At 38.3% G+C, this 62765-nt stretch overlaps 4 protein-coding genes across 4 annotated transcripts; 1 reads left to right on the top strand and 3 right to left on the bottom strand.

Annotated features, from left to right (window-relative positions):
- Positions 1 to 5216: 5216 nt before the first annotated feature.
- LOC122665580 (pyrophosphate--fructose 6-phosphate 1-phosphotransferase subunit alpha-like) lies at positions 5217 to 23074 on the bottom strand. Its single transcript, XM_043861735.1, has 8 exons — positions 22886 to 23074; positions 12708 to 12950; positions 9996 to 10170; positions 8865 to 8939; positions 7463 to 7576; positions 7302 to 7369; positions 6150 to 6233; positions 5217 to 5329 (listed from the first exon to the last, which is right to left on the bottom strand). Exons 1-8 carry the CDS (start codon positions 23072 to 23074, stop codon positions 5264 to 5266), a joined length of 1014 nt encoding a protein of 337 aa, XP_043717670.1. The 3' UTR covers positions 5217 to 5263.
- Positions 23075 to 23407: 333 nt separating this feature from the next.
- On the top strand, positions 23408 to 27306 carry LOC122665579. Its single transcript, XM_043861734.1, has 3 exons — positions 23408 to 23479; positions 24412 to 24564; positions 27086 to 27306. The coding sequence occupies exons 1-3, from the start codon at positions 23408 to 23410 to the stop codon at positions 27197 to 27199; spliced, it is 339 nt and encodes a 112-aa protein (XP_043717669.1). The 3' UTR covers positions 27200 to 27306.
- Positions 27307 to 40987: 13681 nt separating this feature from the next.
- Positions 40988 to 41665, bottom strand: LOC122665578. The gene is made up of 2 exons (XM_043861733.1): positions 41366 to 41665; positions 40988 to 41101 (listed from the first exon to the last, which is right to left on the bottom strand). The coding sequence occupies exons 1-2, from the start codon at positions 41663 to 41665 to the stop codon at positions 40988 to 40990; spliced, it is 414 nt and encodes a 137-aa protein (XP_043717668.1).
- Positions 41666 to 42915: 1250 nt separating this feature from the next.
- LOC122665577 (rust resistance kinase Lr10-like) lies at positions 42916 to 59439 on the bottom strand. The gene is made up of 2 exons (XM_043861732.1): positions 59434 to 59439; positions 42916 to 44070 (listed from the first exon to the last, which is right to left on the bottom strand). Exon 2 carries the CDS (start codon positions 44059 to 44061, stop codon positions 42916 to 42918), a length of 1146 nt encoding a protein of 381 aa, XP_043717667.1. The 5' UTR covers positions 44062 to 44070; positions 59434 to 59439.
- Positions 59440 to 62765: the final 3326 nt, after the last annotated feature.

Below are 62765 nucleotides of genomic sequence, written 5' to 3'. Positions count from 1 at the left end.
TCCCATCTCTCTCCGATTTTTATTCTTTAGATTAGGGTTATTCTCTCACTCCCATCTCTCTCTGATTTCTATTATTTAGGTTAGTATATGAGATTACTCATCTTTGGTTTTTTTTTTTGTGTATATTTGACAGGTAAATATTTACCTCAAATGTTAATTGCAGCAATCCTAATACACTCACGTACAGATCCATAAGGTGTAAATGTAATTGAAAAGCGGTGGTTAGGATCTCAGAGACTGATACAAATCTCCGCTAATCAAGATTACTGTCGGGGAGTGTTTGAATGAGGAAGAATAACGCCGGAGATACTTGCAACCAAGCTCTCGTTACCACTGGAGTGTTCGAACGAAGGAAGAAGAAGGATCTTTTCATTTACTCTCTTGTTATTAGGGGGTATTATTGGAATATCACAAATATAAGGGTATCTTGGGGTTTAATTGAATATGTTAAGGGTGACGTCATCACTTAACATCGATTTTTCAAGGAATGGGTACGATTGATAGAATCATTTGATTTTAAATTTTTAGGGGAAAGGAGAACAATTACTTAATATGCAGGGGAAGAGACTATCATTAAGATATAATCGAGGGGAGGGGGGAGTAATTTTCTCTTAAATTTATCAGTTTTTTTTTGTGGTAAACAAACAAGGGTAAAGCTGTTTGTAACCGAGGTGGTTACAACTTATCTTTGATGTCCATTGTAGATAGCCATTTTTCTTACTTTATTAGGGGTTAAAGTGTCATTTCACTTGAAGTATACTGTAGAAGGAAAAGTTTAAAGTTCCTTATGTATGGGTATTAATGTAATTTCGGAGAGAGTGGACACAACAGTAACAGAGAAAATTGTCGCCCGTAAATGGACGGTATCGACCGGAATCGAAACTGACCTTGATAATAGCTGGAACTAAGCAAACGAGCCCAGAAATGGCCGTAACTGGGCAGGAAGATTTACTGTCGTGTGTAATAGGATTTCTTTCCTTCAACCTCGCGATTCTTTGGAGTGAACATGTTCAGACCAGAATTTGCAGCAAATCTTGTCGCAAATGTAGATGCATGGAGTGGCATGTTCCCAGATTACGAATGCCCAGCGAAAATCTTAAAAACGGAGGAAAAATTCCTAATTAACCAATTGTAAAAAGAAATTGAACAGGGGAAGTTTATTAGGTAGAGTGGACTGTTCGGTTGAGGATTTCCATGATGGCTGTGAAGGGTGGACAAGGGGGAGATGCAGAGGGCGGAGGTTGAGGGAGTTGGAGCTAGGGTTTGGGATGGTGGGGGAGGAGGTCAGTTGGTGATATTCCACCATTAAATCCCTTCCTCTCACCGTTCGCCTGCGAAGTCAACACCGAGGAGATATGCTCCGGTGAAATCTGAGAGAAAAAGAGACCGCCATGCCTAAGTTAATTTCCTCATAGGTTCACTCGTACTCCTCAAGGAGATCCATCATCTATCCTTGTTGCTTTGCCGCAATGAAGCGTCTGTTCACAGTCTAGCCCAGTATTGATGGCAGGGTAGAAGCGCCAATACCATTATCATCATAATCCCAATCCATGAATTCTATTTGGTCATTAGTTGTTTGACATTCCAAGAACCCAAAAAAAGTCGATTAATCAGAAATTAGTTTCGTTGATTTGCGAAAATCACATTTCGATGATCTACCCATAAAAAGAAACTGATAAGATGCTCTGTGGTGGAATTAAATGAGGAGCTTGTCCACCATGCGCTATTCGAACATTAAAGCCAAACTGCCAAAGCAATTTAAAATACAACTTTATTTGGTTCCAAGTTCTGGTTCTTCAATTACCAGTCGAAAACCTCGTGTGTGTGTGTGAGAGAGAGAGGGCGGGGGAAAGGAGAGATGCACCAGATGCGGGAGTGGGGGAGATATATAGAGGGCGGCAGAGCTCGGACAAGGGAGAGGGGTCAGAGCACAGCCAGCCATGGCCAGGGGCACAGAGGCAGCCGGGGGATCGACTCACGGCCTGGGGTAAGAGAGTAGCAACTGAAAGGGGGTTCAGTAGAGCCCAACAAGGATTCCATTCCCATTTGCACTCCAATCTCATGTTACAAAACCTGCTTTTAGTTACCTTCTCTTTCGAGTTTCTCTTTCGAGTTTAGATTCCTACAGATTAATCCATGGTGGTTTAATTCTAAGTTCTAACTCAAGCCAACACTACGACCAACGACGAGAATAAAGAAAACCTTCGGCGCTTGCATTAAGCGATTGAGGTGAGTAATTTCCTTTCTACCCTTGAAAAGCAAACGAATAAGTCACTTGGTACTTTCATATGTGAAATTACTTTATTTACCCCTATATAAACTTAAAGAAAGTTATGTTAAGGGTATATAAAGTTTGGTTACAAACAGATGCACCCAATAAATAATAAAAGGCAGGCAAAACATCCAAGTCTGGCAGTTATTTGTGAAGGTTATATAATGTCATACTGTCGGATCGGTTCGATTCCTGTTGGGCTTGGTTTTAGGTTCTCAACAGCAAGGTTCAAAATCCAGGTATCGGACTCAGGATCGGTCATGGTTGATACCAATCCGGATTGATCATAAATAACCAAAATCCAAGTTTTTCCCGATTGGGCTTGGATTGATCAAAAATATTAATAAAAATTTTAAAATCGATATGGATTGATAAAAAAAAATTCAACAAACCCAAAATATCGGTAAAAAAACCCCAAAAATGATAAGTATCGGATCGATCGATATCAGTTATGGCCGATACCGCCGATACCGATCCGATCCAAGGTTTACGAATCATGCTCAGCAGTACCAGGGATATGCCCCAGCCCCACCTTTCATTCATGGCAATTCCGATCATGGTTAGCTTAGGCCCACCCAGTAATATTATTGGTTATGTAATCTTTTTTTGGTTTTTTATAGAAAAGGTTATGTAATCCTCGAGCGTTGTTGACATGGAACCGTGGAAGAGGTTTCTGACTTCTAATTCAAAATTCCGCTCTACGGATCATGTGCAAATGAGGAAAACGGTTGGATGGAGACCGGTGCCGTAATATTCAGTTGTAATGTATTTTCCCTTTCAGTGTAGTGGCTTCAAACACAAGAATGAAGAAGAGCACCAATTTTCCTGTAATGGATGGAAAATTTCCAGTAATTGATGGTTTTTTTTGGTGGCTATGGACCTATAAGGTTGATATCTGCGGGATGCAAAACAACCTGACTGATCTGGTAACTCTCCCTTTTCCCCAACTTGCATGCAGGTCACTGCTTTGGTATTTATGTTGACTCCTCTGTCCCAAAACCTTACCTTCCCTTTTCTTCTTCCCGTCCCCAACCGACTCTCCTACTCTATTTTACCTTCCATGCTCAAGCCAAAAGCAATCGGGAAAGAAAGCAAGAGTTTTCCTTATAGCTCTCGTCGTTTTAGGAGCTAGTGCCCAAAGGAGCAGCCCCAGTGACGCACTCCGGTCCTCATCGGCAAACATCCATTGCTCTGAAAGTCGAAAACATATCCTTCATCCATTGATTGACAAAGCCCCCATCAACTCGTGGATTGGGTTCCTACTGTTGCTGATAGTAGGCAGATCAGTTATCTTAAAGAAAACACTTTCTAGATAGGTTTGCGACATGGAGGTATGTTCAAATTTTCTTTTTTAAAATTCTGGAATTAATTATTTTCATTGTTATTTGCAATTCAAAATGAGTGAATCATGGGCTGTCGCTGTTTTCTCCCGTTATCAATTTCCTAACCGGCATTTGTAAGTTCAATTCCAAGCTCAGTTTGTCTAATATCTTTGCTTCTTTTATCCTTCCCAGAGAAAAACCCTCCCCTGCCAGGTTTATCACTTGACATACTTTAGGATGACAGTATACCATGTACCTGCATTTCCAATGTTCTATGAATCAATTTTGTGATGGCACAAAGTTCAGCAATGATTACTAATGAAAACTATCTCTATTTCACAATTTCGTTTAGTAAAACTAAATCGGGGATTAAGTATACACCTATGTACATATCCCACAAATACTACTTATCACAAGCGGACTCTCCTGGTAGTTTATGTACATGCATAGTTGTCAAGGCGTCACCTAGGCGTCCAGGTACCTTGGTCGCCTAATTGGTGTCGCCTTGATTTTGGACCCTCCCCAACGCCTTGGGTCTCCTAGACGCCGTGACAACTATGTGTACATGTCCCACAAATACTACTTATCACAAGCAGACTCCCCTGGTAGTTCACTTTAGTCAATGAGTTTTCCCTTTGGCGATTTATCGTTCATCTCAGGGATGTATGGAAGTTAGGCATGGAAAGGTGGGCAACACAAAAAAATAAACGGACTTACGAAGGTCAAATACAAGGGGGTGTTTGTTATGACATTCACAATTGCAATTTTTGTTGGGATTCCAACCTGGACCAAGTTAGACCTGTTTGGTAAACAATCCAGGAGTTGGATCCTAGATTGAGATCATAAAAATGGCTATTATTGGGATTGCACCCACGTATTTAATCCCGAATCTTGGATTGACAATGAAATATGGAAATCCACTCAATGTTGTACTAAGGACTTAAGTAGCACATGCAATTTAAAGGGCATTTTCATAGTCTATCCTTCAAACAGGATCTGCGTATAATAGGAGAAAAGGCTTCTTTTCATACATTCTTTTCCCATGTTTTGACAGCTATTTGTAACTCTAGAGACCTCCTCTTCTCGTACAAAGAAAGATAGATACCACCTTCTTCCCTTCTTATTTACTTATTTTTTAATGGGTCCCATCTATCATACGTAAATTTTGGGGCCAACATAATGGTATGGTTGTTTAACAACAATCACTATTCATGCGTGAGGTGACCCATCAATCACATATACATGTGGGGCCCACATAAGATTATGCTTGTTGACCAGAATCATGAGGCGAGCCCTCTATCACATATACATTTGGGGCTACAGAATTTTATGTTTGTTTAACCAATCATGACTGACGTTTCAATTGCTGGAATTGTGACCCAAAATTAAAAAAAAGTTGAGATTCTGACCCCAATCTCATTTGCATGCATTATTGTTAATAATTCTTTTTTTTTTAAGAAACTTTATAGTAAATATAATGCAAATGGTATGTGATCTAGAGGATTCAAAATCAACAAAAAAAATGCACCAACATCAATCCCAATCCCAATCCAAACCTGTCGATTCTAATTCAAGATTCAACACATCCGAACAAAATTTATATCTCAAATAATGAATCCTGGATTTTGATCTATGATTGGGAATATCTGATAGCATTCCAAACAACTCCTTAAAGGTGTACCTTTTCTGCAGAGAGAGCATCAGTGCATAAATTGCTGATAAGTTGCGAATTCACCTGAAGAAAGAAGCAAATATTAAAGGAAACATATGTGGCTACTGTACCTTATACTGCAACCAAAAGCAATGTCTAACTATTCTATACATGACAAGCAGAATCTATTGCAACGAAAGAAAATATTGACCTTCTGGGAAAACACAGGTTCAGGGCAAAAAGAAAATATGTCAATAAGATACATCCCACTTCAGAAAGGAGAACATCCACTCTTGAAGTTTAACACAAATTCTTCTTGGGAGTAGGAGTTTCCCATCAAAACAGACAGAGTTATGTAAGATAATGTCATACCTTAAAGAAGCCTCCTCAAAGTTATCAAAATCAATTATCTGTTACAATTTTTGCCTTAATTAAATGCAATTCTGATCAAGCTAGGTGGTGGGTGGTAACCGGGAGCTTCCATATTCCTCCATTGATGACATATTCTCAACTTCTCAAGAATAGAAATTTTCCTAATAATGATCATAAATCTCTAACGAGAATTTAGAGATATACTATGCTTTGGGCTAATTGGCTGACTAACTGCAAAGACAAAAACTGTTCAATTGTTGCATTTATTTTTTATTATGGCTTACATAGAGACTGCCTTCTGACCCAAAGTTTCTCCTATGCATAACTGTATTTCTAAAATGCCTGTGTCTTATTTTAGGAGATTGTTCATTTTCAATTTATTAATCCTCCATAAGGAAAATTATTCTTTTCACATCACAAGTATCATGCAGAAACTTTGAATATTCCACTAAGAATAAATACTAAGATCATCAGGTCAACACAAATTAGAAGACAAGACAAACATGAAATTTGAGTTACAGTTGTCACATACCTTGCATATTGTATCAAACCCAACATTTGCTTCAACAAACTGGTTCTTTAGATCACCATACAATGTAACAGGAACGCCAACCACCTATAAGGCCAAAGAATAGTATTAGCCAACTTCATACAGAGGATTTCGCATTCTAGTGCCAGTGATTGGTGGCTCAATTCTGCAAATCTATGTAGCCTTAAACTCCTCTGTATTTATTAACTAATGCTGTTTTGAAGCTTTTATGAGTGTACATGATATAAGATGCCTTTATAAGTGAGAGTCTGCCTTTCTATCTGTTAACTTTTTATAAAGGATTTTCTTTTTGCAATTTTCAAGCCAATTTGTATGCCTCGGACTTTTCCTTCCCCTATTAATACCTGGAACTTTTTCTCTTTAACATATTTGAATCCACAGTCTTCCTTCCCAAGTTAGATAAGCTAAATATTTCATCCTTTCATGGTGGAATCAGAAGCAAACAAATGTTCTACAATGTTAAGGGCAAAAGGGTCAAAGTGTCAGATGATAATGTAACTAAATTTGGGCTTGTGACAATTACAAAACATGTTATTTCTGACTTTTATATTTAAATAAAGGGCAAGAGTTCCCTGTGGAAGCATGTCTCCTGTGCACATTCGAGGGCCAATGAGAATGCACGGAAGCATCATAGGGGGGCAGGATTTCCACCTTTCATTGAGGGCGGGGCAGTCATTTCGGCCCCCACTATGTTTGGGCATGGACGATACACTCCCCCACAGGAAAATATTCTCCTTAAATATAATAGTTTTCTGGCTTATGAGGAGATAATATAACATTATTAAAATTGTGAGTCCTAAAATAATATAGTTGTTATGATGATGCAAATGATTGATAACATCTGCCAGACTTAATGCCTATTATTTCTATTGACATTAGCCTTTTTTCTAACGAGGAATCTTAACTTTTTTTCTTCTCCAAAACTACTGATTTAAAATGTTAGCTTTAAAATCCAATTTTGATAATAAATACAAGATTATAAAAAATGTTTGTCTTCACTACAGAGGATATATAACCTAATAGTCCAACATAAGCTGCAAAAATTTTTCTCTCAGGGTTGCTTTCAGGAATTTGTCCAGGGAAAGCACCTCAGTGTCATCCATCAATGTAAATGTAGTAAGGGTGCATTGAGACCTTTGTTTTGCATTTTTCTTCAGCAAATGTTTCAGCAAGCTGTGCAGCATCAGTATTAGTGATGACCCCTTCACCAAAAGCAACAACCATGAGAAACCTGAGACTGAATAATGGTATCCACCAGTTGAACGGTTATATCATCCAAGCTACACTGCACTTACCACCAATTAGGACAAGCCCATCTAAGTTCAAAGCCTCACAAGCATCCTTTGCAGCTTTCACTTGCTCACTTGTTCTAATCTGATCCTTTGTTCTACCCAGCATGTCATAACCACCTTCACAAGTGAGGACATTGACATGTCATGCTTGTTCAAAATATTTTAAATCTCAATCAGCAGATCTAAAAGCACTATCATAAAGCATGAAATCCAAAATTGATATTGTCTAATTTCCAACTTTTAAATTATCTGGAACAGTTTTTGTGCTATCACACAGAAAGGAGGAAAAATATGCTCACAAGTGGAACAAAAAAATAAAGTGCTTGTGTGGTGCATTATTGCATCTAATAGTAAATCATACTTCCCAAAGAGAGTTTGTGTCAGGAAATCAAAGTTTCTACCTATTATTCACAAGGATTATATGTGACTGACCTAAGCCCAAGCAGTTTGAACACTGATTGGGCCTCCAAAACTGCACAGTATTTTTACCACCGAAGACATGGAAGAATGGTTTAAAGGGGAATCTTGAGAGGATATTCATCTTGGTTGGGAAGTTACTTGGAATATCATGCTGCATTTTCTTCTGGTTGCAACAGGGAGAAAGCAATGATATCATGCAGCACTTTCTTCTGGTTGAAACAGGGAGAAAGCAACGATATTGGTATTGTGGCAATTGCCAACACAACTATAGTTAAAAATCAATTCAGATGGCATGAGAGAAGGCAACAGGGATAGCAGGAGCAGAAGATGTTGTCTGGGATCACAACAGGAACTGAATTTTGGAATACCCCAAGAAATACTAACATTGCGGCGGAGTTTACAGCAATACAGGATGGGCTGGTATTGACATGGCAGTATGGGATTAGATGGCAGGTAGTTCAACTGGACTCAATAGCTTCAATACAGAGAATTCAGAATAGTACCTCCAAGTAGGATCCTTTATCCAATGTTCTATCTGATATCAACGAATCTTCAACAGTGGTGGTGGTTTCACTTGGAACATGGATACAAAGAGGTCAACATATGTTCTGACTGGATGGCCAATCTGGCCTTCTTTTCCCCTTCATCCTTAAAAGTGTACTGGGAACCACCTTCTGTGCTGAGACTCCCCTTGTTTTTTCTTGTATATGACCAGCCATTGTACAGAGCAATTTATTACAAGGCTAAAAATCGTCGATAATTCTCTATTTATATGGCAAATATGCAGGTATTGAGCCACCATGCGACCGTATAGGAGACACCTTAGATTTTTAACGTCATGATCAATGCAACTCTATGGATAAATGGATAGAGATATAGTAAAGTCTACAATTAGGTGCATAGGATCTGTCAAGCATTCAATTTCCTAAATTAACACAAGAGTATATTTGAGTCTAAATCAAGGCAGAAACAGCATAAGACATACCCTGATTACGATATGTCAGAACAATATCTTCTGTGATTTCAATGGATTTTTGTGCGAATAAGCCTTCAGTACCTCCTGTTTAAAAGATGGTAAAGCATCAAACACAAAAGGTAAAACTGGGAGACAGACCTGAATGAAATCCGTTGAACATGCTCCCAAGTTTTTTGTTTGTTGGTAGTGTTTTTGCAGCATATTCATATTGTAATTTTGCAGATTGAAACTAAATACACAGAAGAGTAAAAATTGGAAGAAATTAAATGCAGAATGACAAGGAGATAAAACATCTAAATAATGATGATTAAATAATAACATGGAAGATGGAAAGTTTATCTCCCAATTCTTGTGCTATTAAACAATTTCCACCCAGAACCTTGTTTATCCAATGTAGGGAGAAGATCACAAGGATCTAATACTTAAGTGTTTAAAAACTTTACAGCATCAAATTGAACCAGCCCCTTGAACAAATTTGAGTTATAGCAGAAATATTTGACAAAAAAGAATAATGCATTATATGATTTAAGGCTGCGTACATTATGAAGATCTGGAAACAGCCTCTCTACTAAAGCAGGGGTAAGGCTGCGTACATTATGACCCTACCCAGACCTCGCAGTGGCAGGAGCCTTGTGCACTAAGTACGCCCTTTTTATGATTTAATTATCACGATTACTATTCCTAACTTGATTTATTCATATATTTTAATCTTAAATCCAAATTTGAACCTTTCTAACTGTGACTTGTTAATTCTCAATTCTCAAATCAACAAAATGGTTTCAGAAAATTGTTAACCGACTCTTGAATCCATGGGAAGCTATGATTTAGTAATTTGTTGTCATTGAATGTTTGGAATATCAACATGGTTTATAATGTACAATCAAAACCTCAAATTTAACAATTTTTGCGATTATTTTAACTTTAGTTAAATAATTTTACTTATCAACCAAAACCATAGAACAGAACATTGAGGAACATTATTTTCTTTTATTTATTCCTCATATTTCACCAAGGACATGCATCCATTAAATTGAAAATCAATGAGGCATTTGAAAAGAACAAACAAAGGAGAAAATCTATTGGACATATAAGTAAAGTTTAAAAGAGAATGAAATTGGACAAAGAGTTAACAATACATACCACAAAATCCTATCAGGGTACTTTTGGGGTTGTAAAACTTGATAGCATCATAAAGTCCACATATAACATTATGTCCTCCAGGAGATTGGCGTCCACAAAATACGACCCCAACTCTGAAAACAATCAATTTGATTGAATCAGTACTACTGAGGAGAACAAAATCAATAAACTGATACTAAGTAAATAATTAAAAAAAAAAATTGAAGGAAAAAGAATGGATCCATGACAAAGCATGAGACTGTCACTTGGAAGACTCAAAATAAAGGATAACAGGCTAAAGCACAAGAACGCATTTGTGAAATCTACCACAAGAACAATTATTAGTGCAAATGAATATAAACAGATAAGAAGTCTTTGAAGGTTAAGGTTCACAACAGGTTTGGTGAATAGAGCAAGTAATCATGGAGGACACAATCAATAAATGGATGGAGCTCAATTGGACAATCAATTTAACAAGGACTCCTCATTTTTTTAAAATTATTTCCGTGCCAGATAACCACAGAAACTGCGGTGTTCTTTATCAGTCTATGTAATTTTGACATCAAGAGCCATGTTGGACACCCCATATCTGTGCTGGATATTAGTACATGTCTCCATATCCTTGTTACCTACTTGACAATAAACATAGTCCCAACCCATGATTTGGCCCATCAATTGAAGGCCCAACATTGAAATTGATGCATAGAGGATGACACACAAGGTATAATGTTTAAGTTCTCAGCATTTTTGTGAAGAATGCCAGGGCCTGACTTAGACTGCTTTTGAATGGGCTGTGCGGACATGGGGCTCAGGTTACCAGGTCCCAGCCTAGTCTGCGAAGATTTCTGATTGAATCGGCAAAGTTGAGGTGGAGCAGAATTTATTGTGACCAAGAAACAATAACCAAGGGCTAACTCAGTTGAGTCCATGGGATAGTTGTTACGGCGTCTAAGGAACCCAAGGCATTGGAGGAGGCTTAGATACCAACAAATCGACCAAGGAGCCTAGACGCCTAGGCGATGCCTTGACAACTATGGTCCATGGTCTGCTGAATTACAAAATTCAAACTATGTTTTTAATGGCTCAACTTATTTGCAGATCACAGACACAACCTCCAGCTCATAAAAAGACATGCATAGTCCAAACAGAACCAATAGGCCACCTAAGGTCTCCAATATATGGACTCAAGCCCACTTCTAAAGTAGTATATATAGCACAGAAGAGATGAAGTTGTGGGTTCAAAAACCAATTTATACCCATAACCTCCTCGGGGGGAAAGTAAGGTTATAAATTATTTATAAGAAAATCCCCTTATGTATAGACATTCTGCTCATCCATGTGGAACAATAGATAAAGCAACAATGAAAAAAATAAAAATGGAAGAAAAGGATCAGGTGCATTCTGAACTTTGTACAACTAGAAGCATTAAACAAAAATATAAGGAACTGTAGTGTGGTTGAGAATAAAAAGAGGAAAACAATGGTCAATCAGACATCACTATCAAAAGAAACATGCCTATCTTCACATATTGTGCACATTGCGGTGGGGAGAAAATCATTTTGATCACTAGGGAAGTTCTAATTCCCAAAGTCAATCCAACACATTACGGGGAGAAAACCATTTTGATCACTAAGGAAGTTCTGATTCCCAAAGTCAATCCAACTACTATGAAATTATCCAAATTATCACATTCTTTTTGGTGATGCAGACAGACAAATGACTGGTGAATGATCCAAAAAGAGGAAAAACGGAACTAGGACTGGGACATGGGATACCTTCAGTCAGTCCTTTACTACCTGGAGGGGGATTGTAAATGCTTTACCAACAAAGTATCAGCTCATTAGAAGGCATGTTGGAGTTACTCCCTTTTGTGTATTCTGTTGGGCAGGTTTTGAAAGCAGAGATCATCTGTTTTTGAATGCTAATTTACTTCATGTATTTGGGGGGATATTATTCAGCTTTGTATCCAGAGTAGGAGGTAGATTTGGAATCTTGAAGATGAAGCGTTATTGGTCAGAAATGAATTTGGAGATGCAGAATCCATTGGGATTATTGAAAGATCAGCACTTTGCTCATCTATTCATCGTTTATGGGAGGAACGAAACTTCCGGGTATACTTGTCATACCCTTTCTTATTAGGTCATATGCGTGGGTACATTAAGTAGTAGGGCAGAGTTGTAACTACCACACATCTTCAGTATACTAGTACCAATAGGAGATTAACACAATTCTCTCCAATCAGTAGTGCAGTTTTTCGGCTGCCTTCTATTCTTTCTTCTGCTCTCTTTGTTTATAAATCATTATTGTTGGTTGTTTTAGATCTGATACTGTTATAGCATACATAGCTTGTATTTATTTATATGAACATAGTGCTTAACTTAAACACAAAAACAAAGGATAAAGGACTAGGGGAAAAAGGAATGCAGAATATAGATCATAGACTCAGACAGGAAAAAAAGTCAATTAAAGTTTTATGTTCAAGTTTCAACTTACTATAAACGATAATGCATTCACGCTAACTTCTAGCAAGTGTCTCTTCAAAAGCATTATCAAATTTGGAATTGTGTAGATACAGCTTTACTTATTGTGGGCATTGTCTTGGATGACTAAGATACCATTCCATGTTCTAAAACAAAAGAGAAAATGTGCTATAAACGCATGCCCAATCATATGAAGTGAAAAACAAGGCTACTGTAAAGAAAAAGATTAATAAACCTCCAAGAGAGGACTTACTTCCAGAGAATTTGATTTATCTACTTTTTCTTCCACAACCAAAGTCAGGAAATAACAATGCAGTTTGTACCTCATTGCTTCTTTTAACTCGGTGGCGGTGGTACTCGAGACTCCACCAGACTTTTTTGAGAAATGAATTAATGGTTTCCCATATGTCAGAGGAAATGATCGCTTGACTGAGTGAGCATCTGATGGATCAGCAACCTTTGTGGCATCACCAAATTCAACTTGCACAGCTTTTCCCTGATATATGGAAAGTAGAAGAACAATATCATGCCAAGTCTCTGTGAGGCAGCACATCTCTCTGCCCCATGCATCTCAAGAAGTTATTGGCAATGCTCTTAGGCAAAGCTAATTGTTTTTGCTCATTAGTAGCATATCATTACTATGATGTATAGCTTTTCTCTCATAGGTCTAACACTAGGACTGCTATTTACAGAAGTATATCTCGCAAAATTATCCTATAAATGTCAGGCATTCCACCCATATCAATCTTTTATAGTTTACAAAGTATATACCAGCAGATGCTAATTGTATACTGAGGCTTATACCATTGTAAGTATCAGATGAGAGTTTACAGAGGAATTGGAGAGAAATCTCAAAATATAAAAATACATATCTGGGTACACAGCATAACCCTGTACAAGTTAAGTGGTTGCTCAAAGACTATGGCAGACAACAGGATCACCTGCACCTGTTTCTCCCAAAGTGTAAGAAGGAGATTCTTATAACACCCAAAGCTTGAAAGAATTAACTCCAAAGTTGGGTGTTGCTGAAGAAACCAAATCATAGTATACAAAGCTCCATTACAGAAGCAACTTAGGTTAACCATAACAGTACCAAGAAGAAGCTCAACTAATCACATATTTGGAGTTAAACAATATCTCACAGGGAGGAACAAAGCTTCAAATACAGGTAACAAAGCCTCAAGGATAATATGTGGGAAGCTCCAAAATAAAGAAACGAGCCTCTAACAGCCACTGGACTGAAATTCATGTGTTGGTTAAACCAGCTTCAAATACAGCTATCCTCCTATAGTATCGTTTGAGGATTTTTATTGTCCCAAAATGTTTTATTTATGGGAGGAAATTCTGTGGGGAAGTATGCTCCCTGCACCCAGACACGGAAGGGGGCAAAATGACCGTCCCATCCCATGAAAGGGGGTAATGGCCACTCTGTTGATGCCGTCGCATGTGCTCCCATTGACCCCTGAGCATGCGTAGGGAACACATTCCCTCACAAAGAACTCTTGCCTTTAGTTATTATCACCTAAGATTCAAAAATTAATTTTCAATATTACCCCTGTTTAAAATCATCTACACATTCATTTAACAACTTAACACAACTATTCCATAAAAATACAAAAAAAGGGTCGTTGTTCTCTGCTGGGGAGCGCACCGGGGTGCAGGCTGCACCCAGACACATGACTCAGGACGGGACAGCCATTCCAATCATTCAAGGGGGTGAGACGATCATTTTACCCACCTCCATGTGTCTGGGTGCATCCTCCACCCCCAGAGAACATTTTTCCATAAAAAAATTTTTACCACAACTTAGAAAGAAAAAAAGAGGTTTAAAAGAAGTTGATGATTAATGCGTATTTGATCCTTCTTAAAATGTGGATTCTTCAGTCTTTGTGAGACTTACATGACAATGGTGTTGCTAACTGTTTACCAAAAAACAAGTGTTGCTGACTGGCTAGGGCTCCCCAGCAAGTCAATAGACTATAAAACCCCAACAAGCCAAATACTATATCTTATACCGTAAGATTGGAATCTTTGTCTAGGAGACTATATCACCTGCGTTGGGTCATGGGTGCTTCATGGTCACCCAAGAATTGTGACATGTGAGTGACCTCCTCTCTCGGACATTTTCCCAAACAACTCAGGTGCAAGCAGAGCAATTCCAAGGGTCACAGATATCTGATTGTTTAGGAGTATATTTTTAAAGTGGCCCCCACCAACTAAAACATTTTGGCCATTAAACTGGTGAAGTCACCTATTTGATGAGGTACATGATATATCGAAGGCTAATCGGGGGAGGCATGATAGAGACTTTGATGTCTTTCTAGTTTCTACGTTCCCTCTCCTCGTAGCAACAGACAATGTGGGGATCACAAGTGTGGGACCCAATGGGAGCGTGTATGGAGTAAATTTTTTCTTTTCATGGGGAACTGGGTTAGTCATTTGTTCTTTATGTGTTTGGATGCAAGCGCCACACAGCTTGACAACCTCTTTTTTCCTATTTGTATCGGTACCTTAAAAAAAATTTTTTAATGGAAAAAATAAAATATATAAATTAAAAGGTGAAATTTACATCATAGTTTTGGTGACATTGACCTTAAAGTTTATCTTCTACCAAATTAAAAAAAGAAAGAAAAAAAGACCTTAAAATTTATGAAAAGGTTAAATCACTTGAAACTTCTGAGGTTTGATTGTAAGGTTTTGTACCAAACAATAAAAAAAAGATTGTAGGGTTTATTGCATTTCATTTTTTAAACTATGAAAAAGATTGTTGATTAAGAATTTCTTATTGATTTTTCCCTCAACCACATTCAGGGGAGAATCTAGAATCCTTTGACCAAGGCTTTCAATCAGTATCCATAGGGTATCATGCAACAGTCAAGGGGTATGTTAGATCATTCGTAAATCAAGGGTATAGATTATAGAAGCATAACCATCGGTGAAAGAAAATTTCCTTTATGAATTTTTTTTAATTTTATTTTCCAAGGGAGGTTCTTTGGTCGACAGAGAAAACAGGCAGTTTATTGAATTCTTGGGCAAGGGCATTTTGAGCACTACAAAGAATAGGAAGAGATTTTTGGCCCTTAATTACTCTTGATGACCACTTGTGTAACGAGCAGAAAGATTTTTGTCTTTTATTTTATTAGAAATTAGAGTTTTTTCTTTTTGTGCATTTTTTGTGTGCAAATAACTCAAAAAAAAAATATATATAGTTTTTTTTTTTTTTTTTTTTTTTTTTTTTTGTAACAAAAAATCTAGTTTGACGGTCATCCCATGTTTAGTATCATGATTGGACTATCAATGGATCTTCCTATTAATAACTATGAGGTTAGCCATACTCTAATCTTAAATATTTTAAGATTTTCAGCTTGAAATTTGAGAATATCTCACCAAAATATTTATTAAAAAAAAAATCCTACATAACATGCCAAGAATTTTCTTAATGGGCACATCTTTTTTTTTTTTTTTTGAAAAAGACACCTAGTTTTGGTACATGAAAGATTGATGGGGCAAACCTGATCATTAGATATCTAGCAGTGAATGGTTTGAACTTTTTCTACATAAAAAAAAAAAAAAAAAAGAATGGTTTGGACTTTGAATATGATATGTGTTAAATTTCAACCTCAAATTCAATCATTTATTCTTCTTTGTGCATCCATTCACTCCTAGTGTAGTTTCGTGCTCTCTATTAATACTATCAATTTTTTCAATTCCTTGTTTCGTCACTTGATAAGCTTGAATGGGTCTGAAATTTAAAATATAAGGGGATCTTAGTATCTACCAAGTGCTTTATTTTTTATACACTCCTCTCCAGAAAAATGTCATCAAATGACCAAAGGGTAGGAGTTCACTCACATATTAAGTTTTTGCAAGAACTTGCATAGAAGGATATTGATCTAATACATAGGACTATATATGATTGAATTTGAGAATGGAATTTCAAATGTAACCAATCTAGACCATTTTATAGATATCCAATGTCATTATTGTTGCATCACTCTTCTACAATGCAGTAACAATGAGCATAATCCAAGACCTTTTTTTTTTATTTTTTTGTCTATCCTATTTAAGGGCCCATAGACCAACTACAACTATCAAAGGGAAGGCTAAGACAAATTAGCCAACATAAACCTACAACTACCGAGGGGGAGAAAGGGTGCCTTTTTAATGGCACACAGTTAATCAGGAGAGTCGATCCCAAGACCTCCAAAGGGGGGCATGCATTTCAACTCGCAAGCCAGCAAACAATCGACCAAAGGGATGTTCACCATATAATGTGCTTCATGGACAAGAAAGGTCCTATAGGTATATCATGCTAGTTACCCTGTGTGCTTTGCTTTGAGTCCACTGCCTCCCCATCATGGTTCAAGGAATTGGTATCGGATTGGTCATATCAGTATCGGTAGAGATTGATATCGATTCTTGATCGATATGATACCGATCCAGGGATACTAACGAAGGGTAAAAATATAAATAAAACCGTTTTTATTGAAATCTAGGAGTAAAATTGTCCAATCTGAACTGATATGAGCTGATTTGGATTGGTATCGTATCCATATTGGCCGATACCGATACCGATTACTAAATCCCTGCTTCCCCATTGACCTATTCATTACAGTGAAGCATTTGACTTTGATATTAGTTCAGATTTCACTTTGAATCAATTCAAAATAACGGTTTTTAACTTAGAATTAAAGAAAAGGCCCAAGGAGAGTTCTAATTAATAAAAATTTGAAGCTGAAAGAGAATTTAATGAAAAACAGAAAAAGGAAGAATACCTCAAGACAAGGAGGAAGCTCGGGTACGTATGAACTTTGATCCTTCTGCAATCCTTCTAACTCCATCACAACTCCGTAGTCCATTTTTTTTCTCCTCTTTTCCTTGTTTTCGCAATACACATTACTAACAAAGAGAGTAGAAGAAAAAGAAATTCAATAGAGAGAATAACCAGTACCTGAAGAAATGATTACAAAGTTGAATGTTTGTGTCACCTTATTGGAAACAAGTATCCGGTTTGAGAAAATAAGACTGATATGTTGTTGATAGCCACGAACTCGTTGTTGTCCACTTCGTTAATTGTTTTGCATGAAAGAGAGAGAATAGAGAGAGAGAGAGAGAGAGAGAGAGCTATGTAATGTAATGTAAAGTAATGGATGAACGTTAATGTGGTTGGTTGGGTGTAATGGGAGGAGAGGGAGAGAGAGAGGTGGAGGACGGGAATTTTTATCTTCTCCTGTTACAACTCGGTGCTGTACTGCATCGTGAGGCGGCTGCAGAGGCCATGTGCACCATGTGGGGCCCGTTGGACCATATGGCCTCTGCAGCACCACACGATGCAGTACAGCACTGTGTTGTAACAGAAGAGGATAACGATTCGGAGGACCGGGACTCGGATCTGAAACGGCTTTCTAGGATTTTAAGGAGATTTTAACCAAGTCAAAATCTGAAGCAATGGTAGACAGGGCAACCATTGCCCGGTCTTTCCTCTTCAGTCACTAACAAAATCTGAGTTAGAATTTTGGAAATCCTTGTTAATTATATAGTAGAATTAATAAATTTATCTTTAAATTAACCTATGGGGTGGTGGCGCAGTTGGCTAGTGCGTAGGTCTCATAGCTGTCCGAGTGATCTTGTGGTCGAGAGATCGAGCCTCTCTCACCCCATTCTTTTTTTGTCTAAGTTCATTTTACGTAATAACCCATTAGCCCCTTTATTTTCCCTCACTACCTATGTGTTTCTAAGTTTTGTTCTTTCCTTTACCTGTATCTCAAAGTCCCATATGTGGCAACATTGAAATCTACCGTCTAACCTTTTTACACTTCTTTCTTTACTTTTACTAAGAAGGATCATTTTCCTGTTCTGCCTTGATTCTTTCAATGAGAGATGGCTGCACCATCAAATTTTCTAATAAGGCTGTGGCATCATCTAACACCACTTCTAGGTTTAAGCTCTTGACATTTTCTATAATATGTGGTTGATCTGTTAACAATGTTGCAGTATACCATTGTGACTTTCTGCTCAAAGCATCGGCTACTACATTGGCCTTATCAAGATGATAGTTTATAGAACAATCATAGGCCTTTATTAGCTCCAACCATCACTTTTGCCTTGGAGTCAATTCCTTCTGAGTAAAAAAATATATTTTAGACTTTGATGATCCATGTAAATCTCACACCTTTCACCATGTAGGTAATGCCTCCATATCCTAGATGCTATGATCAATGCCACCAACTCTAGAACATGAGTTAAGTAATTCTATTCAAATGACTTCAACTGTCTAGAGGCATACACTATCACCTTACCATGTTGCATCAAGACACAACTTAGTCCATTACTTGAAGCATCACTGTAATTGAAAATTCCTCCTGATCCAGATGGAATTGTCAACACTGGGGCAGTGATCAACTTTTGTTTCAACTTCTAAAAACTTTTACCACAATCTTCACCCCATAAGAATTGAACATTCTTCTTTGTCAATCGTGTCAATGAGATTGCAATGCTTGAAAATCCTTCAATAACCTTTTGTAGTAGCTTGCAAGTCCCAAAAAACTTTGAATCTCTGTAACATTCGTCAGTCTCGCCCAATCAAGCACTGCTTGAACCTTACTAGGATCGAATGAAATTCCTTCATTCTATACAACATGTCTTAGAAATACAATTCTATCAAACCAAAACTCGCATTTCCTTATGGTCTACAATACTTTACTTAAATGGTCTTCGTGTTCCTCCTCACATTTGGAATACACCAAAATATCATCAATGAATACAATCACAAATTTATCTTACACATCCCGGAGTCCTCTATTCATCATATCCATGATGCGTTGGGGTATTCGTTAGCCTGAAAAGTATGACAAGAAACTCGTAGTGCCCATACCGAGTTATAAAAATAGTCTTTGAGATATCCTCTTCTGTAACTTTCAATTGATGATTCCCAGATCAAAGGTCAATCTTGAAAACTAACTTTGCCCCTTGAAGTTGGTCAAGTCATCAATGCAGGGTAGGGGATACTTGTTCTTTATTGTAACCCGATTCAACTCCCTGTAATCGATGCACATTCTCAACGTTCCATATTTCTTTTTGACAAACAACACTGGTGCTCCCCATGATGAAATACTTGTTCTTATAAAGCCCTTGTCTAGAAGTTCTTACAACTGCTCTTTAAGTTCTTTCAACTCAGCTGGTACCATTCGATATGAAACCTTGGATATTGGTGTTGTGCCTGGCATGAGGTCTATAATAAATTCCATGTCTTTATGGCGACGTAAACCAGGTAAATCCTCTAGTAAAAACATATTGAAAATCCTACACTATAGGCAGTTCACTAAATCTGACCTTTTACTTCATTATCTACAACAACTGCAACATAATCCTGACATCCCTGACGAAATAGTCGTCGGGCTTGTATAGAAGATATGTATCTTGACTATGGTGCTCCTATTTTAACCCAAAAAATTTAAACTTTGGTTCATCATTGAGTTTGAACATCACTTGCTTCTCAAAGCAATTCACATTTCCATGGTATGCATCCAACCAATCCATACCCAAAATTACATCAAAATTCCTCATGTTTAACAATATAAGGTTAGCCATCGACTTCATATCCTCAACAGTCAGTAAGCATTCTTCATAAACTAATTCAGTTTCTAATACTTCCCTGGACAAAGTAGCTATACCCAACACAACATCTAACTTCTTAGGTATAACACTCAACTTAGCAGTAAACATGAGTGGCATAAAAGAATGCTGTTTGAGATAAAATAAAACCGCAAGCGAACGGGTCAATCGTAGCTATGGGTCGAACACGAGGAGGTATACGCCACTCTATTTAACTAACTTAAAAGTAATGCAAAGTGAACCAATTTAAAGTGTTAAATTAAGCTAATTAAACTAACGGAAATTAATGCATCCTAACTCACAAGCATCTAACAAAATTACTCATCTAAGGGATTAAGTTGGCGTCCTAACACATGAACATATAACCTATCAATCTAACGCACATTGGAAGGGATAAAAGAAACCTATCAAACTAATGCAAATTGGAAGTAATAAAAATGTAGCCACACATCCACATCCACATAAACAAAATAACCACATAAAAAAGAAATAAAAGAAATAGAGGGAGAAGAAGAAGAAGAGAGAGAGAATGAGATAGAGGAGAGGGAGAATGAGTTTAAGAGTTTAGATAGTAAAACCTGGATGTGCTTGCATGAATGTAATTGAAGAGCTTGAATACTTGTATAAACTTACCATGGCTTCCTCTTCTAAATCTCCAAGTCTTGTCATCAACATAGGAACTTAGACTAGGAAGTTTGAAACTAAACTAGAATTATTACAACCATATTGAAGACATGAATTGAAATTAAAGCATAAACTAGACCTATTACAACCATTAAATAAAAATCAAAAAGCAAATTAGAACTTAGAAAAGCCAAAAATCACAAATTAGAAGGAGAAGAAGAGAAAAAATTTCACTAAGTGAATGAACAATCTTTGCAAGAGAAGTAGGGGGTATTTATAAGGGGAAGGGGAGAAGAAGAGAGGAGAGAGAAGAGAGAAGAGGTAGGGGAAATATTCCCTTCTCCTTCCTTCTTTACATTCCTTGAATCCCAAGAAAAAAGATAAAAAAAAGAAACTAAGAGAGATAAGAATCCTAGCTACACTACAAGAAATTGATGCAATGGCGGCACTTTGGGTCGAGTTATTGCGGTATATTTTACAAATGTCGTCATATGTGAAGATATATCGACATTTTATAAAAAATGCCATCATATATAAAGGTATAACGGCGTATGAATTTAAATGCCGCCATGTATAAATATATAACGGCGTTTTATCACAATCGCCATTAAATAAACTAGTTTTCGCGGCGTTTTTTAAACAAGCGCCACTGTAGTTTACTATTTAATAATGGTTTAAACCCCAAAATCTTTTCACATCCCCGCGCTTTCCATCTCCATCTCAAAAACGTTTTTGTTTCCCCCGCTCTTTCCATCTCTCTCTCAAAGTTCTCTCAAATCTTTTTCCCCTCTCAACCGTCAAACTTCTCTGAAATCCCTTACAAACGAAAGAGCAACGGTGAATCGGCGGCACCAATTCTCGCAATTCCCACAAGGTTTGATCCCATTGAACCCTTCTTCTCTGCTTTTTTCTTACATGTTTTGATTTGTCAGAAAGTGTTAGTTCTTGTGTTTGATCTGTTGTTAGTATTTCAAGCTTTTTGTCCAAATTCTTTTGTTTAGAGTTTCTGCAGTTAATTTTGTTGTTTTAAAAAAAAAAATTTAATCTTAAACTCTCCTTTATCTCCTGCTCTCTCTGTTTCTGCTTCGATTCATTCTGTGTTTATCTTTGGATTTGCTTATGTTTATATATGTATGAACATGTGGTTTTGATCTTTAAGGGGGGAGAGTATTTTCTACGTACTTCTCTCTTCCGTCTTCGTTCATTCGATTCTTTTGCTTCGTTTAAACACCAAAAAAGATGGGTTTGATTTCTGGAATTCTAATGGGGATCGTCGTCGGCATCGCTTTGAGGGCATGAGCTTTATGGAGATTTATAGAGCTTTATGGCCTGTGGGGTGTTGATATATCATTCTACAGTACTAATACTACTGGGTATGGTCGTATGGACTATGGATAGAGTCAAATCGACCTCCACTAACTTCTCTATTAATGATTGAGTCAATTCAGGAAAAAGGAGAGGAGGAGAAAGATGGAGACCCCAAGAGAAGATGTTGACATTTCAGCAAGCAATCAATATAAAGTAGAGCAGTTAAAGAGATGGATAAAACTTATAAAACTTAAAAGGATGGTTAAAGGTGGAGGAGGGGAGAGGAGTGGAGTGGAGTGGAGAGATGCCATTCTAGTGAATAGGAGTCAACGTAGAAAGACAATAGGAGAAGTGTGGTTTTGTGTCTTCACAGAATGTCAACCCAACCCAATCCCATAGAATTCAAATTCACCATTTTTATATTCTTTACTATTAGGTAGCAGGTAGGACACTTTCTTTTTTTAAAGAGGAAACTGAAGAAACCACCCAAAATTTCTTTTTTTTTTTTCTTTTCCACCTTTGAAGGTGCATGAAGGAATATCTCTCTCTCTCTATCTCTGTGTGCTGTAATGGGAGTGTCACTGTAAGATTTTGATGCAACTTGGGTTCTTCTATGTTTCCAAAATTGGTATTCTGATGGTGTTGTTGTTCCAATGACATTTTGTTTGTATTGAATCCACCAAATTGGTCTCTTGTTCATGTCCACCACTATTGCAATTCACTCCAAAGGTAGGGATTCCTCATGAAGCAGCTCCAAAAATGGAGGAGCCACCATTTGCTAGAGAATTCATTAGATCTTGGAGATGATTTTCATTTTCCATCTGTGACAATGTTTCACCCCACCACCTCCAAAATTAGCCCTAAAATTAGCAAGTCAAGTGAGACCGATTTAGGACCACTTAATGAAGAACTGCCAAAACCTCTAAGCAAAGAACCACTTCCACTGCTTGCTGTTGAACCCATTTGAGCAGCTTTTTGAAGCAAAGCTGTTGCAGACATTTGAGGAATAACAACTTCATTTTGTACTGAATTGTTGTAAAGAGAAGAGACACTTGACCCAATGTGATCACCCATTAGGTTAGAAGATGTTATCAAAATGGTTCTAAACCCCCCCCCCCCCTCCCCAAACCAGAGGTGGTTAAAAGCTTTTCCCTTGGCAATCTCTTTTTATTATAGGGAAGTGCTTGGTTTAATTGGATCCCTAACTTAGATGGAATTTCAAATTTAATAATTTAGAGACTTACTGTGTACTAGGGTTTTGACAAGTTAAGGAGTCTCTTTAGGCCTTGGATAAAATGCTGCTGTAAGACTGTACCAAAATGAAAAGATGGTGGGAAATGATGAAGATTTTCTGAGGGTTTGAATTGGGGCATTTAGTTTTTGGTTTTTATTTTGTTAGGTGATGAAATGTTGACAATTGTTGGATCTGTAGTTTCCGTTGGAGTTTATGGAATAGAGTTTCTAGAATTTGGAAATAAGGTTTTCAGAATTTAGAGTCAGAACAATCTGATTCAATATAATAGCTGGAAAAGAATACCCATTTAGGAATTATTATAAGAAATAAGGATAAAATAGAGAATAAAGAAGAGAAAAGAAGATAGATAAATTGAGGATATGGAAGACAACCCACCTAGGGTTCCAGCATATTTTTGTCTAGTCCATTTGGACCTTGTAAAGATTTGGGGATCTTTTCTTTCTTTATTAGAAAACTTTTTTGATTTATCGAGAAACCAAAGAAAAAAAGATGTATGGAAGAAATGGTAGTTTAATTTATTGGACAGAAATATGTGTATTGTATTATGGAATTTGATACTAATTGGCTTCACATCAATCCTCTTAAAAAATGTCTCCTATTATGGATTCATTACTTGCAACCTATGGAAAAAAAAATGTAATAGAATTCTCTTGAGGGTAGAAGAAAAAGAATACTACAAACCTATGCTGAAGTTTGACCTTATCAACTGGATTGAGCCTGCATTACCAAAGATTTGAAGCCCAAAGATTTGAAGACTTCCAAATGGAAGAAATGGGCTACAAGTAGTGGAGTGATTTAGAGTAAAATTTCATAGTAGGCTTGATAAGTTGCACTTTGTTTTGTACCAATAAAAAATGATAAACAGAAGAGAAAACAAAAAAGAGATACACATGTATAATTGATGTGTGATACTGGAATCTTAAAATTTCTCTGATTAAGCATTAGCTTACTACTTCAGCTTTAATCTGCTGTGTAATTTTCTTGTTATCATTCTTTACCGTCCTTTTTGACTCTTTGAACAAAGTTGAATTGACTTAATTTCTAGCTGATATGTTTTTTGACTCCTGAACAAAGTTGAATTGAATTAATTTTTAGGTGATGTTTTGGTTACATGAATATATTTTCATATTTGTTTATGCTTGTATTTTAGTATTAGGCTGTTGAACTGAAGGAAATTCATGTCTTGGCAGCTCCAGTTCACCAGATGCAGCAATATTACAGGCTTGGAGTACTTGACAACTGTTCTGAGAAGTGGAATGCCCTATTTGACTGTTTGAGTCTGAAAACAAAACGATCTTCTGAGATGAAGGTGAGTAATAACTGGCTCTATTTGTCATATTGAGGTTCATGCAACATGTTTATTTTTGCCTCCATAATGGGACCACCTAGTATGTTAGGCTAAGTACTTTTGATCCACTTCTTATCATCAAAATCTTTTCTATACTTACTTTTGATCCACTTCTTTTTGTGTTTGTATCATCAAGATATTTTCTATTTTGATGGTTTTGCCAACGGAGATCCTCCTAAGCCTAATATGTTTTATGCTGGCTTAGGCTTTAGTTGATTCAATGAAAATATTTTACAAGAACTGTCTTAAAAGCAAAAGGAAATTGTATAGGCCTAAAGAGATAAGAATTTATTTTACTGAATGTAATACAAAAATTTGGAAAACAACTTCCAGTTTCTTTTATTCAGTATTGTTCTTGAAAAAGGGTTGTGACCAGTCAAACAACGATTTGTGACATGCCTTATGTTGCAAACAGATTTGAATTGTCCAGTTTTTTAGATTTCTCAATTTAAACTGTCTATTTCACAAACCTTGAAACCTTGCTCTTCCTATTACCTGGAAAAAATAAAGGGCAAGCTCTATGAATAGGCTTTTTGCTGAAGTGGCTAAAAGGACAAATTCAAAATCCAGGATTGAATTTGTTGATTCTGAGAATGCTACTTCTAGAATTTTTAAAGAAGGTGATAAGGAAGCAAAGCAATAAGAAGTAATGGAACTGGAAGGGACAAAGAAATTGTTTACAGATTGGAATTATGTCAGTCAGCAGCAATCTGATAGTCCAAGAAAGCAAAGGACATTGTAGATGAAGTTAATTTCTGAAACTTGACTCGTGAAGTTATTTCGATCCATGTGGAAACATAAATATTTTTCCAATTTCTATACGTTTCACTCAGATTTTTGGCAATTTTCCCAATTTTTTTCAGATTCAAATCCTGGGGTAAGAGAAATAGCTGTTGGAAAAGATTCGTTGTAAACGTTTTGGAAAGAGTGCATTTGAAAAAGAGTCGTTGCTTGAGAAAGACATTGGAAGGGAGGGAGAAAGTGAAGTGGGCATTAAATACTCATCATCAGGGCTACATCTGTTTGTTGGAGACAAGTAAACAAGGGTGAGATACTTGATGGTGATATGGGTGGGGGGGGAGGGGACTTCTAGAAACGAAATATTGCTGGCATTGGACCTTCAGACAAGTCGCTGGTTGTCGGGACTAGAGTTGCTTGCTGCTTATAGTTCACCCCCCACCATAGTTGCAGAGATGGGGTTGAAAATTTGAAAAAGGGAATCGTTGGCAAGGGGGGAGGCTGAGGATAGTTTGAGTGTGAGGGGTGTATCTTGTCTTTGTTACAGGAGTCAGTTCACAATGCTTTGTGACACTAAGAATAAGCCTTCGAAGAATAATGGTGCCATCTTGGTCCATGATACAAGTGCCACCCTTGGACCCCCCCCCGTGGTCATATGACTGGATTCTTTTCCTCGGTCAACCATGCCCAAATATGTTTCTTTGTCATGTTGTAGTGTGGGAAAGATAATAACAATGATGATGATGATTTGATTTTCCCAGAATTTTTTTGCTGTATAGGTAAGCTACAAAACAAGCAGAACCTTAGTCTCATAGCAGGGATCCAAATATCTTTGAATGATAACTAATATGCCTTTTGGGATGTTGGTGAAGTTGGCAAGGGAGTGAAAATCCCCTATTATGATTGTGGGTAATGCGTCCAAGGGAGTTCAAAGGAGAAAATCCCAAAACAGAACTTAAGGAAGATGTATACCTCGATCATCCGATAGGCTGGTAATGGGAGCAAGGCAATGAGTATGGTGGGCAACCTGCTGCAAGTATTAGATTTGTGTTCTGTACAATAAGGGCAGTTCATTTTCTGAAATTCTGCCATGGCAAACACTTCTCTATTTTAAGATGTCAGGGACAAGTGTCTTTTCTTATTAGGTGAGCATTTTGGGGACTGGTAGGTTAGTTGATGAAGATATATTGCAAAAGAAATTGTACCAACTTATTAAGTATGCCATGGAAATGTTTGGTTTTGCCACTGGGTAATCCCATTATGCATGGTCATGACACAGCAATTTAAGAGTTTTGCTTTTGGTTTGAATTATCTGACTTGGCCATTTTGACCGACCCTGGTAAGATGCAGATTCTTCTTGCTTAAAATATGGGACAGATATATTAAGCTAATGTTTGGATCTCAAGCAAAGAAAAGAATAGAAAAAATAAAATAATAAAAATTTTGAATTTGAGGAGAGATGGACACATAAATCAATCATTACGTCATCGTGATTCTCGTCTTGTTATGTTTTTTCTCTTCACCTTTTCTATTCTTGGCATACAAACATAGTCTAAAGAAGAGGAGAACAGAAAGAAGGTTGACACATAAATCAATCATTACATCATCACATTTCCTTTAATTGTGCTCTCCTTCCCTTATGTTTTGTTGCTATGGTTTCATATTTGCAGTTTTTTATTGGTCCTCTTCATTTACAGTTGATGTGTAATTCTTACTTGACGGTATGACTTTTTGCTTTTCTCAGGAAATTTTGGAAACTCGTGAGAAAAGTAAACCTCACATCTGGACTTTTCGGACACCTGAAGAAGCTTCAGATCATTGGAATGAGCTGTTTGGCCATGTAAATGACCCAGAGTGACTAAATTGAAACTTCTCCGTTTCCTTGCAGATGCAGACGATGGTGTGATTTAATGGTTTCTGTTTCCCCTGATATAATTCAACTGAGGTAGGAGAACATTCAATAATTATACATACAAGGGACAGTGACTGTTGAAAATCTCACATGGTTATCACTAGGGAATCTCCTTTTTCTGAAACCCTTACATTTTAATTTTTAGCCTTGAGTTAGAAGAATACGATTGACTCGCCTAATAAATTTTTTTTTTCCTTCCAAAGAAATTTGTAACTTGATTGATGATAAAATCCATTATATGATAGAAGAAGGTTGGTAAGCTATCACAATCGGGTGCTTTGAAAGGATTTAAGAGGTTGAAGACCATCTCTCTCTAATCTCCTCATGAGATGGTGTAGATGTGAGTACATAATTATCTTCAGAGATAATTACTGGAGTAAATAGAGATTCAGGTACTTATGGGACCAATTGGTTGTAAGAAGTATATATTTGTCAAAGATGTTGAGAAAGCAATATTGCAATTTATAAGGCCTTTCAGTCACTAGTCTATCACTCTATCATCTGCAATTCTGCATTCTTGATGCCTAATAACCTATTGGGCAAAAGATCTATCTGGTCATGTAGCATCTGAACCAGTGCATGGGCCAATAAGAGTGATTTCAGGAGCATCTGACTGAATGTGATTTTTTAGTTCATTGGGGGCTGAGTGATAATTTTACATGATCTTACGTTTGGGTGCAGGAAACACATGACCGGTTAGCGTTTTTTTTCAATAACCTATTATATAGGAGATTAGATTTTGCTACTACTTGATAAAATCTAGAGTTTCTATCCCCTTGACATATGTATTGAGTTTTGGAATTTTTTAGTCCTGTAGAAACTTTTTAGGGGCAACTCCAACTCATTCAATTGAATTATACTATCCTTTTAATAGGATTTTGCCCCTGCAATTCAGCTAGTTTAGCTCAAATTGTGACTTGATAATTAAAACAATTTAAAGTAATTTACATAATTTAAATCAACTGCAAAAACATTTAGAGAGTATATGTAGAATGCAAGGATAAACCAATTAGTGTTTGTGTTTTTTTTTTATCAGTTTAGTATGATAATCAGTTCAATAGTATATTGGGTCTAATCGGTTTTAATCAGTTCAAAACTTATGGTTAAACGGTTTCACTTAAAACCAAGATTGAACCATTTAATAAATTGCTTCATTTCTTAATACCAAAATTGAACTGTTTTAGAAACAATTTTCTGCTTCTGAACTTTTGATTGAAACGATTCGATTTGATTTCAATAAACAATTTCGGTTTGCATTTCGCACCATATTACTTCTAAATAAATGAGATTAAACTGTTTGTAACCAAACTGGCAGTTACAACATACACTTGTAACCTCTTTTCTCTTTTTTGACATTGTTAAATACACAAACCACATGCCAATACTCAAAAGGTTAACCAATATTTAGGATTGCAGAATTTTATACAAAACTAGGTATACTTGACACAATTGATCCAAGAGTTGGGGTTTGACATTGAACGACTTATGCGGCTCTACTGTGATAACAGAACACTTATAAGCATTGCTCAACATGACAGAACAAAGCATATCAAAGTAGACTGGCACTTCAAAAGGAGTTGATAGACTGACTTCGTTTCCGGTCATATCACTTTCAGCATTTTTAATGAGGTCATTTTTGTCATTTTCTTACCCATTCTCCTCCCCTCCCCCTTGCCATCTTTGTTTCAGAATTGAAACCTCCTCAACCATTGCCCATGATGGAGCTTCCCTTCCTCTCTGCATCTCGCTGACAAGCACCACCGCTTCCTCCTCCAAAGACTCCCCTTCTTCGACATCTATCAAAGTGTTTTTCCCCCCATTTTTTCTCTTTCCTTCACCGCCCCCTTCATCCCCTTCGTACCTTTCCCCCATCCCAATTCCGAAACTCCTTTATATAATTTGGAAAAATGTTCTCAGTGCCGGGGGCGTAGGCTATGCCCAGACACATGGGGGTGGGTGCCATGACCACTCTGCCCCCCTAAGTGGCAGGCACATGTGTCTAGGCGCAGCCTGCGTTGCGACACAGAGAACATGAGCCCATATAATTTATAAACCAACTTTCTACCAATTTTGGTTTCATTCGGTGAACTTGGTTGTGGAGAGACGTGCCTTTCTCTTCTGCCATGCCTAGAGGACTGGGCGATTCTCTGTAGAGATGACATATGGCCAATGAACACACCACCAAGCACCATAGATTCTTAATTCGCTGCTTACCCACGAGGAAACAATTTCTAAGCAGTGAAGCTCCAACCTTCATTCAGAAGGGCGTCGTCTCTTGCTTTATACTATTTGTGGCATTTATTCTCGGAAAATTATCTCCTCCAGTTCCCTGCCCGGCCCAGTTCCCTAGTTCCTCTAATAGGGGGTGGTGGACCCCACCCAAGCAGAGTGTTCAGGCAGGGGTAGGGTGGTCATTCCAGCCCCCTTGTCGGAGAATTGGAGAACTGGCCGTGCAGGGAACTGGAGGGGATAAAACCTCACCAATTAACCATCTTTTCTTGACGTTCTATTGTTTCGATGTAAAATTTTCATACGTAAAATTTTATGTCAAAAAATTTCCATGTAAAATTTTCCATGTTTGTTTTTTATTTATTTTACATTGTAAAATTATTTAAGATAATTACATAATATGCCATTATCCCAAAATTGAATTAGGCCACCCATAATATTGTAAAAACAATGTATTCACATAGGGCACACAAATACATAAGCTTTATGAGATCCATCTAAGGTAACAAAATTTCCAACATGAGATAAGACATACTTTCGTAAATTCTAGAAAAATGTTATAATTTCTTAATAATCATTTTTTTCTAGACCCATAAGGTAGGCAACTCTAAATTGATAATTTTGAGAAGGGAAAAGACTCTATGAATATAAGGTGTAAGAAACATCCACTCGCATTTGATTTTTTTTTTTTAACAATTTTTTCTCTCAAGATATTTAATTAAAAAAAATCCATGTACATAGTTATTACCCACACCTCATGTTCAGAGAGCCCATTCTCTTTTGAAAATTATAATCTATATCAAGCGAAGCTTAACGTTGGTAAATGCTTTGATCATTTATCAAGATTTACTAATTCTGACTTGAGAATTTAAAGCTGTATCTTAAATAATGTCCTATATGCATGAGGAACTGAATTTTGCTTTTGCTGGATGTTGAAGTGATGCATATGGTATTTACCTAAAAAAAAGAAGTGATGCTTATGATCATGGTGATTAAAGAATAATTTAAACATGGAAAGATTGATGAGTCATAAAACTATTTTGGAGTCTAGAGAAAAATGTGGTAGACATTACATGTGAGCTCAGAAAAGCAAAACAAAAATTATTTGGCTAAACGAGTATCTGAAATGGGGAAAAAAAGGAGTAAACAGAATTTGTCCTTAGAAATCAGTAAATCAGAGTGTCCATGAGAAATAACAAAAATTACGCTTTGTAGAAGCCCTCTAGCTTTTGCTTCTATATAATTATTTGTGATAATAGTGTCAAGTTCAACCAAAACAAAAAGTCTATTAATCAAAACTCCAAACACCCATCTTGCTTTGCTCAGCTCTCTATAGTGTCTTACATATATTCAAATTGGATTTTTTAGATCATGAATTATTAAATTGCCAAGAGGAATAGATGCAATGACAATGTTGCTTAAAATGCAAGATCCAAAAATTGCAATAACAATTAATTGAGAGAGGCGGGAGATGGAGCGTGAACAAGGGATGAGAGGTGAAAGGTGGGAGAGGGGGGCGGGAACAGGGGATGAGAGAGGTGGGAGATGGGGGTGGGAGTTGTGTATTCAAGGAAGATGAGAGGTGGGAGTAGAGGTTTTTTTTTTTTGGTAAGTGGGGATTGTGCGTGTGAGAGGTTAATAGGGAAGGTAGGTTTAATTTGATGTATAAAGGCAAAAACTGGAAATAAAAAAAAAACTTAATTAACTAGTTCAGGGTTATCTAGATTTTAGGCATCCCAAACATAATATTTGAAACGTTGAGAACCTTAACTGTAATTTCTTGAAACGTCAGGGACCTTAAGTGTTATTTACCTAAAAGAAAAAAAAAAATGAAAGAATGAGAAGAAATAACATGAAGAAGACAGGGTCAAGTTCAGCCGAGCCGAGCTCCGTTTGAAGCCTCAACCCTAACCCGGACCAGCCAGGCCTTAACTCAGGGCCAGAAATTCCTAAACCTAATCCACCCTAGGGCCAAGATATCTCAAGCCAGGTCCTGTTTGGGCTCAAGGGGGTGTCCGGGCACGCTCAGGCATCAGGTTTAAACTTGCACCCCATGTTGTGGGCTTTAAAACGTGATATCCTTGTTAAAGCAGTCCTCTTCGCTAACATATCTGCTACCCCATTAATCTCTCTGAAACAATGGGTTATCCTCCACACCACCTTTGCAAGGTAGCCACTGTAAAACCTCCATCTCTGCTGAAATTCCTAAGGAAGAGAATTATTGTCCACACAACTCACCAACGCAGCCGAATCGCTTTCAATCCACAAATACTCCACCTGCAGTCGTATCGCCTGTTGCATGCCATTGAGTAGACCCTCAATTTCCGCCCTGAAGTTTGATCCCACACCTATGCAATAAGCAAAGCAGCATCTAGATCGCCCATTATGATCTCTTAGAATTCCTCCAGCTCCTGATCGCCCTAGATTTCCAATAGAGCACCCATCTGTGTTAAGTTTGACCCATCCCTGAGCTGGAGGCTGCCAAAAAAGTTCGAAAATCAGCCTTCCAGGTTGTCGATTAACCTTGAGAGAAAGCTTCGTTGATAGCAGTAGGTCAGCCACCGTAGATATTTGCACCGGTTCCAAAGTTGAAACATCGATTAAGTCCTTCCAAATACCTTTTAACACTGCTGTTTGATTGCGTTGCACATTCTCGAACCTCCGCCTATTTCGTTCCATCCAAATGTGGTATGGCACTAGTATGACCAACGCTGGCCATATTTTTTAGAGCACCACACATGCCTTTTTCCTCCTCCACCATGAGAGCACCACACAAGACATTGATTTAGCATTGATGATCTTGTTTATTTTAGTTTGCATAGATTGAAATTTGACAGTATTTGGAGTTTTAAGATGATTCTAATTTTTAGTTTTGAATTTTCAAGGGTTATAATAAAGACTTAGTAGTTACTTTTATCTTTACTTGTGGTGCCACCAGCTCACTGAACCATAGATTTTTAGATCCTAATGAGATTTATTATTAATTAAGACTTCCGCTGTATTTATTCTAAGACTTGATAATGTGAAATGATCTTTTCAGATGATTGGTGGTTTATCATTGTTTACGATCATAACCCGTATTTCGATCTTGGTTATCAGGATGATCCATACTCCTAAGGTGGGTTTTGGGGCGTTATAGCTTTGGTATCAGAGCAGTGGTTTGGGGTTGAACTTTGATCTATAAAACCACATGAGAATTATTGGAGATTGGTTTAGTTAATCTTGAACTTAGAAACTGGTGAGATAGGATTTTGAGAACTTAGAGACATTACACCTAGGATTGAACTATTAACCCTAAGGAAGTTTGTCTTGACTTTGTATGTATTAGAATTTTGGCATGGAGATGATTTAATATTTCGAACTAATGTGCACCTATTATTGGTAGGTCCAATGCCTCCCCGTAGACAACCGCCTCCACCACCACCAGATGAGAACGCCACATCACCTCAAGATGCCCTACCACCACCACCACCTTTGGCAGCTGGGGTTACTCAGCAAGATTTTATGGGAGCATTCATAACATTTATGAACTTTTTGCAGCAACAGGCCGCAACTGGAGGTAATTAGACGCAACAATTTCAACAAAATGCACGAAGAGCAGATTAGACTGGAAGGGTCATAGAACGATTTAAGAAGCTGGGGCCACTTGCTTTCAAGGGAGTGGGACCCGACCCTGGATGGCCATCTGTTTGGGTTGAAGAGATGGAGAAGATTTTTGATGTGATGGAATGCATAGATCCTCAAAAAGTTATGTGTGCTACTTTCATGTTGAGGGAGGAAGCTTATAACAGGTGGAAGACTACCAAATAGATTTTAATAGCTGAGAACCTGGTGATTACTTGGGCAAGGTTTGTAGAGGTTTTCTACAAGAACTACTTCCCTGAAAGCCTAAGAGAGAGAAAAGAAGTTGAATTTTTACATTTGACCCAGGGGTTAGACTCAGTGATGGCTTACAAAAAGAAATTTGAAGAATTGCCATAGTTTGCACCAGACCACATCGATACTGATGCCAAAAAGGCAAAGAAATTTTTGAGAGGGTTAAAGCCCCAATTGAAGGGAGCGATCATAGTACTGGAGTTGAAATCATATATTGAGGTACTACACAAAGCACTTATCCTAGAGGAGAGTCTAAGGGACACCACTCAGGGTAGTACTAGCAAGGTACAAAGGAAGAGGCTCATGGAGATACAACACTCTAGGGATGACAGACCCTAAAGGCATCAGAAGACGCATCAGGAGCAAACACCTCAGACTACTTGTCAGAATTGTGGGAAGTACCATAATGGATCATGCAGACAGGGAGCAGATCATTGCTTTAGATATAGAGGAAAAGGCCATATAGCAAAAAATTGTGCTACACCTCCAGCTCAGAATGTGCCACAAAATGAAAAGCAGACTGCTTCGGGCACCCATGCTGCAAATGGCATTTCATAGGCCATCTTACTAGGGGCAGCCTACTCATCAGAGACAGCAGCAGCCCCCGAGGCAACAACAGAAGCATATACACCAGACTGCGCAGGCGGGCATGCACAAAAGACCTAGGCTAGAGTTTTTGCTCTGACGACAGAGGATGCTGAGGCTTCACCCACAGTGGTTACAGGTAAGCCTACATTTGAGGACTTGATTTATTGTATAAATTGATGATTAATTTGATTGATTGATGACTTGCATCCAAAACTGGAAAATGAAAACTAAAACCTAAAACATATTTTAGGTACACTGAACATTTCCACCATATCTGTCAATGTATTATTTGACTCGGGTCAACACACTCCTTTCTATCTAAATCATTTTCTAAGAAGATTAGTGTTGACCCTAAACCGTTAAGACCCTCCCTATAGGTGACCTTACCATCTGGAGAAAATTTGATTGTAAACACTGTTTTTGAGTCTTGTTTGGTTTAGATAGAGGGTAGAGATATGCCAGTAAACTTAATTCTTCTTGACATGGCAGACTTTGATGTCATACTGGCATGGATTGGTTATCTACTTTTCATGCTAGAATACAGTGCTATGAGAAGGAGATAGTTTTTAGACCTAAGGATGATAATGAATTCAAGTTTATTGGGTTGAGGACGGGTAAACATGCATCCCTTTGATATTTGCAGTACGTGCAAGGAGGTTACTCGCTCAAGGTTGCCATGGCTTTTTGGCTTCTCTAGTTGATTTCAAGGATGAAGAGCAGCAGTTGAAGGATGTCCATATCGTTAGAGACTTCCCAGATGTGTTTCCTGATGACCTTGTTGGGTTACCACCCGATAGAGAATTGGAGTTTGCCATTGATCTAGCACCTGGTACGGCACTGATCTCTAAAGCACCATACTAAATAGCACCATTAGAACTGAAAGAGTTGAAAGACCAATTGCAGGAGTTATTAGAGAAAGGGTATATCAGACCTAGTGTGTCTCCTTGGGGAGCACCAGTGTTATTTGTTAAGAAAAAGGATGGAACCTTAAGATTGCGCATTGACTATAGAGAATTGAACAAGGTGACCATCAAGAACAGATACCCTTTACTCAGGATCGATGACTTGTTCGATCAGTTGCAGGGTGCAAGTGTCTTTTCTAAAATTAACTTGAGATCTGGGTACCACCAGTTAAAGATCAAAGGAGAAGACATACCAAAAACTGCATTCAGAACTCGTTATGGCCGCTATGAGTTTATCGTTATGCCATTTGGATTGACTAATGCACCAGCTGCATTTATGGATTTGATGAATATGGTATTCCATGACTTCTTGGATAAATTTGTTATTGTATTTATAGATGATATCTTAATATATTCCAAGAATAAGAACATCATGAGGAACATTTAAGGGTTGTACTGTAGAGACTCAGAGAAAAGCAATTATATGCCAAGTTGAGCAAGTGTGATTTTTGGCTTGACCAAGTTGTATTTTTGGGTCATGTTATATCATCTAGTGGGATTTCAGTTGATCCTACTAAAGTCAAGACGGTTATAGATTGGGCCAGACCGACCACAATGACTGAGATCAGAAGTTTTTTGGGCTTGGCTGGTTATTACAGAAGATTTATTGAAGGCTTCTCCAATATTGCTATACCTTTAACCGGACTTACCAGGAAGGGTGTGAAATTTAATTGGTCAGAGGAATACGAGAAAATTTTCCAAGAATTGAAGCATAGATTGGTGACGACATTAGTATTGACTATACTAGTAGGAACTAGAGGGATGGTTATTTACAGTGATCCTTCACACAAAGGTTTGGGTTGCGTGCTTATGCAACATGGCAAGGTTGTAGCCTAAGCTTTGAGGCAGTTGAAAGATCATGAGAAGAACTATCCCACACATGATTTAGAATTGACAGTGGTGGTGTTTGCACTCAAATTTTGGCGGCATTACTTGTATGGTGAGAAGTGTGAGATTTACACAGATCACAAGAGCTTGAAGTATTTCTTCACCTAGAAAGAACTAAATATGAGACAAAGATGGTGGTTAGAGCTAATAAAGGACTATGATAGTGACATTCACTACCACCCGGGGAAGGCGAATGTGGTTGCGGATGCATTGAGCAGAAAATCACAAGGACTTATAGCAGCCATTTTGACTGAGTAGATACGTCTTCAGGAGGACATCAGGAGCCTGGAACTAGATTTGATTGTCAGTTGTCCCGCAACATTATTTTCCAAATTGACTTTCCAACCATCATTGATTGACCAGATTAAATTAGCTCAGACTATAGACCCTTACATGGTGAAGATCAGAGGTGAAATCCAGGTAGGGAAACAAACACTGTTCCAATTAACAGAGGACGAAGTTGTGATGTATGCCACTCGCTTGTGTATACCAGATGACATTAAGTTAAGGGAGTTAATTTTGAAGGAGACCCATTATTCTCCTTACACCATTCATCAGGGCGGTACCAAGATGTACTGGGATCTAAAGAAACATTATTGGTGGAACAATATATAGAGAAAAATTGCTCTGTATGTGGAAAAATGTTTGATTTATCAGTAAGTGAAAGCTGAGCATCAGAGACCATCAGGATTGTTGCATCGATTGAAAATTCCATAGTGGAAATGGGAACATATAAGCATGGACTTTGTCACTGCACTGCCGAAGACCCCTAAGGAACATGATTCAGTTTGGGTAGTGGTAGATCATCTAACCAAGTCGGCACATTTTATTGCTTACTCTATGAAGTATTCTTTGGAGAAGTTGAGTCAGTTGTATATTGATGTGATAGTCAAACTTCATAGAGTGCTAGTTTCAATAGTGTCAGACTGAGCCCAAGGTTCACGTCCAGATTTTAGAAGAGCCTACATGAAGGCTTGAGGACAAGACTGAAGTTTAGTACAACTTTTCACCCATAGACAAATGGACAAAAAGAGAGGGTGATCCAGATACTTGAAGACATGTTGAGAGCCTGTGCTCTAGACTTGAAAGGAAACTGAGAGAAACACTTGCCTCTAGTTGAATTTGCATACAGCAACAGTTTCCAAGCGACCATTGGTATGGCCCCATACGAAGCATTATATGGCAAGAAATGCCTATCTCCTCTTCACTGGAATGAGGTTGGTGAACGAAAAGTTATGGGACCAGAATTGATACAAGAAGCTCAGGAGAATATACAGCTCATACAGAAAAGAATCAAGGTAGCACAAGACATACAGAAGATCCACGCCGACACAAAAAGGAAGGAGTTGGAATTCAATGTGGGAGACAGTGTTTTCTTGAAGATTGCACCAATGAAGGGCGTAGTAAGCTTTAACAAGAAAGGAAAGCTTAGCCCTAGATTCATTGGTCCGTTTGAGATTTTGTAGAGGGACGGACCAATAGCTTACCAACTTGCATTACCTCCAACTTTAGCCGGAGTACATGATGTCTTTCACATCTCATTACTCAAGAAATACATTGTAGACCCATACTCCTAGGGTGGGTTTTGGGGCGTTACATTAATAGTGCGAGGCACTTGATCAGAGGGATGCCCCATTTGTCAATGCCATAAATGAGCCTTCTCAAGTTTATCTTGTTGAGCAACAAACGCTCCTTTTGATAGATCCAACAAGTAAAGCCCTTGATAAAAACGACCTTCACCAATTGTCCTCCCAGTGATTCTGTCCTGAAAGATTACTTTATTTGGAAAAAAATTGACATTACACTTTAATCTTTAGTAAGGTTACTAATAGACAATAAATTTGATGCAAGAGCTCGAGGGAACGAATAAGACATCAGTAATGGCAGAAAAACTATAAGTTTTCCAATTCCCTCAACCGCTACTCGATTACCATTGGCCACGGTAATGGGAGGTCGAGTATGATTAGTTATGATATCAAACAGGTAATTTTTAGAATAGCAAATGTGATCTGTGGCACCCGAATCAACAATAAAATAATTTTGAGACAACGTAGAGAGGACAAATGTATTACCAGATGTCTGAACAATACTGCTGGAATAAAAAATTGGCTGGAAAGTACTGTTATGTTGTAAGAATTGTTGATGTTGGTGTGCAATTTTTCCCAGAGAATCCTGAAAATCGGTCACACTAGCTTGTGCAACATCTTTGGTGGATTTTGCCCCTTAATTTTGTTGAGACGAAGATGTGGAAACAAGATCCATCACCTGTCTTTGGTGTGACCATCCTTATTACAATGATAATAAACACAAGAACCGGATCCACGTCCTATCTCCCTGCCTCTTGTAGAGTAAGATCGCCCACCATTGTCAATGTGAGAATTACTATTGGCAACATGTGCAGTGTTTTCTACAGTTCCTCCTCCACTTATGGATTCAGAGTGCATTACCCTACGTCTAGTTTCTTCTCTCTGTATGGTCGCACAAATAGTAATAAAATTTGGAAGAATAGGACTCATAAGAATCTTCCTTTAAGGTCTTCATACTCAGGCCCAAAGCTGACCAATAGTTGGAAAATTTTATCCTGTTCTTCACGCTGAGTATAGGTGTCTACAGATTAGGCAGGTGGCCTATACAACCAAAATTCATCCCATTTTTTCTTTAGGTTACCAAAATGTTCAGTGAAAGTTTGATTTGGTGCTTGCTTGATATCTAAGATGCGGGCAGCATTATCGGCATGGCCATACATGTCATTTAATGATCCCATAGGGATTTAGATGTCTCAGCGTATGCAAATATTTCATATATTTGGGGTTCCATAGAATTAAAAAGCCATGACATAACCATGCTGTTAGTGGCAAGCCATTCAACATATTTAGTGTCACCACTATCAGGGGCCTTTATTTAGCCATTAACATACCCCAATTTTGATCTAGCTCCAAGAGCTATGGAATCAGCTCAAGACCAGGGTAGATAATTCAAACCATTCAACAAAAGACACGTGAGATGATTATGCATTTCAGCCCCACCATTTTTACCATTAACATCTGAACCAGTACTTGAATCACTCATGATAATAAAAGAGAAGGTGAAACAGAAACTTATTTGAGAAAGGAAGCAAACACGATGGCACAGAGAATGCACCGAAGTACAACCAATGACACCAAGGATGCACTGAATCAGTATGAGAAATCCAGATTGTACAACAACAGTGCACAACAGCACACCAAGAGCACTCACTTGTAGCACTCACCTCAGCACCGAGAATACATAGCACAAAGAGATCACAGAAGGAGACCGCACTGAGCACCAAGAAAACTTTTAGGGAAGGAGTAAGGATGTGAATACAGATTCAAAAAATTTCGTCATTCACAGATTCGATGAAGCTCTGATACCATGTTCATAATTCTCACACATACAAACGACAAATAAAGTTAATGTGGTTTGGCCATTGTTGCCTACTCTATGAAGAAAACCCCAGTTTTACTTATCGTCTTGGGGTGAGTTCATTGAGTTTAATAGGTTTTACAATAGAGACCTATATTAACACGATTGTTGTGATCATGGTTCTTGTGAATCACTAATTTATCTCCTACCATATAGGGATTATTTTATTTCATAACAAAAAAATCACAATCTGCCAACCTAATCTTATCTTCACGATCTTCACAGCTTGGCAACCTTATCAGATCAAAGCCTAGCAACTTGATCTGATCAACACCATTTGATTTTATTTTTGAGTTGAAAATATATTCATTGTGAATTCATTCGTTCAATCTATTGTCTTAAAATTCAGTAATCCCTTCTCTCAGTTTTGCAGTCGGGGAATATTGGTGATCCCTCAAGTCGTAGGTCACAACCAAAGCTTCAGAAATATCATGGCAACTTAATTAGTCTTCTTTTTCACCAATTTGTCGAGTACCCTAACCTCACAAAGACTATCTGGTGAACTACACAGTCGTGAGTCATGAATCCTGTGACTGAATACTTGAAAGGGAGAAGAACAACCCCTTTTATTTTCTCGTTTCTTTGTGAGAAATTCAAACAAAAACTGATTTTGAGAGAGTTGGCAAATCCATCCCTAATGATTCTTCAAGCCCTTATTCACCAAATGCAATCCAATGCTTCACAAGAAGAATAATCTCGTACTCATCTTAGTTAAAAAAATTACACACTCCAAAGTAAGAGAATCGCAGGGGACCACTGCTTTCCATCGGATTAGACCTCAAAATAGCATGAATCGAAGTACAACCCTATACAGGAGAGAGATCTGAAGTCATGGATGAGCGAGGAGAGAAGAAATCCTACGAGGTGAAGGAGAACAAGGAAAGAGACTAATAGGAATGAAACTCGTCGGTACAAGAGAAAGTTTTGAGAATAGGGCAACAGGAATGAAACCGGCTTGAGTGTCCATTTGTGAATCTCTTCTCGTCTTAGGGTAGTTAATATTGAGAATTCGGAGTGGCTTGAGCTGGAGACTAGGAATTCTAGAATAGGCTGCATTCTTAACCGCATTCCAAAAATTTGAGAATGGAATGTTTACCAAATAGCATTTCTTACAGTCCATAATGTATTCTTGATATAGAAGTATTCTTGATATAGAATGTATTCCCATTTTTATAATATAGAATGTTTTCTTAATTAAGAATGAGAACATTGTTTGGATAAATGTTTGTTTAAAATGCATTTTTGATTGTAGAATACGCAACCATTTCATCAAATACGTCATTGGTGAAATCTCTTTGGTTAAAATCCTAGCCATCACTATCTCACAAATAAAAATATAAAAATTTGAACGTATTAATTGACAATCTCATGCTATGACATGATCACCCCAACACTTCTGTTTTGCAGATGTTCCAACCTTACTAGGAAACCAAGCTTGCTGCCTCCTTACATACCGTCCATATGATCAAATGATTCCTCTTTTTATCAATTGGAAACCAACAAAGCATGTAGAGTATAAGAGGGCGAGTTTCCACCTTAAACATATAATTAAACAAAGAAAAATGCATTCCTCCCTCAAGCGAACAACTGAACAAACTACCTTCTAACAAAAATAAAGGAATTTGCAGTCATGAAATCCAAGCCAGCTCCTTAAAAATCAGGTTTGATAAACAATTATCATCATTTAGGCTCTTCCCAAATATCATTTTATGGATTAATAGCGGTTACTACTATGTGCTATATACATTCAATACAGTATAAAAGATCGAGAAAGGTACAAACTGGAAACAAAAGGCAATGTAAACATTTTAACAAACAACTCATAGGCAAAATTTTCACTTCTCGATGGAATGTCAGACTTCTGCAATCCAATAAAATTCAAATGATACATCTAACCCCATATTGATCTATACATTTTGATTGGGGTGCACACACACACACACACACACACACACACACACACACACACACACACACACACACACACACACACACACACACACACACACACACACACACACACACACACACACACACACACACAGAGAGAGAGAGAGAGAGAGAGAGAGAGAGAGAGAGAGAGAGAGAGAGAGAGAGAGAGAGAGAGAGAGCCATCACCTCTAACTCCAGTGTAGGTTCTATGCACATACACATCAATTGCAAGTTCCTTGGCTCTCACATCGAACTCTACAACAACAGCTCTATTGGGACGAGGCTCAGAATTAGAATCCAAAGATGAAGAAATTGAAATCAATTGATTCATCTCATTGCAGAGAGACACCAATCTGTCTTTCCTATGATTAGAGGCGATGATGAAGCAACCAGCCTTAGCAAGATCCAAGCAGAATTCACGATCAAGACCAGAAGAAGCGCCAATCACCATCATTGCCTTTCTGTCTAACCGACGACATGGCTCCAGATACATCTAAGAACATTCCAAGATTGTATCTCGTTTCAAAACGAAGTCCATTCCTAAGAACATTCCAAGATTGTAGAACGAGAATGCATAACAAACTATGTTCTTGGTGTTCCAGAACGCATTCTAATCCCACAATACTTTCTAAGAACGCATACCAAACACAGCCTAAATGTTTCAAAAGTAAAAAACCTTCAATGGAATCAATTACTACTACTCAGATAAACTGGGAAGAACTTGAATCTTCAAACAGAAGAACTAACCCAACAAACTATTCAATCGAAAGATGAAATTGCATATTTTGAAGAAAAATGAAAATTAAGGAATCAATTACATCTAAAAGCTCCTATTAAGGGGTTTCACCATCGTTGGTGTGATCATCATTGATAGAAGTAGCAGATAAGCATGAAGAAGAAATGGGAATAAAACTGCAGGTACGGTACGGTCTAATCCGCACCAGTCCAGTACAGGTCCGCAACAACAACTTGAAAATTAGCCCGCTATTTATTAATACGTTTGCCTGGATTGGTTTTCCTAGTGCAATCCAAATGGGGTCTTTGATGTTTTGACTTAAGAGTGTCACTTGGTCCGGTTTATATGTTTACAAGCTCAAAACAAAATTAAATAGGATAAAAATCAGCTAAAATGAGAATCATTTTGTATTCGGTCTGGTTTTACTACTCTCTATTCTGTTTTTCATTATCTAGTTCCACATCCTGTTTCTATGCAACTAATAGTACTGGTTCACTTTTGGTTTCACCCTTGTCTCCTTTAATTTGATTCTTTTCGCACCTAATTTGAGAGCATAACAGATAAATTTAGGATAACTAAATCTTACCATCGCAATATATATTGTGAATTCTCTTACTACACATTCTAACATCATAAAAAGCAACCTTAGAAATATAGTCCCTTAGAAACAGAACCAACACTTTCTTGAACATAAGGTAGTACAGAAAATTGAGTTTATTCACTTCGGTTTTACCGGTTTTTATACAGTCCCATTTTATCAGTTCTTATTTAGTCTAGAAGCATCAGTTATTTCGATTCTAAACCAAACTGAACCGGGAAGAAAACATATGAAATGAGAATCAAGTCACTTCTCTACGGTTCGGTGACTCCGGTTTAGTTTGATCATAAATGATCTCCCTACGATCCCCATATGTACATAATCAAGGGAATTGCTTATTCTGTTTGATTACAATAGGCAAACTATTCCTTAATTAGAAACCAAATAACTAATTTATAGTAGACTACATTTAATTTGATTGAATCATCGAATTGTATGACAATGAATAACTTGATGATTCGGATATGGGTGTTGACTCAATAATGGTATGACCATCTTCCACTCTTTCAAGTGGTGATGCTAGAAAAGGCCTTGGCGGCATTTGTAGAAGCTCCGTGGGGGATTCTAACATTTCAATGACTTTGCTCAAAGAAGGGCGATCAATAGGTTTCATTTGTATGCAAGATAATGCGACTATGATCAACTTTCTTGCTATTATTTTGTCATACTCTGTTGCATCTTCCATTTCCATGTCTTCTCCTTGAATTAGTTTGTCATATATCCATGATGGGAAGTAAAATTGACTCGAAGCATCTGCAAAGGGATTCACATTCTTCCTTCTCCCTACCATGTCCATTAGCAACATTCCAAAACTATAAACATCAGCCTTATGAGAGACACCTCCCATGCTTTTGTAGAACAGTTCTGGAGCTATGTATCCTATTGTTCCCCTTGCAGCAGTGAGAGGAACAGTATTCTCATTTGTTGGATAGAGTTTGGCTAGCCCGAAATCCGAAATTTTTGGTGTATAATGTTCATCCAGAAGAACATTGTGAGGCTTGATATCAAAATGTAGAATTTGCATATCACAACCTTGATGGAGATATTCAATCCCATGAGCCACTCCTAGAGCAATCTTATACATCTTTTCCCAACTATTTGAATAAATAGTACCCTTTTGTTCTTGAGTGAAGATGTACTTGTCTAAGGACCCATTTGGCATGAAATCATACACCAAAGCCCTTTTCGATCCCTCAAAGCAAAATCCGATAAGTCGCACCACATTGACATGATGAATCCTCCCAATGGTAGCAACTTCATTGATAAAATCCTGACCATTGCCTTTAGAAGTTGCTAACATCTTGATCGCAACAAGATTGCCACTGCGAAGCTTTCCTTTATAAACAGACCCAAAACCTCCCTGACCAAGTTTGTCTCTGAAATGTTTAGTCTTCTTCTTAATATCTGAATATGAGTACTGAATTAGCAATAAATTGTTATGCTCTTGTAGGAACTCTTCAATGTTAGTATCCAAGGAGAGATGCCTTCGTCGTCGCAGCATATAATAGATCAAGAATATGGAGAAACATATATATCCCAATAAAGTTCTAGCCATCAAGAACTTCTCGAAGATATCTGGGCAAAGAGAATATACAGCACTTAAGTCATGTAGTGAATGTGGAATATTAGATTAGCAAATCAAAACTAATGCCAAGGCCATCCCTAAACAGAATGGGTGGGGTTAGACTTGGCAGAAAAATATAGGATGATCAGAAACACAATCATTAAACAAGAAACTGCAAAATTTTTAAGGGTTCTTCTGGCCTCAGCTTTTTGTCATCCCGTCCTTTGCTACCCCCACCAGTCTTTAAGAATACACAACTAGAGATTCACATTATCAACAGAAACAGTATCACGCCTTACCTATAATCATGATACCTAATCCTGCAATTTGGAAAAACCACAAAGGAAAAGAAGTGAGTCATTGAAAAGAAAGGAAAAAAGAAAATATTTTTTATATTAGAAATTAAAATGAAAAAAAAAAATTAAGTGCAAGTTCTTACCAATAAAAACGTAATAATAATATTTCCAAAGGCCTACAAAATCAAGGTACAAAAATGTATCAGCCATTCAAATATAGAAACTGGTTAAATTGGGTCAGTTAGGCTAGCAATTAGTAAAAGGTTTTCCCAAAAAAAAAAAGAAGGCAGTACTGGGAGAATGAAAGTTCCTTTGTTCCAATCAGCATGGCCTTTTATAATTGGGCAAAAGAATGCTAACCGGTTGTGTAGCCTCTGCATCAGCGCAAGAACCAATGAGAGTGCACATAGAAGCATTGGTTTGGAGAGGATTTTCAATTTCACTAGGGCTGAACGGTCTTTTTGCATGCGCCTGTGTGTGGACACAAGAACCATGCTACTGGTTAGCATTCTCTTTTCCCGTTTGATTTCAAGAAATGAAAAGCAAAAAAAAAAATAAAAATAAAAGAAGAATCATGATGACACAATGATTGATATATGTGTCTCTCTCCCTTCAAATTGAAAAAAAAAATGATTTTTCTCTTTTCTTTTCTATCCATTTCTTGCCAACCAAACATAGCCTAAATTCTCACTTACAAAAGCGTGGCAAATGGAAAATTCTTCTTGTGCAAGAACTTTCCTGCTAACTGGGTCACAGCCAAAGAAACAGCATCGAGAACGTGTTAAGAGTGATCAACTTGGGCCCCAAGTTGTATGCTTCATTTTTTTCCGGCTAAAACTCCTTAAAAACATTTAGTTTAAAAGATATGGGTATGATTAGAAACAAACCACCCTCCTGCCACCTCATGTTGTAGTTCTTTTGTTTTTTGGGTGGTTCCGTTTGGTTGCAAGGAAATTAAAGGGAAGTGAAGTTAAAGATTCACTTGACCAAAAAAGATATGGCCTGCCCCCGTGGTGGGGTTTAGTCACACATCAAGTGGGTGGGGTGTGTGTATTTGTGTTTATTTGCACTCCGCGGTTTACAAGGTTTGTTAACCCTTTTGAGCAGGCATGTGCACTTGGTCTAAAAAAAGTTAAAATTTCAAATTGAAAAAGAATTTTTTGTTACTATTACGTCACATGATAATTTCTTATTTAGTTATTAAATTTCATTTTAATCAGCATAAAAATTCTTTTGATATGAAAAATAAAATAAAATAAAAATTACATCTAAAAAAGAAATTAATTAAGTTCTTCATACAATCATTACAATCATGTTGTGTAGTAATAAAAATTTCTTTTTTAGATTTGAAGATTTTTAGTTTCCTTTCCTCAATTTCCCTTGCAATCAAATGGGCGTATTGGTCTGCTAGCCCTTAATACTTTCAATTTCTTAAACAGAAAAACATTTGAAGAAAAAAGGTTTACTAAACATAACCTAACAAATTAAAATAGGAAAAAAGTTCTCTGTCCGGGAGTGTGGCCTATGCCAGCACTCCCACGAGTCTATCTCTCTCCTCCTCATGTGAAAAGACACATCTACCCCTTTGTTTTAAGGAGGGGAGAGATAGACACAAGGGAGTGCTGGCTTAGGCCACACTCCCATGCAGAAAACTACTTCCCATTAAAATAAATATTCAAAACCCAAAATAATACATTCGTACTTACTAATGGAATTACTTTCAGTGTAGCTCGTGTCGCAGATGTAGGTACTGGAAGGATCTTGGCTAGGATAGCAATAAGCCCCTATTTGGTCACAGCTTCCGCAATCAATACGAAACCATGAGAGTTCAAACCCCATGGCCATTTCATGGTGTATTTCTGAGAAAGAGCGTTGACCGGCTTCTTGCAACCGAATTGGAACCATTGTGCCGATGGTACACGAATCCGGTATATTTGAAACACGTGATTCTCCCATAACAACGTAAGAATATTGGGAACCCGAAGAAGAAAAAGAAGAAGAACCATTGATGATACATGGAGAGGTATTCACAAATTGAAGAGGAGATTTAATAGCTTTGATTGGGCTTTCACAACTCAGGAAAACTATATAGTTTTCCAACCGCCAAGGCCTAGGGTAGAGGAAAGGGTGGTCTTTATGAGTGAAGTTAACATCACTTGTCAAGGAATAAAGAGGTGTTGGACAAGTGTGTGTCCATCAAACCTGGTTCGGTCCGGTTCAACCAGGTTCACCTTTGTATTGAACATTTATACATTTTAGTTTAATATTGTCACATGTGATATAAACTTTTTGAGCATTATGTGTCCGTATGTTATACTTAAAATGGTAGTCACGACTAGGGTTTGGGCTGGGCACCCTTATCATATGGTCGTCGCATTGGGTAGGCCTAGACATGTGATGTCAGGGTACGAATGCGAGTGCTCACATGTTTGATGTGTGTATTGGTAAAGAATCTACTTTGTCGATTCCCTCATGTATTACTGCCAGATGTAGAAAGGGATAGACATGTGTCACCGACACCCTGTACCTGAGGGAACCCTGTCACTGCAAAGTGTGATCGCATTCTTTGGTTCATCAATGACTGAGACTCAAGCGAGTCAAAGCCGGTGTTCTGGGAATGCGTGAACACTTTGTGAGTGAAGGAGTTATCCAACATGGTCACCACTGCCCGATTGGGGAACACCAAGATAGAGATTGTCTGTGCATGGTCGGATCAGAATCTGGATCCAGTACCGTTTTGGAAATGGTTTGCAAAATTTATTTTACATAAAATGATACATTATTTATAGTTATTTCAAATAAAGGGTTTTATCGAGTTTTACGGGACCCGATCGGATGCAAAAACGCTCTTATATGGACATGTACTATGGATTGGGGTTTGGCAGTACATGTGTACATGCCCTAGATTCCATAATGATGGTGTTGATTAGTGGGGGGTTGTATATGATAAATTGTTATCATATAGGGAGTCATTTGGAATTTACTAATTTAATTGGCTCTTTATTTAATTAACGGATTTGGTTCTAATTGTAATTATCCATTAATAATTAAATAAAGAATCTAATTAATACTTTCCCTATTAGATTCTGCTCCTTCACCTGTGTAGCACTTTGAGTTTAAACAGAACTGCCAGACTGAGAGAGAGAGAGTCAGACTCTCACTAGGGCTCTATTAAATCTATCTAGGATTTAATTAAACCCTATTATTATAAATAGGAGACCATAAAACGCAGAAGAGGAAGCTCTCCATGTTTTTGGAGCAGACACTCTCTCTCCTACATTTTTGGTTTCTCTCTCTCCCTCTTGTGATCTCTCTTCTTCTTCTTGCTTCTCTCACCTGTGTTTGAGAGTTAGGGTTTGTGAAACCCTAGATCTGTGCTGAGGAGTTTGAGGTCATCTGGGACTGGCGTGTAGAACCTTGGTAGCACCATTGGAGGTTCAGATCTATTTGCTTGGAGCGCTCGCTGGAGGAAGAACCACTGTCTATTGGAGGAGCAACACTGGAGGCTCACCAGGTTAGCAGTTCTTTATTAATTCCTTCTGTTCATTGAGTATTAATATTTAAGGGATGCGAAAGAAACTCGAATCGACCTTTTCTGCTGCGCACTCGAGTTAGGGATGGATCCCCCTTGCCATGTGATGGACTAGGGATGAGTTTCTTCATCCCTACTGTGATAATAAATTTTATGGGACACATGAGAGAAGGAGAAACCCTAACAGGGATGCACCAGGGTTCCCATGGGCGACCATGGGAAGCCCTAAAAATTAAAATGGGGCACCCATGGGACACCATGGGCTAACCCAGGGGGTGCAAAATCCTAAGGATAAATATCTTGGTCTCCCTAGGGAACCATGGTTTGATCCCTGGACCGTTGTTTGGCCAATAGTGTGGTATCAGAGCCACCTTTCCCACCCATGAGTGGGATGCAAGTTGGCACATGGGTGGTTAGAATATGATTGTTGTAACAACCTTCCCATGTGCACATGGGTAGTTACAAGGTTGTTAGTGTAACAACCTACTCATGTGATGATGGATTTGGTTTGTTTTATTTATTCAAATTATTGAAGCATGTATCCAATTAGGTTGTGATTACTAATTTTTAATTTTTTAATCATATTCTATATGTGGGGGGGGGGGGGAGCGCACATTGCCAAGCCTCTGCGCACGCCCTCCCCCATGAACCTACCCTTGTGCGCATCCCCTTGCGGGCTGCTGCTTGCGGACAGCAAGCTTGCGGGCTGCGGGCCTGCAGGCTGCTGTCCGTGGGCCTTGTGCCTATGGGTTGCGCAGGGAGTGCCTGCAGCCTGCGCATGTGGGCTGCATGCACCCCCCTTGTTTTTCCTCCAGTTTAACAATAAAAAATTAAAAAAAAAAAAAAATATTAATTTTTCAAAACAGAATTTTATTATTTTGTTTTGTTTTTTGGAGGATGATGATGGGTGAAGAGATTCCCTCTTTACCCACTTGCAATTAAAATGCGATTTTAATTTTATGGGCATGGATACATGTTATCACATGCGATGTGGTAGTTCAATAATTGAAGGAATCCATGTTTTAATTTTTGGTGTACTTGCTTTAATGCCCATGCATGGAATTATATTATGATGTGATTATGGGAATGGCATTCTAATAAATGGATGGATTGTTTATGTATATGATACATGGGGTTATGGGTGGATGTGATGCTTCTCTCTCTTTCTCTCTCTCCCCCTATCTTTTTTATAAACAAATGTACTCCACCCCATGGGCAGCCCAAATGGTGGGTTAGTTTCTCCATGCAGGGTTTCTTTATTATTATGGAAAGGAAAGTGTATAGAATTTTTTCTAGGTTTCCATTGTAATTTTAGAGGAGTTAGGACTCCCAGGGCAAGTTGATGGTGATCCACATGTGGTGCTCAAAGCTTATGGAGATGCAAGTCACCTACTTTGAAGACATAATCGGGCGGAGGAGATGATCGAGGCGTGGCATCCATGGCATGATAAATGCACCTAAAGTTATTAGTTTTATTTTTATTGGGAGGGTTCTTTAATTGTTTCTGATAAAAATGCCGCCATCTCATAATCACTTTTAATTAATGTTGATTAATTATGTTGTTTAAATCTATTCATGTATGTGAGAGTTAATTAATCCCTCTTTATTCACAATACATTTATGATATGGACTAGTCTTATTCGGTAGATATGTTCATGGCCTCCTATTGAAGATAAATGTAGAAAGTGTGTGACATGACCCAGCATAAGCTGACAGGACATTGCCAGGACCTCTGTCACACATTTATCTATATTTACCTCTATCTAGATACGTTAGGGTATGGATAGTGAGAGGGCACTGCGACAGTGGGCCATCTTTCATGATTCCATGATTCTAACTAATGCAATAGGTAAGTACATTACTTGGGTGTATGTCAGCCGACAGGATCTGGACATGACACCCAGGTGGCCAAAAATATTAGAAGCCCATGAGGTGGACAGCTTAGTCCACACTACCATGGTGTGTATAATGACTCCCGACAGGGTAAGTTATGCATGCAAGGGTTGTAGGTATCCAATTCATCTTTTGGGTTATGAGGGAAACCCAAATCATGAAAGACCATTGATGTGTGTGTGCTCAATTTATTATTTTCAATGGTCATTAATTAGCATGTGGTTATTTACTTGTGCATATGTAGATTAATATACGATGGCTGACGTTAATTCCAACCTGTTAACACTCATTAACGAATACAAACTTAATGGTACAAACTATGTCGATTGGTACCAGAGCATTAAGTTGCTCCTGACTGCTGAAGGACTGTACACAGTTCTAGATGAATAAGTTCCTCCTCAACCCGACCCGAACGATTTTGAGGCAAATGAAGAGATGCAAGAGTTCCTCATGAGGGATTCCAAGGCATCACTCTATACCCTAGGATTATTGGAAAAGTCAGTTGCAGACTTAGTCAAGGATATACGCACTACTGGGGGTAAAATGTATAAGCTATTGGAAAAGTCAGTTGTAGACTTAGTCAAGGATATACGCACTACTGGGGGTAAAATGTATAAGCTTGCTGAATTGTTCAACAGGCAGTTGACACACGCACATTCTGATGCAGTGAGTCAAATCCATAATTCCAAGATGTCCCAGGGGACTCTAGTGATAGATCATGTAATGAAAATGATCAATCTGTTTGAAAAAACTAGAATCCATGGGGACTGATTTCAGCCTACGATACAAGACTGATGTGATCTTAGCGTCACTCACTTCTGCCTACGCACCTTTTAGGATGTCCTACAAGATGTCCGAGAAGGAGATGGAGCTCACCGAGCTTGCTAATGCACTGGTAGAGGCTGAAGCGTCCTTGAAAAAGGACAAGACTAAGGTCAATGCAACTGAGGCAAAGCCTTCTTTAAATGGGAAGAAGAAGAAAAAGAGAAGTAAGGGCAAGACCCTAAAAGCCAAGGGTGAGAAGTCTTGCAATAAAGGCAAAGGCAAGTGCTTCTATTGCAAGAAGGAGGGTCACTGGAAAAGAAACTATCGTGCTTACTTGGTAACTTTGAAAGACAAGAAGCCGGATGAAACAGAGGCTGCTAAATAAGGTACATGTGATGTTCACATTCTTTATGAGTCTAATTTGTCTTTTGAACCGATCAATTCTTGGTTGGTGGATAGTGGATCCACTGTTCACATTTGCAATGATTTACAGGGGTTCAAGGAGACAAGGAACCTGGAAAGAAATGAAGTGTGTCTTCGGATGGGCACTGGAGCTGAGACCATGGCGTTGGCTGTGGGAACTTTTATTTTAAATTTTAGTTCTGCTAGTTTAGTTTTAAAGGATTGCTATTATGTACCCTCTTTCAAGAGGAAGATAATTTCAGTTTCAAAACTTGTTTTGGACGGATATAGTTTTTCCTTTAATTCTAAATTGATTATTCGTTTTAATAATTCCTTTGTGGCATCCGGATACATGCAAAGTGGTTTGTATTTTCTAGATTGCCCTATTAGAACAAATGTTGTTTCAAATGTTGATTTGAAACAGAAAGTAGCTCCAGTGAACTCAACATATCTGTGGCATCTAAGATTGGGTCACATAAATGTGGACCGAATCAATAGATTGGTGAGGGATGGGCCCTTAGAGAGTCTGAGGGTGAAACCATTCCCCACTTGTGAGTCATGCCTTCAGGGCAAAATAACCAAGAAACCCTTTAGCAATAAAGGTGCTCGAGCCATAGATCTGTTGGAGTTGATACACACTGACGTGTGTTGACCCATAAACATACAAGCAAGATATGGATATGAGTACTTTATCACGTTCACCGATGATTACTCTAGATATGGTTACATATACTTGATGCGTAGGAAATCGGAAGGCTTTGATAAATTCAAAGAATTCCAAGCCGAGGTCGAAAGACAGCTCGATAAACGCATCAAATCCTTACGATCAGATCGTGGAGGGGAGTATCTATCGGATGAGTTTAAAGAACATCTCATATCCCAAGGGATAGTTAGTCAGCTAACTAATCCAGGCACACCACAACAAAATGGTGTATCCAAACGACGCAATCGGACCCTATTGGATATGGTCAGGATGATGCTCACTTATAGTGAGCTGCCTCTTTCTTTCTGGGGGTACGCTTTAGAGATGGTGATATATATCTTGAAAAGGGTTCCATCTAAGTCTGTAGCCAAGACACCCTTTGAGTTGTGGAAGGGGCGAAAGCCCAGTATTCAACACCTTAGGGTATGGGGTTGCATAGCACATGTGCGAAAGCAATAGACAGACAAGTTGGAATCCAGGACTTCGAGATGCTATTTCTCAGGCTACCCCAAAGGCACGATAGGCTATTATTTCTATGATCCAGTTGACCAAAAGGTCATTGTAAGTAAATATGTCACACTTTTGGAGGAAGAAATGATGACCCAGAGGTCCGAACCAGTAGTCATAAAAGAGCTATCAGATGGCTCAGAAACGTCACTTCCAAAAGTGAGACCAACTGACATACCCACTGAAATACCAACACCTGAGGAACCTCGACGCAGTGGGAGGACTATTAGACCACCCACCAGGCTAACTCTTCTAACCGAAGAGGAAATAGTGGAAGAGTTCCACATGGTATCGGTTGAATCGAATGATGATCCGATGACATACTCTGAGGCTCTAAAGGATGTTGATGCCACTAGGTGGCTGGAAATAATGTGCTCTAAAATCAATTCGATGCATTCCAACAAGGTCTGGACTCTAGTCGATCCACTACTTGGCGTCAAGCCGATTGGATGTAAATGGATCTTCAAGAGGAAGAAGGGTGCAGATGGAAAGGTTGAAAGATTCAAAACGAGACTGGTAGCAAAGGGCTATACCCAGAAAGAGGGTATAGACTATGAGGAAACCTTTTCACCAGTAGCGATGATGAAATCCATCAGGATTTTATTAGCTATCGCAGGACACTTTGATTATGAGATCTGGCAGATGGATGTGCAGACTGCATTTCTAAATGGGTTCCTTCAAGAGGAAATCTACATGAAACAGCTAGAGGGATTCTCTTCCTTGGAGGAAGAAAGAAAGGTGTGCAAATTGCAGAGGTCCATTTATGGGCTGAAGCAGGCTTCCAGGAGCTGGAACATCAGGTTTGATCAATCAATCAAATCATTTGGTTTTGATCAAAACATGGATGAACCATGCGTTTACAAGAAGATCAGTGGGAGGGCAGTATGTTTTCTTATTTTATACGTAGATGATATATTGCTGATTGGTAACGATGTAGGATTCCTTTCATCAGTAAAACAGTGGTTATCCACAACGTTTTCAATGAAAGACCTTGGTGAAGCTAGCTATATCCTTGGGATCAAACTCGTAAGAGATCGCCAGAAAAGGATGCTAGGCTTGTCACAGGCGACCTATATAGATAAAGTCCTGGCCAGATTTAGTATGGAGAACTCCAAGAGGGGAAGTGTTCCCTTCAGACATGGAGTCAGTCTTTCTAGATCTCAATGTCCTCAGTCTCAGACAGACATTGAAGAGATGAAGAGGATTCCTTATGCCTCAGCAGTAGGGAGTCTTATGTATCCTATGTTGTGTACGAGGCCAGACATTTTCTATGTAGTAGGTATGGTAAGTCGTTATCAATCTAACCCTGGACGCAAGCATTGGAGTGCTGTCAAGATTATCCTCAAGTACCTGAGAAGGACTAAGGAATATTTCTTGGTTTTTGGATCTAATCAGTTGTCAGTATTGGGATACACAGATTCAGATTTCCAAACTGATAAGGATGACAGAAAATCCACGTCCAGGATGGTATATCTAATGGGTGAAGGTGCCATTGTGTGGCGGAGTGCGAAACACAAGTCTACAGCAGATTCTACTACCGAAGCAGAATACCTTGCAGCTTGTGATGCAGCAAAAGAAGGTGTTTGGTTTAGGAAATTCCTATTAGATTTGGAGGTAGTCCCTGATCTTGTCAAGGGCCCTATTCCCTTGTTATGTGACAACAGAGGGGCCATTGCACAAGCTAAGGAGCCTAGGGCTCATCAGAGGAACAAGCACGTGCAGCGGAAGTATCACCTCATCAGAGAGATTATCCAGCAGGGTGACTTGAGTATCTCCAAAGTGGACACAACTGAAAATGTGTCTGATGCCATGACAAAGAGTTTGTCACCAGGAGTGTTTGAGAAACACATGGAGGGCATGGGTTTAAAATGTATGGGGAATTGGCTTTGATGTACAAGTGGGAGATTATTGGATAAGTGTGTGTCCATCAAACCCAATTCGGTCCGGTTCAACCCGGTTCACCTTTGTATTGAACATTTATACATTTTAGTTTAATATTGTCACATGCGATATAAACTTTTTGAGCATTATGTGTCTGTAAGTTATACTTAAAATGGTAGTCACGACTAGGGTTTGGGCTGGGCACCCTTATCATATGGTCGTCGCATTGGGTATGCCTAGACATGTGATGTCAGGGTACGAATGCGAGTGCTCACATGTTTAATGTGTGCATTGGCGAAGAATCTACTTTGTCGATTCCCTCATGTATTACTGCCAAATGTAGGAAGGGATAGACATGTGTCACCGCCACCCTGTACCTGAGGGAACCCTGTCACTGCAAAGTGTGATCGCATTCTTTGGTTCATCAATGACTGAGACTCAAGTGAGTCAAAGCCGGTGTTCTGGGAATGCGTGAACACTTTGTGAGTGAAGGAGTTATCCAACACGGTCACTACTGCTCGATTGGGGAACACCAAGATAGAGATTGTTTGTGTATGGTCAGATCAGAATTTGGATCCAGTACCGTTTTGGAAATGGTTTTGCAAAATTTATTTTACATAAAATGATACATTATTTATAGTTATTTCAAATAAAGTGTTTTATCGAGTTTTGTGGGACCCGATCGGATGCACAGACGCTCTTATATGGACATGTACTATGGATTGGGGTTTGGCAGTACATGTGTACATGCCCTAGATTCCATAATGATGGTGTTGATTCGTGGTGGGGTTGTATATGATAAATTGTTATCATATAGGGAGTTATTTGGAATTTACTAATTTAATTGGCTCTTTATTTAATTAATGGATTTGGTGCTAATTGTAATTATCCATTAATAATTAAATAAAGAATCTAATTAATACTTTCCCTATTAGATTCTACTTCTTCACCTGTGTAGCACTTTGAGTTTAAACAGAACTGCCAGACTGAGAGAGAGAGAGTCAGACTCTCACTAGGCTCTATTAAATCTATCTAGGATTTAATTAAACCCTATTATTATAAATAGGAGACCATAAAACGCAGAAGAGGAAGCTCTCCACGTTTTTGGAGCAGACACTCTCTCTCCTACGTTTTTGGTTTCTCTCTCTCCCTCTTGTGATCTCTCTTCTTCTTCTTGCTTCTCTCACCTGTGTTTGAGAGTTAGGGTTTGTGAAACCCTAGATCTGTGCTGAGGAGTTTGAGGGCATCTGGGACTGGCGTGTAGAACCTTGGTAGCACCATTAGAGGTTCAGATCTGTTTGCTTGGAGTGCTCGCTGGAGGAAGAACCACTGTCTATTGGAGGAGCAACACTTGAGGCTCACCAGGTTAGCAGTTCTTTATTAATTCCTTCTGTTCATTGAGTATTAATATTTATGGGATGCGAAAGAAACTCGAATCGACCTTTTCCGCTGTGCATTCGAGTTAGGGATGGATCCCCCTTGCCATGTGATGAACTAGGGATGAGTTTCTTCATCCCTACTGTGATAATAAATTTTATGGGACACATGAGGGAAGGAGAAACCCTAACAGAGACGCACCAGGGTTCCCATGGGCGACCATGGGAAGCCCTAAAAATTAAAATGGGGCACCTATGGGACACCATGGGCTAACCCAGGGCGTACAAAACCCTAAGGATAAATATCTTGGTCTCCCTAGGGAACCATGGTTTGATCCCTGGGCCGTTGTTTTGCCAACAAGAGGTACCAAGGAGCAATTGTGAATCTGGAGACCGGAATCAACCACTCTCATGGTTTGGTTCTTATAAGAGATTTCTAGTACATAGTACTTCCCTGAATACAAGTTCAGGACGGTGCGGTTATTCTGATCACAGGAGAGCTCATATCGAAGGTCCCCGCAGTTGGGAGGATCACTTGAAAGGCGAAAAGGGTTGCTGATGTTGAAAGGTTCCCACATGAAGAAGAGTTGCAGTAACTCTGAGCTTCACAAGCTTGCAAAAGAATGAAGAAGGAGAAGGCTAGGGAGATCGATATTGAAAGGAGGCAACAACCTCTTCTCCTCACCATATTTTCTTATGTTTGTGTATGGAGTGGACACAGAGTCCAGACCGAGGTAGCTAGATAAGTTGTATTAATTGAAGGAGACAGTTTTTAATATACATGTCAAATGTGAAAAAAGTTTTGCTACCTTACAGGATTTTCTAAGAAAGTTTCTCAGCCACCCACCCATGATTAAATCTTCTAATCCAAAGTGATGTGATTTTATGATTGGATTTATTGAGAGTAAGTTTTAGGGACAATTTCCTAAATCTATTAGATTAAAACAATAAGGGAAAAAGAGCGCATGCAGTAGAAGCATCAATAGCATTGGCATTTTCACCTGTCATGAGCACGGAGTAATCATTGCGTTCCTATACATATCAGGTGCAATATACACACTCCCCCCAAAAAACTATTCTCCAAAGTTTTATATTGTGAGGAGAGTCTGGATCAGGTCCCCACATGGGGAGAGATGGGTCCCACACCCCAAGGAGAGTCCTGATCTGACCTCACATGTTCCCATGTGAGGACCTACTCTAAACTCTCGTGAGTAGGGGTGCAAGTTTGGCCTTGATGTTCCAAACCCTCCTTAACCCCAAACAAGGCCTGGGTTGAGATATCTGGGCTCTGAGGGTGGGTCAGGGTGGTAATTTCTGGCCCTGAGTCAAGGCTGCCCAACCCAACCCTGTCTTCTTCTTCATTTATTTTTCTTATTCTTTCTTCTTCTTCGCAGCTTGGCCAGCTCATGCATCTCCCTTCCCTCTAATGGTTAGGGCCAATCAGGGTCAGCCCGGCCTGACCCTGAAGGTAGGTTAGGGTTGGATTTTTAAGTCTTGAGTTGGGGCGAGCAAGGCTTAGGCGCAGCTAAGGGCACTCTAGGTTGGGCTGGGGTTTTAAAAGACACGGCCCAACCTGACCTGTTGCAGCCCTACTCGTGAAGAAGCAGGATCTTTATGTAAGTGAAGTGATTTTTCACTTAACATTACATGTGTTTAGGAATAAATAAATAATTAATTAATAATGGAACCAATATATATATATATATATTTTTTTATAAGGAAAACCAATATATATTTGACACATATATATAATGATTTATTATTATTATTATTCTTTTGGGGGTAACAATAGTGATTTATTAATCACTTCATGGTAAGTGGAGATTCCCTGGACACGAAACTTCCACATCATATTCTTGATGATATCTTTCATATCTTTCTCCAGTCCAATTGAAGGATTTGAAGTGACCCAAAGACTTGAGAGGTTTTCCATTCATGCCGTGGCTCGTGGGCTGTGGGTGGAAGAATTCAAAAACAGTAGAAGACCTCCAAATGGACCTCCAAATGGTCTCCATCATGAATTGTCGTTTTTAGTTTTCTATGCATGTCGTGACTCATGGGCCGTGGGTTTGGACGTGCATATTGACTAATTGATGCTTATATCATTTGTTTATTTGGTAAAATTACTAATCTTATATTGTCTTTTTTTTTCTTTAAAGAAGAAAAAAAAGGGAAATTATCATCACCACCCCAATTACACCCTTGTTTTAATGCAACTCCACTAAGTACCTAAATATCAAAATGAATCCAAAATCTAACAAGGTAAACGTATAGTGTTGTTAAGTGGTGATGTAAAGTAATATTAGTTTTAAAGACTATTATACCCTTTCACTTAAAATAAGTGAAGTAAATTCTTCTTCTTTAATAGAACAAAGAAGCCTTCACCTTTGCAACCGCTGTTTACCTCTGTTCACCTTTGCTCACTACCGCTCACCTCTGCAGGACTCTTTTACTGTTATATCAATAAGCTACCTTTCATAAGAACAATATTAGGGTTTAGGGTTTAAGCACTGGTTGCTTAAAGCATTACACCTTGTGTATCATGTTTGGAATACCCAGTCTACTGCCTCCAGCTAGTATTTATAGGAAAACTAGGGTTTAGGTTAGATGGGCTAATTATTAGATTACCCTTCACAGCCTGAGCCATAATACAAACAGGATAATATTAGAACATATAAAAGGATATTACCATAATACCCTTACAATCTTCTCCTATGTTCTACATATATCCACCACACATGAATAGAAACTATTGTTTAATCAGTAATAGAATCAAAATAAATTGAATAAGTTAAAAATCAACAATCCAATGAATCAAGTAAGTAAACTTCAAGAAATAATACTAGGGTTTTAGGTCAAAAACTAAACCCAACAATAAATCCGAAGTTCCACATGCAAGTGGCTAAACCAAAAGGAATAAAGAAAGGTCCTTACAATTCATGTGACTTTACTCATCAAGTATGTCATCCTCATCAAGATCCAGGTTCAACCGTTCTCCTCCATCTTCATTCTTTGTAATTTATCAAATATGAATTTCATAAGATAACATGAATTCAATCATTTGCACAATAGTATCTAGCTCAACAATAAGAACTTAGTACATTCCATATATGGTTGAAGGTAAATCAAGAAATAAACAATAAGCATCATCATAGAGTTTCTTTACAAGAACTCAATCCTATATAGTCTCTATCACAAGGACCATACCATGTTTCCATTTGGAATACTGTGTTCGTCATATCAGTCATAGATTTATGTTGTATTATCAAATCTGAAATGGTACACCATACTATGAAAGACATGCCATCAAATTTAGAATGACATAAAGACTAGCACAATATCATTGAAACATATTAGACATTTTTCATATTTTTTTGTGGAATAACGAAGTAAGGAAACTTCACATGAAAAATTTGCTACACCATCAAGTTTGGAATGGTTTCATAAACCCCCATACGTAGTAACCTAACTAAGTTATCTAAAATATGTAAACTGTCCTGAATGCTTTCCGAGGCTAGATGAGATTCGAATAATTCAAAATAATACTGCGTTAGGTTAAGACCTGACTAAATGGTCTTTAACCCCATCTCTGGTGTAGTTTTGAATGTTTGATCTTTGTTCAATGTAAGGGCATCTGCTGTATTATCCTTTGATTTCACATCAATCAAAGTGATAATCCCTTGTTTTGTTCGATAATTTAGCATGGGTTGTTTCAGCCTGATGTGTCTCCTCTTTCCATTAAATAGTGAGTTATTTACTATCGTCTTTGTTGCTTGATTATCACAAAATATAGGTATAGAATTTAACTTTAAACTCCTCAATGGAATATCCATGATCAGATTCTTTATCCACTCTGCTTCATCTCCCGCAGAAGCTAAAGGATAAAGTTTGGATTCCATAGATGACAGAGCAATACCAGTCTATCTCTTGGACTTTCATGCTACAGCTGCTCCTCCTAGTGTAAATACATAACCACTGGTGGATCTACAATCTCTCAAATCTGAGCACCAAGATGCATCAGAATATCCTTTCAAAGTTGGAGGATGTCCAGTATAATAGAGAGCATAACCTCGAGTACCCTTAAGGTATCTCATCAGCCTAGTCCGGGCATCCCAATGCTCTTTTCTAGGATTACTAATGAAACGACTCAGCATGCCTATTATAAAGGCTATGTCTGGCCTAGTGCAACTCATTGCACTATGAGACTACCAATCAATTTAGAATATTCTAACTAATTCACAGTGTCACCAGTGTTAGGTTTTAACCATTTGTTATAGTTATAAAACGTCTCAATCGGTTTACAATCACTGTATCCCCAACTAGAAAGTAGCTTCTCAATGTAATGAAACTGACTAAGGGTGATCCCTTGCTCACTGAAGCTTACTCTCATCCCAAGAATGGTGTCTACCACACCAAGATTTTTCATGTCAAATTCTTTAGACAAGGATTCTTTAATGTCACTCACTACAAAGAGATTAGAACCTAGAATCAACATGTCGTCTACATACAAGCAAATAATTGTGATCATGTTTAACTCGGACAAAAAATAAAGGCACTTATCCGAGTTGCTGGTCTGAAAACCAAGGCTTTTTACTGTTTTGTCAAACTTCTCATGCCACAATTTAGATGCTTGTTTAAGACCATAGAGGGATTTGTTTAATTTACAAACTCTATTTTCAGAACCTTCCATGAACAAACCCTTCAGGTTGGTTCATGTAGATTTCTTCTGTTAGGTTTTCATTTAGGAAAGCCATTTTTTCATCCATTTGATGCACAACATAGTACTCAATATATGCTATGGCAAGAAGAATCCTTATCATTGCCAAATGGCAGATCGGGGAGTAGATGTCAAAATAATTTATCCCACGTACCTGGGTATAGCCCTTAGCTACCAACCGTGCTTTATGCCTAGCTATAGACCCGTCCGGATTAAGTTTCTTCTTCAGTACCCACTTACATCCTATTGGCTTAGCCCCTCTAGGCAGATCAACAAGGTGTCAGGTCTCATTCTGCATTAAAGAACTCATTTTCTCATCAATGGCTTTTTTCCATAGTAGTGAGTCCCTAGATCTCCTTGCTTCCTTATAGGTGGATGGATCGGCCTCTAGATGGTAAGTTACAAAATCCTCATCAAAATCTTTTGGTACTCTATTTCTAGCAGATACTTTTCTAGGTAACCAGCCACCTGCGTAGGTACGCCTCTATCCCCCATACTCTAATGTCCCTGAGCAAGGTGCTGGCGAGTTTTAACTCAAACAGATAAGACAAAGTGTTCACAAAATCACTTATTTGACCTACAACTGTTGCACAGCTCAGTCAAAGAGGGGCATTCTATGGACACCTCATTTTGTCTTTCCCCCCGGAGGTTTTCCGTAACGATGATGAGTACCCTCCAAGGCCTAAAGCCGGTGTTTCTATGGATGTAGTGTCAGTGTGCACTATCCGAATTTGTTTATCGATCGTCCATTCCCTTTCTGGAGCCCAAACCAAAGCCTCCAAGCCCTCAAAAAACCCCTACAAAGGCTATCCCTAACCCAGACCCCTTGGAAACAACTTGGCCCAGTACAAAACCTGGCCCAAACAGCCCATTTCCATGCCTGTCAACATTAGAACCTAGGTCAACATTCAAAGGCCCTGAGTCGACATCTAGCCCACCTTCTATCGCCATCAAGCCTTACCCCTTCATTGTCCAACAGTGCACCCCTATTGTCTATCCTACTTCGACATTCAGAAATAAATTTTTGACATTCAAACACTAACCCTCAATGTTGAGTTTTGTTCATCGACAACCACTTAATGTCGACCATACCTCACTTGGAAGTCGACTTGGGTAAGTTCAATGTCGAAACTATACAAATTCGAGAAGACCAAACTTGCCATATTTTGCTCCGATTGTGATTCCATTCTTGCCCAAGCCTATTTTTGACACCTTGGATCTCAATTTTGGTTCCCTTAGGCCCCAAGAAACGTTTCCTAAGGTAACTAAATACTTGCTACCCATCTATTGGCTCCCACTTTGACTCTATACCCACTGTCGATGCAATGACAGCCATCTTGGATGATTTAGATTGACCTAGCTATACCTACACTTATTTGGGAATGCATATACCCCTCTACATCTATAAATACAGCCCCTCTCACATTAAGGAGGGTTACATGCACCTTCTTTGAGCTTTGGTAAGTCCCCAGTTCAGAGACAGTGCTCCCTTATACCCATACTTAGCCTTCATTCAAGAGCTTTGAAGCCTTGGCCTTAGTCTACCACTCCCTTCACCTCTTGAGTACCCCAATCCTACTTAGAAATTCAAGATCAAGACTTAGATATACCAATCAGATAATCTCAATTTGGACAACGAAGTGCTGCTTACAACGAGACAAGAGAAGCCTTACAAGTAGCGATACTTGCTCAACGTACAAATCTCCTGAGTTACTAAAGGGAAACCTCCACACCATTGTTTTCATTTAACTAGGTAGGTCTGTTTGACCTGTTAATTTTATCCAACACGTATCGTTTTTCACTTAAACTTTTATCTTGCATCTTCTAAGGAAGTGTGATCCCATCTTTCTAGATGGTGAACGCACCTCTTTCTCTTATTTTTTCTTTATTTTCTTTTATGTTATACCTCATATCTTAGCATGCATGCATCCTTTCACATGATCCCCCCTCCCTCATAGTATAAAACTCATATGTCATGCATTTATGTGTTTATATTTTATTCTCAATTTTCATGCTTCACCATGCATATGCTTCAAGTCACCATTTTTGCATACGTGTATCTATTGTGCTACCATGTTTAGCTTAGTAACACCCATGCTTAGGTTTATTTAGGATTTGAGTCTCTCGTCATTTTCTTTTTACATTCCTGTATATTAACCCTTGCCTTGCAGCCTAACCTCCAGGTATGTCATTCTTGCTTACCACTGCATTTTATTTCTTCATGATTTTTATATCTTACATTCTCTCTAAAGCATGTTAAACCATTACTTGTGCCTAAAAATAGAAAGACCAGCAAGTCTCGACAGACTAGGGTGCCTAATACCTTCCCCAGACCGTAACTTGACCCATACCCTGACCAACGGACCATTTGTCCCCAATGGGCATCACAGGAGAGTCATTACATTACAATCTTGGGTCCTAGAGCCTCCTCTAGGTGGCGACTCCCTACATTCAATGCACCCCTTTCTCTTCTCCCCAATAAGGGATGAGGTGGAGGACACATGGTGATCTATCGCCATGTCATTTTCCTCATACCCAACAATTTTTTTTACTGAATTTGAAGCCTTCTTTGTTGACATTCAACATGCATAAGAAGTGAACGTGGAGAGACTTTGGGTAGAGA

The sequence above is a fragment of the Telopea speciosissima genome, chromosome 6, assembly GCF_018873765.1.
Source record: "Telopea speciosissima isolate NSW1024214 ecotype Mountain lineage chromosome 6, Tspe_v1, whole genome shotgun sequence".
Taxonomy (NCBI): domain Eukaryota; kingdom Viridiplantae; phylum Streptophyta; class Magnoliopsida; order Proteales; family Proteaceae; genus Telopea; species Telopea speciosissima.
Note: the sequence above shows the minus strand (reverse complement) of the source record. Positions and strands in the feature narration are given on the sequence as shown.

Bases quoted from the DNA above. Each gene is read 5' to 3' on its own strand.
- LOC122665580 (XM_043861735.1), bottom strand. From the start codon at position 23,074: ATGGGTGATCACATTGGGTCAAGTGTCTCTTCTCTTTACAACAATTCA. The intron at 10,171-12,707 runs GTAAGTCCTCTC...TTATTTACTTAG, and splicing joins ATAAATCAAATTCTCTGGAA to TATCAGTTTATTGATTTTGT. The intron at 7,577-8,864 runs GTATGTCTTATG...TCACTTGTGAAG, and splicing joins TCTGACATATCGTAATCAGG to GTGGTTATGACATGCTGGGT.
- LOC122665579 (XM_043861734.1), top strand. From the start codon at position 23,408: ATGTTGACAATTGTTGGATCTGTAGTTTCCGTTGGAGTTTATGGAATA. The intron at 23,480-24,411 runs GTTTTCAGAATT...TTTTAGTATTAG, and splicing joins TTCTAGAATTTGGAAATAAG to GCTGTTGAACTGAAGGAAAT. The intron at 24,565-27,085 runs GTGAGTAATAAC...TGCTTTTCTCAG, and splicing joins AACGATCTTCTGAGATGAAG to GAAATTTTGGAAACTCGTGA.
- LOC122665578 (XM_043861733.1), bottom strand. From the start codon at position 41,665: ATGTATCTGGAGCCATGTCGTCGGTTAGACAGAAAGGCAATGATGGTG. The intron at 41,102-41,365 runs GTTAGAGGTGAT...ATTGGATTGCAG, and splicing joins TGCATAGAACCTACACTGGA to AAGTCTGACATTCCATCGAG.
- LOC122665577 (XM_043861732.1), bottom strand. From the start codon at position 44,061: ATGGCTAGAACTTTATTGGGATATATATGTTTCTCCATATTCTTGATC.